The sequence below is a fragment of the Camelus bactrianus genome, chromosome 1 (assembly GCF_048773025.1).
Source record: "Camelus bactrianus isolate YW-2024 breed Bactrian camel chromosome 1, ASM4877302v1, whole genome shotgun sequence".
Taxonomy (NCBI): domain Eukaryota; kingdom Metazoa; phylum Chordata; class Mammalia; order Artiodactyla; family Camelidae; genus Camelus; species Camelus bactrianus.
In genome coordinates, this window is record NC_133539.1 from 65,855,059 (window position 1) to 65,927,147 (window position 72,089).

Below are 72,089 nucleotides of genomic sequence, written 5' to 3' on the forward strand. Positions count from 1 at the left end.
TTATACTATTTTTAATCATATTTGTATATTCTTTGTCCATCAAATGATCTTGATACCAATTTTCCATATTGATATAGTTGTTAAAAAATAGAGTTTAAAAAGCTAATCTAAATAATTCATTGAATAAATTATGATAGGTAGCAACAAGGTGTATTTGAATGACAGAAGCATGATAAACTTTCAAAATCAAGTTTCAAAGACAGTGTTTATTCTTGAATTTTTAGGCTCATGATAAAACAGACACTTAAAGGGTTGCAATTATTCTTTTCACTTATTTTGCCTTGTAACTAGATATAATGCTGGAGAGCATTACCCCATTTGCTTTTAAATTACCAAACAGTTCACTCACACAACATTGTAAATCAATTATTCTTCAATAAAAAAATGTTACCAGACATTTCAGTTATTCTTTATTCACACATCAACTACGTTTTCACTTATTTTTCCTTTAAATCATTCTGATACTTGCAGATAGGATAGAAATGACTTTAGCAATAACTGCTTTCAAAGTATCTACTATTTAATAGTGGAGGCAGACACACTATAATGAAAAGAAGAGTGGGTTTTGAGCTATGATAGATTTATAAACAAAGTGTTGTGGCAGTGCAAAGGAGGCAAAAAATCAAAGTTATAATTATAAGGAAAAAAGAGAGAGAGATTCAAAAGAGTAAACAGAGGCTGCGGACTGAGTAGGTGAAATGGTGGTGGAACTGATAGCAGGAAGAGTGGATGTGGGGCCTGAGGAGGGCCCGTGTCCCAGGCTTCCGCTGAGTCCCTGGGACGTGCCCCACAAATGTGGGTCCTTGGCTTCGTGCAGGGAAGAATTCAAGAGCGAGCCACAGTTGAGTAAAGGTAGATTTATTTAGAGATACATCAAAAGGCAAGAGAAGGGCCATGAGCTGTGGGGGTTGGGTGCTCAGATTAGAGTAAAAGTAGGTACACACTCCATAGACAGAGTGTGGGCTGTCTCAGAAGACAGAGAGAGAGGGGTTGGCCACAAGGCTCTGTGTTGCCAGTTTTTATGGGCTCAGTGGCTTCATATGCTAATAAGTGGAAGGACAAGTCTAACTAGCCTGGGGAAGGGGCTGGGATTCCCAGGAAGATGGCCATTTCCCACTCTTTGACCTTTTGTGGCTAGCCTTGGGATTGTCATGGTGCCTGTGGGCATGTTATTCACAATGTTAATATATTACTTTATAAGGAAGCTCTAGGAAGTTAAATCTCCCACCATCTTAAGCCTCAAGGCAAACTGGGGGTTGAATCTTTCGCCATTCTGGTGTTAATTGCTGTGTTGTTCCTTGAATGGCTGTGCCCTGCCCTCTTCCTGTCTCAGAATGAAGAGTCCAGGCAGATAGAAGTGTGTCAGCAAAGCTCTGGAGTGAAGGAAGTGCAGGGTATGTTCAGGAATTGGAAGTCTGCGGTGGCTTTTACATGTAGTGGAAAATGACTCTGTGACGAAAAAACAAGCCTGAATATCAAACTAAGCAGTTTAGACTTTATTCAGAAAATTTATTAAAGCAGTAGGTTAGTGAAAAGTTTGATCATTCCCCGTCCTTAACATTGTCATGTGCTGCAGTTTATGCCTGTGGAACTGAGTCAGTTTTAGAGCTAATGCCTCTTAAGTCTCTTGGGAGAAGGAGTAGTGGCCAAGGCCAAAGGTCATTCTTGTATCATCAGAGCCATAAAATTGGAATTGTAGATATACTGAAAGACTTTGACTTAAAAATAAAACCACCACAATTAAAGCAAGTGTTAAAGAGAGTAATTGGTGGGACATTTGCCAACTTTGAATTAATTAGATTCAGTCTTAATTTTTAAGAGTGCTGAGTGCAGCAAAATGAAACCATCCTTCTCCAATAGAGTGAGAATTTAATGTTCCCGTTATGATTCATTTTCATTTGAGTTCTTCCCAGCTCAAATCTATTTGGTAGGTTAAAAATGAAGTGATGGTTGCAAATAACATAACTATCAAGAAGACCACATCTGGCTGTAAATTAGCCAAATGAAAAGTATTGTTCCCCTTTCATTGTTATGAAAATCTAACCCACAGGGTTCTACAGTCCCAGCTTTTGCTTTATGCTGTGCATGTGTCTCAGTGCACAGGCATGTCTGCTTTTAGTGAAATGGGCAGGTATGAGATGTATTGATTGGGTTCTTCTGTCATTAACTGAGTAGCAAATCTGTCACTTCTCCAAGTAGTGAATCATGTTGACAGGGTGCATTACATTTTATAAGTTGCATTTTTTTCCCCTTCGTCCAGATCATTTGTAGTTGAAGCACACTTACCACCTTTTAAAAGTGATTTCTGCAGCATTCCAGAGCCATTGAAATATTCGTCTCGACCTGGATAGTCAGCTTCTCCGCTAGTGCGGAAGAAGATTTTTAACATGAACAAGATCCTCTCAACCATTATTTGTTTTGGACTCCTGACTTTGTTATCTGTAACGATCTTTTTAGAATCCGTGCATGGACTGCCATATTTTATCCAAGGTATGTATATACGACTCTAAAATCCTACATGTGGGGTAAATAACCTTTATCTTCCTGTCTGCATTGCTTTGACTTTTCTACCATTGTGGCAGTAATGTTTTAAACATCAATGTAATTAATCAGCAAAGAACCCTACAGTAGTTACTGTTTTAAATTAAACATAATCGGTGATGTTGTTCTCAAGTAAACTAATTTTAACCAAAATTATACTAAATTTGTTTCAACAACACTTTTTTTTTTTTTCTAATCATGGGGCACAGCTTTCTTATTTCTAGTCCATGACCAAAGATGGGAATGTATAAACAGTAATACAGTGCTGTGCATATTTCAAAAGTATATCTTAGGGAAAGAAAAATGAGATTTTCAGTAAGTTAGTTTTTAAAGGAGAAGGGCTCAGAGAAGAACACAGCAAGATAGAAACTTGTGCTTGCAGAGATTTGGGGGGAATAATGCATGGGGAAATTTATATAGTATTTTTAGGAGGATGATGCTAATGCCAACATTATGCATTGACTGTATTTATCAAATTCCTAACATATTATGTTAAGTGAAATAATTTAGCTCATGACATCTACAAATATGATAAAGGTAGAGAAAATAATTTTTTGCTCTTACAATATTGTAACTTGTATTGATCTTTAACATGTTCAATACATTCTGTCCTGGAAACAGCTGTTAATCTGGGAATCAGTAGAGCTAGATTTATTAGGCAAACAACCTCACCTCATTGAAACTTTTATATATTTCTTTACATTTTAAAAACAGTAACTTAAAAATAACACTCTTTAATATCCCTTCCAGTTTGAAATTCTGAGGTTATCTACCATTTAACTGACCTCTTTGTCAGGAAGAGGGAGATAGCCTTTTATTTTTGTCTTAGGGGAACCAAGACAGAATGTAATAGATTTTGTTTATATGATACTGGGTTGAGAAAAGGGATCAAGTTTCTCCTTTCAGATCTAATTCAACTTTACTAGACCATGTTGCCTCAAATGTGGTTTTAAAAGTCAGTGAAAACTAGAGCAGTTCTTTTGGCAGTGGAAATAAAATTCCATAAACACTTATTATTTATTTATGGGGATTTTCCCTATGAAAAACAAATTGTCTCAGAGACCTAAATACAAGCCTGGGAATGAGATTCTGGATTTTACCCACGGCACTCACATTTTGTCCTTGGCCAGCCAAAATCATTGTATTTGGGAGGCCTTCATTGTTTTTCCTGTAAAATAATGGGATTTTCAGTGTTCTTAACACTGTAAATGTGTGAAGAAACCTCTGGGCATTCATTGAGGACTTTGCAAAAATAGGATATTAGTGATGACTGTAACTTCTGATGTGATGTGTGTTGACTGAAATAAATGCATAACCTAAAAGCTGAAAGTTATGTTTTATTCGGTGGACAATTCTGAGGACTCTGCCCAAGATGACAGCCTCTCAGATGGCTCTGAGGGACTGCTACGAAGAGATAGGGGAGGAACTAGGATATATAGGAGCTTTACAACAAAGACCAGGTAGTTGGAACATTAAAAGATTGCTTGTTGACTAAAGAAAACCAGACATCTCAAGTTAAACAATTTAGTGTTTTTCTATGTATGGGAGGAAGCAAACATGTGGGCTCATTGAATTCATTCCTTTGGCAAGCACCTAGCTCTCTAGGGCCAGTATCCCATCCTTTCTTATTCCGAGTCCCCTCAGGGTGCACCATTGTGAGTGGCTGCAGAGGCTGGTCTGCAGGCTTGTCTTCACTGGGGGGTGGCAGCAGCCGCTGATGACTTGATGGCTTTAGCATTCTTTGCTTACTGATAAGGCTTGCAGTATTTTTCGTTCACATGTGTATATGAAAAACAGAAAAATCCAGCTGAAACATTTTGCTAGATTACAGCTGAGTAACACTTCTGACCCCAGAACATCACCCAGTGAAATGCATGTGTCACTGGCAACATACGGGAATGTTTTCTCTCTGGGCCCCTCTTTGATCTCAGTTCATTAGCTGTAAATGGAGAAGAGGAGTTACTGGTAAGATTATTTTCTAATCTAAATTGTCCGTGATTAGACTCAGCCTCTCTCCATGCACATTTTTCAAAGCAACTAAGTGTTTGATTTATTTCAGTCTTTTAACACATTGTTTACAAATAAAGCATTTGTCTATTGACAGACTGATAAGATGAGGTCACCAATCTTCTTTCTGTGTGAGACACTATCCAACTCTAGAGGCACAATCTGCCAGATTTCATTCGGTTTGGGTCGCAGAAAATCATGCCTCAGTGGATGCACCATGAAACTGGGCAAACTGCCTACTGCAAAAGATGGAGAAGTAAATAGCGTGACCAGAAAGACCATAGAAATTTAATTTTTTGGATATACTATCATTTTGGGGGAGTGGTTTCCAGATTTTTTTTCTGGCAAAATTTTCTCTATCTCCAATAAAAAAACTTCACATTTGAATGACAAGCAAGGAGACGACTTACGTCTTTTAATGGTCACCATCCCAAGTATTAATGAATTAGTTTTTTTCAGTCTGCAAAAGCAGTCACTCCCTTATGTCTGAGTAACTTTGCCATCCCTATGATAAAGGTTTGATCTTTTTTAGGCCATCCCACAAAGTTCATTTTGTTTGTAACACACGAGTTATTATTTTAATTGCTTTATTTGTTAATAGATATCTTGTTGCATCTTCGTGTTTTATAGCTTGAATAAAGTCTTTTTTCCTGATTCTACTCTGGAATGAAAATATCTAAGAAAATTTGGGTGATTTTTCTGTTTTTAGAGTGCTAAGAGAGTTGCGCACCTGAACAATGAATGGTCTGGTAGGTAAATGAACAAAGATGGAAAGATATCAATATGGAAAAAGAAGGCACCAACCTGCCTCTTCCACAAGATTTTCTTGAATGTTTCAAAGGCAATTCCCAGAACACAAAATGGCTCATATTTAAATGGGTCTATCAAAAAAATCTTAACATCAAGTGTTATTTTTCTTTTAAAAGCTGATTTTAATTGATATTTCTTATGTTAAACACAGTAGAAGAAAAAAAAAATACACAGATTGGAAAAAAAAAAACCAAAAAAACCCCCCAAAAGTAAAATTTACCTGCAATTCTACTGCCCAGAAATGATTATAGGTGAAATTTAAGCTATAACCTTCCAGGCATATTCTCTGTCTCTGCCTCCCTCTCTCTCTCACAATTTCTTTTGGAGTGTTCAGAGACACATTCAGTGATTTTTTAAAACAGCCCATCTTCTTGGATTACACGTCTCTCCACACCCCTTTTAATGATGAGTATACATATTGACAGTTACCTACAGAACCTATTTAATTAGAAACACTTTCAGTGACACAGATTGAAAATTGAGGTTTCATTACATGAGGGTGATTATTTACAGGAAATAAATTGTTTCCAGATAAAGAAGATACAAATCATGAAGATCTCTTGCTGGCTCTACTAACTAACAATTTTGATTTCCAAAGAGCTTCCAACATTGGTGAGTTAAGAATAAAGTCAAACTTTATTTATTCTATCTTCTGACCTGTTCTTTCTACACTTTACCTTAGCCAAAAGGCCGAGAAGCAATGCCCTGTCCTTTGTTAAATTATATTAAATAAAATAATGACTACTAATTTTAATGCTGCATTGAAGGCATCACTGTTTTTCTTATTTTATATTCACGCTAAAATCAATGGCGTTATTAAAAAATATTAAAAGGCTATTTTGTTCAATTAGAGGGCCCTAAAGAGATAGCTAACCATCTAGTTATAAAATTGTTATCTTTACTTATATTTTCCTCTCATCTATCCAACTCCCCACTGGGACAGTTTATGTTTTCTTTTACTAAATGCTTCAAGAGTATTACTAAAAGCTTCAAATCTGTTCACAGGTTTCCACTAAAAACTTCTCAAATTTACTGTGGTTTTGTGGCAGTTAAGTTAGCACTTTTTGCAATCAAGTCCTCTAAATTTGAGAAACGGTTGGAGTAGAAACCATTGGGAAATGTAGGCTACACTGACTGAGCTTTTTTTTTTACTTCTTTGAAGAACAGGAAAAACTGATTTACAGTTATGCATCAGACTGGTCTCTAAGAAGTGACAAATATTGTCAGAAAGTTAGCAACTCTAACTTAACAGAAAATATGACAATGTGGTACCCTCTCAGAAGACATCTGTTCTTCTAAAAAAATTGTCTATTCACAGGACAGTGTACCAGTTAAAACAATGCTTTACTAAATACTGTAAAATACAGGATTTTAAAGTTAGAAATAAGATATTTTCATTGAAAAAATAAATAAAAGTATAAAAAGAAAAATTTATACTCAAATTGTAAAACCTAGAGGGAGTTATTATTAATATTTTGGGGAATTTCCTTCTTGACTGAATTATTTAGGTAAAATTTATGTCCTGCTTTTTTTCACTTAATATTGTTTCATGAGAATTTCCACATGTCAGTAAAATAGTTTATTTCTGAATAGTAGTCTTTGTCAGAACTATGGTCTCTTTTAGAAAACTTTGTGCTTATGGACAGAAATGAATTATTTTGTCATTATATTACTGATTACATTTCAATATTAGAGGCATTGAACAAATGTTTGGGGCTTTATGTTAGAGACAGGTGGGTGATCTCAAATTATATTAAAAAGACCTTTATCTTTCTGAATGTGTGACTTGAAGTGAATTAAATATTACTTGCAATATACCTTTTTTATATGACAAATGTATCTTGCAGATGCAGAACTGGCTAACAAATTGGAAGAACTTAACCAGGTGAGAATGTGAAATACTTAAAATTTCAATTTTAATAATAACTATGTGGCAATTTCTTTTAATGCAATAGTTTAAAAAATTACTAGTACTGTATTGTACAGCTTTATTCCTGCTAGAGAAAAAGTGAAATAATTCACTAGGAAAAAAGTAATCAAATTCCATTAAAAAAAGAAAAGAAAAAGAAAAAGAAAAAGAAAAAAAACTATAGCTGACGTGATCATAGGATAAAATGTCTAGAAATTTGGATTCCAGGCTCAGCTCTCCAAGTGCTTAACTATGAGACCATGGTTAGAATTAAAATTAGAATGAAAATTCTCTAGACCTAAACCTCTTTTGTCTGTAAAATGGAAGACTGTAGCTAGATTGGTGATTTTCAAAAGTTATTATTATTTTTTAAAAGTGGAAGTACTTTTTTCCAAACAAAATTCTATGGGGTCCCAGTAAATAAAACCCAAAAGTGGAGCTGTTCTACTTGAAGCAGCTAGTTTGGGGAGGCCAGGAGTGTCGCCTTCTTGACCTGCAGTTGGCTTCTGTGCAGGGAGTCCCCTCGCAACCTTATCCCCCAACACCCTGCTATGAAGAAAATTGGAAAATCATTGGATTAGATTTCTTAACTCTTTCAAACACAATTGCATGCACATCCATTATTACACAAACTTTGTGGCTGTTTGTCAAAGGGAATTATGCCCCGTCACTCCCAGCAACTAGGACACAGACACCTGCCGTAGCTCAGGATGGATTCTATTTTGGTAGAGTTCAACTTTCAGGGTTTTGGCACTCAGAGAGCTGGTTAAAAATTAACATGGCTTAAACTCTGAGTAGAAACCCTAAGGCTTCAAAATACTTCTCCTTTCCTGCTAGTAAGGACAAATATTTCAGGAAATCCAAACATTCACGTAACTCCTTGGAGCTCCTTGGAAAATACTGCTCACCATAGCTTGGCTACACAGGCTGTGTTTAGGCTTCCCATTCAGGAACACCCAGACCTGACCAGACTTGACATACACCTGTTTGTTTCTGATCTCCTGTTGAGTCATTGACCTTTTCCAGCCAGTCCCTAAATGCAAATTTCCCTTTATTTTTAAAATTTAATTCTTTTTGTTTATTTTTTTATTACTCTTTGTTTTCTGTTCATTTTCTCTCTTTCCTCTTTTCTTCTCTTTTCCTTTATTTGATCCATCTTTCTTCTCCTTCGATAGAAAACAACATTGCTACCATTAAAGACTAATTTTAATATTTGATTTTTAACAGCTGGAAAAGCTAAAACAGCAGCTCATGGAAGTAAAAGATAACGAGCTATCCTATGCTATAGATGATCTGTCTTCTTCCCATCCTAATAAACGAGGTAAACTTTCACTTCAAAGATTTAAAATTGACTTCTAAAATATTACTTTTGCAATTATTTCTGAAAAGGAAGAGATTAAGTTGACATTTCTTAATCCTATGGTGATGATCAAGATCAAGGCTCATATTTTTTAAGAAGATTCCAATGAAAATGTTCTCACTTGAATGTATCTGAGTTCCGTGAATTTGACAACACTGGGTAGCAAGGTCATACCTTCCAGAGTTAAGTAAGGTAGGCCCTTATTATTTTAAAACTATGTCTTACTCTTGCTATTTTGTTTAAACGCTGGGGCTGAGAGGATCACAAATAGAAATAACCAAGGTTTAAGTCAATTCAGAATTTCAGAGCATCTTCATTGAAGTAAGGAGTACCCTCATTGCAATAATACTTAATCCAAATTTTGATTTATAATATTTAATTTTAGAAAGATTCGTCTTTTGGATTCCTCTAACTTTTTATAACATTTCCTGGAAAATTCTTGTTTCTTGCTGAATTAGTTCTTACAGTTGAAAAAAAAAGGTATGTATGTTTCTCCATTCCTGTGGTGATATGAGATTCCCTAAGGTACTTCTAATTCACTCTTACTTGCTTGTCCCCTTCCTCCCAGATTTGTCTTTCACTTCTGTAAAAACCAATCTTTATAATGGAAGAGAATGAACTGGCATTATTTAGACACTTAGCATATACCTGACTTTTTATATTTTAGTATCTTGAAATGTCACGGTCACACACGTAGACGCTATGGCTGGACTGCCTGGGTTTAAATCCTAACACTGACCCGTCCTACCTGTGGGAACTCGGACAATTATCTGACTTCCTGTGCCTCATTTTCTTTGCCCCCCAATGCAAATAATAATAATTATCTTTGTGAGATTGCTGGGGGGTATTTTATGTTAAAGGCATTCAGAATCATGTCTGGCATATAGCAAGTATTATGTAAACCTAACTTTTTTTTTGTAATTGTTTTGGTTATTATTCCAATAATTATTATTTTACTCTCATCAGAAACACCATAAGATAGCTATTACTATGCCTGTTTTATAGATGAGAAAATTACTTCTCAGAGGGGTTAAATTGTATGCTGAAAATAACCCAGCTGCTAAGGGACTTCAGTAGTGAGCCCAAAGGAGAGATTGGTAGACAATGAATTGGAAGGTGGAAGGGAGAGAACCTGCAGCCTTTTTAAGGACTTTCACTCTTACTAGCTATCTTATGGGAAATCATCAGAAAGCTTTGAGCAAATAAGAAATATAAAATGAATTTTAACAGAACCACGCTTTGTGGCAAATATACTTTAAGAGAGGGGCAACGATGAAAGCAGAGAGACTGTTAATGAGGCTAATTTAATGGTCCAGATAATAAATGATGGTAGCTGGAATTAGAGCGGCAGTAGTGAATTGTTAAAAAAGGGATCTGATTCTGGATATATTTTGAACAAAAGACAACAAAATTTGTTGTAGGGTTATACGTGGGCTGTTAAAAAAAATAAAAGGGAAAAAGAGAAAGGTGTCAAAAATAACCCCAAGTTTTTTTCCACAGCAGCCAGGCAAAAAAGGGCAGTATCTGTTTATTGAGCCACAGAAAGATGGAGAAGAAAGGTCATGGTGGAAGAGTTTGGTGGTGGGAAAGAGCTGAAGCAGAGACTTGTTCAACCTTTCCATAGTTAGTATTGTGTAGGCTGTGATGTGTTACCAATTTTAATTCAAATCTCAGAGGCCTAGTATAATAAAACCCAAACATAAAGTGCAGTGCATCTAGTACAACCCTCTTCTATTTTGTGGCTCTATTATCTAGATCGTTGCTATAGCTTGACTGCCTCCAAGGTGACCAAGACCCAGGAGAGGGGTAGAGATGCATCCTAGCTTGCAATTGCCTCAGTTCAGGACTCCATATGGTGACACGCATCACTTATACTGAAGTCTGTTGCCTGCAATTAATATCTTGGGCTGCCACCAATATATTAGCCAGACAGGCTAATAAACGTTGGAAAGTACTTACAGTACTTGAGGAGTACTGCTTCAACCACAGCCAATCCTTTGATCGTTTCTTAACCGCATAGGCTGTACTCAACCGATGATTCCCATTAGAGACAACCCCAGACTCTCTTCATTGCTGCACCCAGAACAAAGAACAGGCTCTCCATGAGACACTTACTAATCTTTACCAAGCACAATGTGGCTCCTCTTCATTCACAGACTTGTTAACTAGAAGGACAAATTCAATAACTGGCCAAGGAATAAGGGCAGGCTAACCACAATCATTAATTTGTTTCTCCAAAATCTCATTCATAAAGGACAATAACAAGAGCCATGAATGCTGACCTCCAGCCATTCTGAAATCCCACTGGGGAAATACCATAAATGTCTCCTACCCAGGAGATGGAGAAAGGTTTCTTGATTAGAACCTACTAGTGTGTAGGAGGAGTCCTCTGCCCATTGTACTGTTTCCCCTGGCTCCACCCTGTCTGAGGTTTTTGCTTTTTTGGCCTTTTTGTTTTCATCCCTGGATACATCTTATGTGATTCTTGAGGAATATTCCCTTCTGGAGGATTGTGCAGTTTTCTCAGATCTCCTCTTCACTCCCTCAAAGTTGGAGGCCCAACGTTTATTTTGTCTTAAATTGTCAGACATCTTTTATTCCAGGGTTTATGGTTTCTTTGGCAATGATGCTCTTGTAAAAATTAAGTAAGCTTCTCAAGTATTTGCTAAACATGCTTTTTTAAAAAAAAAAAAAAAAACCAAGTTTAACTATTTTGCATTCTCACTCCCATCTTAGTTGCCTTGAAGATGTCTGGAATGCATCTTGAAAACTACGCACAATCTGATTTTGCCCTGAGTTCCTTATTCTTGGTATTTACCTGGCCTCTGTCACTGAGAGTCATTTTAAATCCCATTTTATAGTTTTGGGATCTAGAAACAGCTCTCTCAATATTTCAAGATCTTGTATTTCTGAAGTATATTCCCTTTTTATTTGTTTGCAAAGACACCACTTTCTTCCTAAGTTCATTGATTTATTGCAATGCATTGTTGAAAGTATTTAAGAGCAACCTAAAAATATGTCCAATATTCTATTCTCTCACTTCTCCTTCTAGAAGTTCAAGAGGAACACAGTCTGAATCTGAACTGTTGCAGATGTCAGTTTACCACCTACTTTGCTGCTTCATAAAATGGCTCTTGTTTTTCCAGCCTGTGATACCAATTTCCTTGTCTGCCATTAACCAGTTGCTGAGACTGGGTCATAACTTAGGTTCTTCTTAGAGTAACACCCTGCTTCAAGTTACCAATGTGAATTTTGGGATTAATTAGGTAAACTACATTAACAAAACAACCTTCCAATCTCAGTGATGTAGGTTGCTTTGCGATTTATTTTGTGTTTACATGAAGCCTATGTACTTGATTATTTTCCTTCACTGTGTGTCTGCACCCTGTGTCCTTGTAGCAGGATAGGAGAGGCATGGAGGTAAATATACACAACTGCCAAAATTAGGCACATAATCTCAATGTGACTTTTGGGGAAGCACCTGGGAAACGTTGAGGAACACAAGGAACCACTGGAGAGTCCTACCTCAACCACAGATATTTTGAACTTGTTATGTCAGGTACAGCAAAACCTTCTCAGTGTGATTTGAGTAAACCATTGAATATATAGATTTGGAGTTTAGGGAAGTAGTCCAGACTGGAGGCCTAAATTTGACAGTTATCTCCATATCAGTGTTCCTTGGTATCGTGATGACAGTATCTAGGGAATCACTCTAGATATAAAACAGAAGACATCCAAGGCCAAGTTCCAGGTCACTCCAAGGGTAGAGATTGGGCAGATGAGACAGAATCAGCAAAGGAGTTTGAGTGGACCAGCTACCAAGGAAAAAGATGACAAAGAAAAAAGTGCTTCAGAAATCATATTAAAAATCGGTTTCCAGGAAGACAGTTCAGCTGTTCCTGAAGCTGTGATAGGTCCAATAAGATCAGAACAGAGACTTTTCATCTGAACAGCAATAGAAAGGGTTTTGATGGCCTTGATACAAATTATTTGATAGACTTTTGGTTAAAGGGAACATGATAAAACAACAGGAATGACTAACAACAGACAACTCTTTTGAGGAATTTTGTGTTAAAGGGTAGTAACAATTGGGATATTAGCTAGAGTAGCTTGAGGGAGTCAAGGAAGATTTGTGTTTGTTTTTAAGCAAGGATATATTAAAACATATATGTATGTAGTAGGAACAAAGTATTTATGGTGATAAACATGAATTAGATGCCTAGATTAGGCCATGAAAACTAGCCACATCATATCTGAAGTGGGGTTTTTATTGATATAACTAGAAGCAATCTACCATGAATAACAATGTATGAAGGTGCAAAGGACCCAGAGACTCAGCATAAGGCAATAGTGTCTTACACGTGCTGTGAAATATTATAACTTGCTTAATCATTTAATGTATAGTTGATAGGCACCTGATAAATTCTTCCATCCTTTAAAAATTTAGCTGTCTGATACCTAGCATCATGCTAAAAACAGGGATTACAAGAGTGAATCAGATAGACATCCTGGGACAACAGAATGCTGGTTAGGGTTTTCCCTCACATAAATGAAAAACGGTAGATAAGCCTTGAGGAGTTGGCCCTATTGGTGATACCGTTCATGACAGTTCCACTCAGCCGGTCCAGAAAATTTTCTGAACTATATTTTCGTGCATACTTAATCGAGCTGCTTTTGTGGTGTAAACCTTGGATTTGTGTAGATTTATATTTTCCTTCAGATTGAGATACTCAAAGATATCCAAATGGATAGAAAGGGACTTTCCAAAATATACTAAAAAAAAAGAAGACTGGATTAGAGGGCCAAGCTCTTAATGTTTGAAAATAAACTTCTGCTTTCATAGGATTTGAATGTGGTTTTGTTTAAAGAAACCTCTGTCTCTTTTAGAAATGAAAAGTAGACTCTGAGTGCTGTCCTAACACTGTGTGTATATGTGGTGATAAGCACTAGGGTCACAGTTTGCAGACTGAGTAGAGTTAGAAGCTTGGGCAGGAAGCCATATATCTATCTATCTATCTATAAAGTCTATCATTTATCATTTATCATTTATATCAAAGAAGGTCTTAACTGTACTATGAGTTTTTCACTTCATTTTTATTGTGCATCTCATTGATCAGCAGTGAATTGAAGACCCGTATCCCCAAGGTCTTAATTTTATAAACCATTTAGATTGGAGAAAATTAGAGAATTTTGTAATTAATTGGATGAAGCTACTGAAATTCAGACAATTGATTGGGAACAAGCTACAGAAGATTTAAAATGACTCATTCATGCATTTGAAGATTAAAATCTATTAGAATTGGTTTGATTTTTCTGAAGCATCACTTTATGATCAGAATTTGAAGACTCAATGTGACAATCAGATTACATTACTATCACTTGGTGGTTTGCAAGTGAACTTTAAATTCCTTCCTTCTTTTTTTCTCCAATACATAAAAACGTATTTATCACTGATTTTGCTTATGTGACACCCTCTTTGGGACTTTGGTTACCCCAACTATAAAGTAGAGCGGCGCACCTAATAAGGTGCTGTATTCTCTGAGCTGTAATGCAGAATAGTGCTGTCCAACAGAACTTTCTCTAATGATGTGACCATTCTCTAAACTGCACTGTCCGTTATGGTAGTCATTGGCTACTAGTCAGTACTGAGCCCTCGAAAGCTGGCTAGTATGATGGAAAGGCTGGATTTTCAATTTTTATTTAATTTTAATGAATTTAAAAATCCACATGAAGTGGATAACTCTCATATTGAACGTGTTTTAGAAAACTCTCTCTCTTGTACTTAGGCATACATAAACTATTTTATTCAAATGTAATGTTTTTATCAAATATATTTCTAATAAAGAATTTGTTTTATTTCTTTTTTAGCTTGCTTTTGGAAATACTGTGTCTAAAATTTTTTCTCTGGATGCAAAAAAGACAGGAACATTAGAGAAAGATGTATATCTATTCACTCTACTACTTAAAGATTATAGCTATTTCAAGCATGAAGAAACTGGCAGAATTTCTCCTGCATAGTATATGCTTAAAGTTTATGCTGTGAATAATGACGACAAATCAGTTGCACTTTTGAATGGCGTGGGACTATCAGAATGGCTTTGTAGAGTTAATGTTGAGAGCTCTGTATCTATTGTATGCTTTTCATTAATTTATTGTCTACATATAGTTTTGTCTGGTGATGACAAGGCTGTTGGGTTACCAATTAAAATATTTTAAAAAGCATTTTGGAAAATTAAATTCTGTCTTCTCAATTTATGTGGCAAATATGCATCATTATCCTTTCTTTTTTATGATTATGCTGGCTACTATCTCTTTTCTGTTAATTAGGACAACTGTCACTGAGATGACAACAACCAAATGAATACATTACTAGGGAGCAGAAAATATATTGTTTATTGGACTCTAGGAGAAAGTAGTATTAGATGTCTCAGAATAGAAAAACTTTCTTACAGAACAATTTGCCTTTGGGTTCCTTAATTCTCATCTCTGCCTCTTCCACGACATCAAAAATTGTTTGAGACTCTCAGCAGGTCTTTGATAGACTAGATTCAGTGTGCTAAAACACATCAAACAAAACAAAACAAAAACTTACTGGATTTTCCTTGATTCTTTATTTTTTTTCCACATCTATGCATCAAACCACCCTTGCTTACATCTGAACAAGCTTTATTCAGTCAATTCAAGGCTGGGAATCCAAATTCACTTTTGTTTGCTACCTGTGCTGCCACAGAAACATTGTTGAAGTAACTTTATAATGAAAGAATGTCCATGATTAGAAAAGCTGGCCAGATGAGTCTGCAGGTATTCCCTTCCGTTGCAGTATGGGGAAAACAGTTTATCTCCTTGATGTTAGTTGTGTAGTGCTTAAAGATAAAACTATCTCATGAGACAGAATGGACAATATTGCTTAAACTAAAAAAAAAATATTAAAAATATATAAAACAGACCAAGTTGAGTAGTATGCCTGTAGTGATTTAAATATACTTATTAGGAGCTGCTTAAGTGTACGTAAATATTAGTCTCTCAGTAACGCCTGAATATTCCCGTGTACTTACATCTGTTGTGAACACAAACATATTATGATAAAGAAAGACAAAACCCCTGCTTTCATCATCTCATGTTTATTAACTTTGGAGCAGTTGAACAACATTCAAGCATTTTTAAACTTTAGGGGTAATGCCATTCAAAGAAGCGTTTGATACTTCTACTTTTAGAAGAACCCATTCAGTTATCTTTTAACAATTTGCTTTAAAAAGTTTAATTCCCTAAGGATATCTGTCAATGAAATGTAGAAATTGCTAGATATTTTTTGTGTGTATAGCCAGGAATTAACATCCCCTGTTAAAAAACTGGTTATATAATTAATGCCAGAACTCAGATATCTATATTCACAGTTTGCCCACAGAAGCTTCACACAGGAACAAAGAGAAATAAAAGGTGATATATTTCTTTGAAACTAAATGAAAAGTCCCTTCAAGCTGCTGACTTCTCAATAAAGTATAGCTGGATTTAGCAATGTACATCGGACAAATAGATGACATGACTCATCATGTTCTTAACAGAAATTATGCCTTAATTTACTGCTACATTAAAAGAATGCCCTATTTTAAACTAGCATACCACTGACTTATTTTCTGCTCTGTATAAAGTAGTGGTAAAAGTTACAATGTGAAATAAAATAGTTGTAGGTGGAGAAACCACTTTTCTTCTTTTCTTCATGGAAGTCTTGTTTCGATGTGATGAGACAAATGCATTACACATTAGAATAGAGTATACATGAATATATTGTGACTTCTTTAATTACACTGGATGCCATAGGTGTAGTTTTGAATTTAAGAACGTAAAGAAGATGGGAAATCAATTTGTTTCATTTAACTTTAAATCTCTACCATGAGAACTTGTGAAGCTAAAGTCGGTTTTAATACCTCTTGTCAAAGCACGAAGCAGCAGCACCCAGTTGGATTAGCAGCTGAGAAATATCCAAAGGGGAGAGAAAGGAAAGGAAGAGCTTCCAAAGAAGAGGACATATTTCTATAATTCATCAGAAATTTTGGAAAGCTGGACGAGAAAATGATAACTTAAATAATTCTTCCAAATAGTGGGCCCTGCAGAATATTTGTCTATGTGCCACTGCTAACTTTCGAATGCAAGTTTATGAAAAACAGAATCGGCTAGCTTTCTCAAAATTCATTTCTCTTTGCTGTGGCCTCTTAATTATTCACTTTGTTTCTTCCTAAACTTAAATTTAAAGATTTTCAGCAGCAACTTCCCCCAAGTGAAGAAGTTATGTCACAAAACCTCTCTGTATTCTAAGTATACATCTTCATTTCTATGTGTGAGTTAATTTATTCTTTGGATCTTATATGAATTCATTTTTAATTAAGGTCAACAGCTACCCACTTCTCTCCTCTTCTTCTAGTATGAATATAACCTCTCATTAACACTCTTACCTTTTAGGCTAAAGTAAACCTACTGGCCAAACTTCTTCCTTCCAAAATATCAGGTCCATTTGACAGTGATTACTGGGGTTTAAAGAAGTATTTCCAAAGGATTTTTAAACTTCTGCTAACTTCTGCTAAATCTCTGGTCCAAGGAATAAGTTGTCTTTATGTTTTGAAAGCACATCCAACACACACCTAAATTACAACAGCACAGCTTTTACCAAGAACGGAGCTTTCCAGAATATCAAACCTTATGCTTTGATAGGCCAATTGAAAATAATTTGAATCATTTTAAAGAAATCATTCTTAAATATATTATATTCTTCACTGCTTTATTAAACACAGTATATGAAACAGATTAAATGGATTCTTGGCTGAGTGGTTAACATCAAAAAGACTGCTTATTGCAATGCGCTAAAACATACGGTGCTACAGTTGGGTGAACCTAACTGGCCCCAGCTGCTCTGGTGGTTTCCCATTTGGTGATTCTTTGACTTCCTCTACACTTTCATCTGTTACTTCTGTGTGTAGTTGTTCTCCTCACAATCAGCCATTGCTGCTCATAATTAACTATAAGTTATAATTTAGAGAAATGGAAAGCTGTTATAAGACACGAGATAGCCAAGCTTGGCAAGTGAGTAATATCCTTCACTTCCTAATTCTAAGTCTGTGTGTTCTGACCTGCAATGTTTCTCAGTTCATTTGCAGAATAAAGTTTATGGGCTTCATTACTGCTATTTTTGTCTTGCTCAGAGACCTGTTTTCTCTTATTTCTGGAACTGGGACTGTGTTTCATTTGGTTCAACCTGATTGAAATTTGAATATAAGAGAAGCCTAATTTCATAATCATTACCCAAGAGGCTCACAGACAAAGGATAAGAGAGAAGTGAAGGTATTCAAGAGAGAATATCCAACATTGTCTTTCCTCGTTTCCCAATAATAAACAAATGGATTATGCCTAAATTTTACAGAAGGAAATCAGTCTTCAGCCACTATTCTTCAACTGCATATATGTAAATGGTAAATGAATATAGAAAGCATTTCACTATATTGTGTTTTTTGATTGTTTCTTAGAAAAGTTAAGTTTTGGGGCCAAGCAACCATTTAAGAATGATTAAAATATATATTTTTAAAATATCTATGCACTGAAATTATCTGCATAATTTAATTGAAACTATAACAATACTGTGATATGATGAACTGAAGTTCAAGCTCTGGAAAGGATTACAGAAGTTTTCTTAAAAGTTTAATCAATAAGGAGTACGAAGACCTTCACTGAAGCATCTTCCTTGTTTCTGTGACATTTCACCCAAGGAAGTTGAGTCTGCAAAAATGAAAGTTGAAATTGTTAAAGCTACTGAGAACTCTGTAAATAAGGGGAAATCCATCAACTTCAGGAGAGAAGAGCTAAAACTCTAATTACATGAGGTTTCATTGTAGCTTTTATGTAGGTGGTTTTTTTTATTGTAGAGACAATAATGCAATATGATAATTTTGGATCAAAATTCATTAAAAAAGGGTATTTTTAATGTAACAGCTAGGTGCTGATGCTGAACCCACACTTCCTTTCTTCAGGTACCTCTATTTATTTTGAGTTTTCAATCTTAGAACTGAAGCCTATTAAAAATTCAAAACTTTGGCTCAATGTATGAATGGTTGGAGGAGGACACTGTATTAAAATCAGATTATCTTTCTTCTCAAAATACCTATGGGGAAAAGAAATCAGTATTTGTTCCGGAAACTAAGTAAGACACAGCAGCTGCATCTAGACTTGACCTCAAACCAAGAAAAACTTCCATGATTAGTGCCAGTTTCACTTTCAGTGTGAAGACTTATAGTGAAACCCAGAAGGTGAAAACCCACAAATAAAACTGCTCCAAAAGGGTATTTATTACCTCCTACAGAAGTGAAATAAAGATTTTCATAAAATCTGAGATACTGTTTCTGTTTGTTTTAGAAATCGATTAGCAGTGAAGTCAGCATCAAGCAATGACAATTTAGCACCTAGACCTTACGAATGGTCAGGAAGAAAATGCTGACCTAGAAGTCCAGAGAGCGTGGGTCCTAGATCTTGCTCTGTCTGAGAGTTCACAAAATTGGGGACAAATCAGTGTTCTTTCATTGCCCCAGTGTCCTCACTTTGTTTTTAAAGAAAGATTTAGATTAAATGAGACTTTACATTCTTGAATCTCTAATGATTTAGCTGCATGATTATGTGAAAGTTATTTAATGACTCAAGTTATCTATTAAATGATGGACATACTATGCCTCTGTTTAATTCAAAGGAATATTGTGATAACAAGAAATAATATACCAAAAAAGAATTTTGAAAAGTTGAAAGGAAGTTAAGAATATGTTTTTATGGCCTTTATAATTTATTTAATATAAAACATGAAATTTCACATGAGGAAGTCAGAAAGTGTCTGAGAAATCTTGGTGATGGTGGCAGGAAATAGTGAAAAGAAACAATAGTTGAGCAAGTGAGCCCACAATGACTGACAAAAGGGAATTAGAAAGCACATGACGTGAAGTTCTTTTCTAAGCCTATTCTTTTGTGATATTACTAGCTTGAGATTTTAATAGTAAGGACAGCGACTGTCATGATACTTTTAAAAGTCTGTTAGGGAACTGCATTCACTATCTTGTAATAACTTTTCATGAAAAAGAATATGAATATGAGTATGCGTGTATATATATATGCCTGACAGGGACATTGTGCTATACACCAGAAATTTACACATTGTAACTGACTATACTTCAAAAGAAAAAAAAAAATCTGTTAAGTGAAGGAGATAATATCCTAACTTGGATTTCACTCAACAGTGATTCAGGAAACATTAATTGAGCTCCTTTTTCATAATTTAGTACTTTCTGGAGTTTTTACTCTCTAAAACTTCATATAAAAGTTTATAGGAAAAATGAGTTTCTTGTATGATTTTTTAAAAATCATAACCTGTTTTGGTTGAATTCAGAAATACTAAAATGGTAATAAATACTAGGGTTGCAAAGGTGGAAGGATACATGTGGAAACCAATTGAAATTAATTATTTTAACTTAGTGACATGATGTTATTAATACAGAAAGAAACTACAGGACGGTGGCCCTGATGTCAAGGAGATATTTGATTTTTAACAGCGCTTAGTTCCTACTCAGATGCAATGCGGTGATCTTTAACAACCCTGAAGAGGGACCATACTTGGTATAGCTCTAGATATAAGGAGTTCAAGGAGTGTTTTGAAGATGGTGCTATTCAAAAGGCAGTGTTATTGGCTAAGTTCAGTAAGTCCTCCTGTATTTATGGACATTCAGTAACTTCATCACTTCATTGATCAAAGACTCTACAGAGGAAAAAAAAGACAATTATTTTAACTAAGTCACTCTGAGAATGAGAAAGCTGACACAAAATGCTGACTTTTCACTGTGGTTTAGAGTATTTGATAAGGAGAAAAAAATGGCATGATTTAAATTCAAAGAGGGTCAAGGCTCATGTAACGCTTCTGGGGCCTCTGTATCGTCAGTGTCTGAGGATTATCTTGAGAAAACCAGAAAGCAGAGTTTTCTCTCTGTAGCCTGAAGTTGTTAAAGCAGTTACGGGTTGTCTTATCTGTCTGGGAGGAAGGTTACATCCTCTGTAAGCCCTACTGGGAGAAAATACATTGCCTAGATTTTACACCCAACAAATATTTAGTGTTTAAAACATATAATATTTGTGATTACATATATTGTTTAAAATACAGGCTAAGGATTTAAGCCTTCTGGAGTTGAATGCTACCTGTATCACTTACTAGCTATGTGGCATTGTGAGATAATTATCTAAGCTTTCCACTTACTTGTATAATAAGAATAATAATAATTGAGTACTTAATACATGTCAGGCACTATTCTAAGTGTTTAATGTATATGAACTCATTTGTCCTCAGGACAATGCAATGTGGTAAAAATTATTATTATCCTCATTTCATGAAAGGGAGTTTCAAAATTTAAGCAAGTTGCCACAGCTGACAGATAGATGACCTGGAATTTGACCCACAAAGCCTGATCTACTTTTACCCTTATAATGTACTACTTCTTAAGATACTGAAATAGTAATAGTTTTTACTTTATGGAACACGAGGACTAAATGAAACAATGTATGTATAGCACTAAGTTTTGGGGTCAGCACAGAGTGAATTTTCAGGACTGTAATATAAGGTATTATCACTTGTGTGTCCAATACATCCTAGGACTAGTACAAGCATCTAGTTTAATCCTCACAAAACCTTTATGTTATCATTTAAATGTACAAGCTACAAAGAAATAAGGTGCCTTGATGGGAACAAGATAATGAATGTCAGAACCAGGATTTGAATTACGTGTCCTGATTCCATGGCGAATACTCTTTCTTCTACATCATTCTCTTTCCTATGTTCCATGGTACGATATTCTAGTAATGTAGTTATTGGCAACAAAATGATATGTGTCACTAGGATGTGTCTTCTTCATGATAGAAGTATGGTTATGCGTGAATGTATATTTATGAAGGTGATTTATTATTAATTAGAATTGCAATCTTTTTTGGGTATTAATATTCAATAATTATATAGGAATCTGTGAGAATTCTTAAGTCTTTTTATTAGGGTGAAGTAGATCTAAGATATTGTTTTTTTAAATATCATTTAAATTATTTAGCATCAATATACTGATTGACTACAGAAATGTTTGAAATAGAGAATTCATAAGCTAAGAAATCAAAAGGGGGACTTATGAACCAAGATGGGTCAATTGGCCCATTGTGAGATGTTAATCAAAGCCTGCATGGATTGTCACTTCTTCAAATTGTACTCACGATTGCAATCCTTTAGCCTCTGGAATTTGAAAGTCGGTTTCTGCCAATCCGATCCACGGGGATACCAAATCGCCTTTTTGGATTATCTACTACTTTCCTAAAAACGAACCAAAAATAACATTTTTAAGCTAAATTCCAAGTCATCAATCGTCACTTTCACACTTTTAATTCATATAGATCTAGCGGCTTTCTACCGGGGTTGAAATAACCGTGAGAGCTTTCATTCATTGGCACCCGCTCTGTGTTAGACACTAGCTCATATCTTTTCAGCGTCTGTTGAAGTAGGTCTGACTACCTCTGTTTTCTTCTAAGGATACCAAAGCTTAGAGAAATTAAATAACTTATCCAATATCAAGTCGCCTAGGTGAAAAGCCAGGTCTTACCGGCATACCAACTTGCTGAGTGTTTCGTTTGGGTAAGTCCTTTTCCCTTTTTAAGATTTTGGTGTATTCCTCTGTTAACTGAGGAAGGTTACACTAGGTCAGTGGTTTTCCCAACCCCTTTCTCAGAATGGTTCTTCTTTGGAAGGGCGGTGGTGGGGGAGGGAAGCACTGATGCCAAGACTGAGTGTGGACTAAGTGGGCCTCTCGCGTCTTCGCTCAGATTTTACCCAGAGGAGCTTCGTCTGTCTGTGATGGTCTACGTTTGTTATACAAGCTCTGCGTCAAATATTGCTTGGGAAAAAATATTTCATTATTAAAATAAAGTTTAAAAAATTCCTTCAGGAGGCCTTACGCTTTGTATATTCCATAAATTATTTCTTTCAAAAGAAACATTTTAGCTTGATTTGTGGTTGTCATCACTTGGTGCTAAGAAATTTAGCAGGAAAGGTCCCAGAACTTTGAGTGCATAATGTTCACTGACCTTGGAATTAAAAGAAGTTATCAGTCGTCTTAGTAAAGATAGAAACTGAAAGAAGCTAAAAAGCCTGTGTTAGTGACTTGTCTCACAGCTGATGGCAGTTGACTTACAGATTTGTTAGGCTATTTATTGGTATAATATACATGCAAAAAGAGGATAAATATTTTATAACTGAATATTATTATATATGTACAGATTACAAGCACAATAAGGACCCAAAATCAAGCACAGAACACTACCAGCAGTTAAATACTTCTGGAATAGGAAAGAGTCTTAAAGGTTATTCTCCCACCAAATATTAGAATTTCTGCTTCAATTTTTGACCAGCTCATCACTTGAAAATCTCAGTGACGAAGGGCTAATCACCTTATAAGACAACCTTAGTCAATATTCAACAGCTTAAATAGTTAAACAAGGTTTGTTTCAGAACATTTTCAGCAGCTTCTTTAGTTTTTTCTACTTACTTCTTTTATATTGTCAATATATACTACATGATTTAAACACTAAAAATGAATGAAAACTACAATATCTATGATTTTTTTATAGTATCATTTACTATGTAACTACTATGTATAAATTTCCTTTTGTGGTCATCTTGGGATCAATACGTCAGAAATAGTCTTTGCTTTCAAAAACCTGTAAGTAAGTACTGTAATATTGGCAATGATTTTATAAAAATAGTAGAAGGAAAAATCCTCTCATTTTTCTTGATGCCAGGTTTTTAACTTAAGGCAAAATTTTTCAATTTTTCTCATATCACTATTAGGTAAATAATTTATTTTAAAAACTCTGAAAAGAATAAAGAACAATGAAAATGAGAGGTTTTTATTACTGTATCTTGCATATAGAAAGTTTTGTAAATGTTGTTTAATTCTAATTAAAACAATTAATTTGAAGCCAATTAATATTTATCTAATGCTTTCAATATGCTAAGTACTGTACTTAGTGCTGTGTATAGAAGGATGATAAAAAATAGGCATTGAACCTGATGGGGAGCTTACCCTCAAGTGATATTATAGAAATAGAGTCATATTATTTTTTTTTAATATAATGTAGCCTTCTTTTCTGCTGATTCACATCGGTCTTCCTTTCTAGGTTGGCCCTTAGTTTTGCTAGTCAGTGCAGATAGCATTGTATACATGATCTTATAAGACTGTCTCTTAGACAGCAGTTTGATTAACAGGGGAAAATTTGGGGAAAAAATACTTAGTACTTATCCTTAACCTATCCATATTCTACTCTTCAAATTTCTGAAAAACACACCCTCTTAAGTGGTGCCTATTGTTTGCACTTCTGGATTTCATGATAAATTAACTACATATTTTTCAATTTGATAATCAACTGGGAAATATCTGTAAAATTAGCCCAAAATTAATTGTCAAGAGAAATAGGAAACCATGCACATGAATTGTGCTTTAGGTCTTCTGATGTAATTATAAATAACGACTGTTGAAAAAATGTCTTCTTTATATTTTTAAATTATTTTTATTCACATAAGTAAATTTATAGACTCTTTACTTAAGCAGTTGTTTTCCTGTGGTCACAGTAATGGTCCCCCCCCACCTCTGCTGCTGTAAAGGATGTCTGTGTCACAATCCACAGAATCTGTAAATATGTCACCTTGCTTAGCAAAAGGGACTTTGCAGATGGGATTAATACAAACCTTGAGATGAGAAGATTATCCAAGATTATCTGGAAGGCCCTGCCTAGTCCTTAGAAGTGGAGGACGACTGAAGAAGAGTGGGTCAGAGAGCTGCAGTCTGAGAACTTAACCCACCAGGTTGCTGGTCTGGAAGGTGCAGGAAAGAGCCACAAACCAAGGAACGCTGTGGCCTCTGGTTGTTCTCAAAAGAAAATGAGGACCTCTGTCCTATAACCAAAAGGAACGGAATTCTGCCAACAACTTAAATGAGCAGGAAATAAATTCTCTCCTAGAGCCTCCAAGACGGGGCACAGCCCACCAACCCCCTGACTTCCTCTGTGCCTTGCTGGTAGACCAGCTGAAAGAGAGAGCCCAGAGCAGCACACAGAGGAGCCTTAGGGGCCACCCACTGGTTGGCAATCAGTCATGTCAGTGTTGGCCAGAACGATATGTGGTGACCGGTGAGGATATACTGGACTTCTGACCTACACAACTGTAAGATAATCAGTTTGTGTTGTTGTCAGTCCAGAAGTTTGTGATAATTTATTACCATAGCAATAAAAAAATACATATATATATTTGTATGATTTAGGGCTGATGTTTAAGTGTAATGTAGCTAATACCCCCCCCCCCCCAAATTAAACTGATGGGATTTTTATTCCTTGAAACCTTAAATTCCTTCACGGACTACTCCCATTATAAGTCTAGGGAAGGGGTAAGGTGGAAGCTGCCTGAGGATGGAGAATAGTGCTCAAGGAAAGTCCCAGACAAACAGGAAGAGGAAGTGAGAAACCAGCCCTTCCAGATGTTTAAAGGACTGGTGAGAAGAGGAAGGACTTGGTAGCTGGGAAAAAAGTCGTGCCCCATATGTGAGCTGACCTCCCAAAGCATCTGCAGAATGGAGGGCGCCACAAAAAATAATCCTTTCACTTTTTTAAAGAGGAGGGTGATAGTCCCATACATCATTATAAATTAGAACAGAATATTTATTGGTCCATACTACCAATGTATTTTTTTCAAAAGTGACTGTAAAATAAATGAAAATAACATTTTTTTCATTACTACAATTAATCTACTTTTCCTGCTCAAGTAAATGAGAGGGAGCTGTGGTATGGTGAAAAACAAAACTAACCCCTTCTTTTTTCTTCCTTCTTCCCTGATTCCCTGTTCTTTCCTTTCCTTTTTTTCCCCCAGATTTGATAAAAAAAAGTATTAGAAACCAGGAGATGGTTGACTTTGATTCTATTTATTTCTCCTACTTATCAAAAAACAACAATAGCTCAGTAAGTTAAATACTTTTTATATAGTTTCCATCTATTCAGAAGCCAAATGGCAAAACAGTATTTAACATTTCTTGCTGATACGAAACGTATGTAACAGTAATATATTCTACAACACATACCCTGACACAGTATGTAAAACATAAATGTTAACATAGAAAAATACTCTTAAGACCAAGAGGGAAAACTGTACTTTCTGACTATCTAGTCCCTCTTGTGACAAAATAACGGTATAACACGGCTTACATAATGTATCCATTTAAAACAATCCACCTTTTCCTTTCTACAACATTCTGAAAGTAGTTTAAGGATACAGAATGTCTATCAAAGTAATATAAGGAAGATGGATGATTGTAAATATAACTTTGAACTTCACGCTAAAATATAGACTTCTTGAGCCAAATAAGATTTTCTTTCAAATTTATATTCTTTGATAATTCAGTTTCTAAAGGTGTTTGACAATCTAAAAAACTATCAGAAAACTTGGATTTAAACTTTTTGTATAGAATCACCTCACACAGACAAGAGTCTATAAATTTATCTGTGTGCAGTTGAAAAAATAAAATGAACATCCCTATTGGTAGCACCAAGTTAAGAAATAAAGTATCACCAGTGCTTTAGAAGTCCTCAGTGTTCCTCCTCCCAAATTGACTCCCTCTCATGGCTTAGTCCCAGATGTAATCTGTAAGATGAATTTTGATCCAATAGCTCCCTTGGTTTTTCTTTATAATCCTTATGTATTCTTGGTTAGTTTAGATGATCCTAGAATTTTATTTGGAAGAAGTTATGTGTGAATTCTTTGACTTTTTTTCAGCAAATATTATGTGTTTTGAGATTTGTCCATGTTGACATGTGTAGATGCAGTTCTTTTATTTTATTTATGTTGTAAAGTAATTCACTGTGTGAACATACAATGACTCATTACTGTGTTTTACTGTGAAAGGGAATTTGAGGCATTTCCTTTTTGTTATTATTCTTACGTACTGTTCAGCTAAAACATTTCTTACACATGTCTGTAATGCACGTTTAAGGATTCCTCTCTGGTATACTTTTAGAAGTAAGTTGCTCACTCTGCCTATAATTCATTTTATTACCTAGTGCCAGACTCTTTTCCAAAGTTGTTATATCCATTTACACATCCAGAGCAGTGTGTGACAGTTCTTATTGTTTCAAATCTATGCTAACTTGTGCATTGTGGGCCTTTAATTTTGCCAGACTAATGCATTTGTTATTGTATCTCATTGTGGTCTTAGTTTGCTCTCTACAAATACTAATGAAGTTGCACATCTTTTCCTTCGATTATTGGCCACTTAGGTTTCTGCTTTTGGAAGTACCTGTTTAAGTCTGTTGTCTGTTTTTCTATTGGTTTGTTTTTCTTTTAAATATTGATTTGTAGGAGTGTTTCTTATACTCTGAGTATTAGACTTTGTCAGTTATAAGCAAATATATTTTCCCATTTATGGTTAATCTTTTTTATTGTGTCTTTTATGAAAATCTTTAATGTTGTCTTAAAATTTATCAACATTTTTACTTTTTGTTTATTAAATCATCTCTATAATGTTATAAAAATATTCTTTCATGTTGTCCTAAAATCTTTTTGAAGTTTTGCCTCTCACATTTACATTTTTAATCCTTTTGAAGTTATTTTTTATTTATGGGGTGACATAGTGGTCATGTTCCTTTCTTCCATTTTTCTCTATATCTGTAGCTAATTATTCATAAATTTTAGATTCAGCTTGTCAAGTTTCATGGAAAATCCTTTCACAATTTTACCTGGAATTGTATTGAAGTTAAGGTATAAATAAATTTGGAGAAAATTGAAATCTTTATAATACTGAACCCTGCCATCCAAGATCAGTTATTAAGTTATCTTTAATGTTTTCTTATTTTTTTTTATAATTTTCTCCATAAAGATCTGTAATTTTTTGGATTTGTTGTTTTTTTAAGTGATATCACAGGCATTCAGAAATAAACCAGGAGCACTGGAATCAAATAATGAGATTGAAAGGATTTACTGTAAAGTACCCAGGCATGCTTGATTTGGAAACTACTGCAGGGTTTTTGGATTAGGCAGAAAGGATTTTCATTTGCTTGGCTCATGAACCTCTTTGAGAGTCTAATGACACTTGAAAGTTCTATCCAGCAAATGAATTTACACAAAAAATGTCTTCTAGAATTTTCTTTTTGGGGGAGTGTGTAATGTACATTTCAAAGTCCATATAGAGAATCAAGTATTACCCCTTTTGGGAGAAAGTTTTAAACCTTCATATACGAGTTAGGGTAGAGGGGAAAAAGTAAAGCAACTGTGTCTTTCTGTGAAGTTGAGATGGGGTGGAAAGAGGCAAGCAGTAGAGAGTAGTTATTGGGAGAAATGGCCCGAGATCAATGCTCAAGGCATTTCCTAGAGCACAGCCAGGCTTTTCAAATATGAGGAAGAAAACATGGAAATAGGGCACCACACTCTGAATCCTTGTTCTGTGGTTTCCACTCTGAAATGAAACCCATTTTTGAACTTCTTCCTTTGGGAGTTAACAATTAAAACTGGAAAAGAAATAGCAATGGTGAGATACCTAGGATGGCCTTGGTCTGGGGCATGGCTTCCTGATGAATTAGAGAGGTGAAGTGCTAGGATTTTTAACCTTTAATCTTTGGCCCTGTCATCGAGAAGGGCAATTGTATCTGACAAATTAAAGCTGGAATTGTTATTCTCAACTTTAGCCTGAACTTTTATGTCTGGCTTCGGATAGAAACACATATATCATTTGTATAGTTTTTCCAAAACGATTTCTTTAATGCATGCATTCTAAGAGAATCTCACTGTTACTGACCTTGGACAAGTGCCTTATTCACACATAACTTTAATTTCTTTACATAAGCAGCTTATTTAAGTGGAAAGTCGTTGGTGTTCAAGCTAGGTTATCTCAGGGTTATTATTTTATATCTGTGAAAGTATACCGATAAAATGAGGATAATATTTTCTTAGGGCATTATAGGGATTAAAAAAATTGTACCAGAATGTTAAAATGGGGTTCTTTCTATCTCAGCTTTTGGCTGTGGCCCAGAAAAGCTGAGGGGCAAAAAGAAAAAAAAAAGAGAGAGAGTAGTCTTTCCTCTTGGATTCCAAAGTGAGGTGCTAGACTTTTGCAGTATTTGTAAAGGAGTTTGCTACAAATCGTTTTTCCCAACTTTAATCCACTAAAAAATGATATTGAATAGATACAGAAGGAGGATTTCTCTGGAGCAAGTTATTGAAGAACAGTGACAGTTTCCCTCTTCTTTTGATAGAGAAAGAGTTTCAAGAAAAGCTTGACATATACCCACTGAAGCCGGGTAGACCCCATAGAACAGACTGTGAAATCTAAAGCACAGAGTGAGGAGATGGGTTACACAAGAACAACTTTCCTTTCAGTGACCAGAGTCAAGGATGTGGGTTTTCTGGGGAGCAGATAAAGAGCAAGCATGTGGGTAGAGCTGGTCTAGGTTAACCATAAAAGGCAGCTTCCCCGAAGGGCTGCCTGCCTGGGGTTATGGGTGAGGTGACCTCAGCAGGATGCTGGTGGTGGTGTCAGATGAAGAAGCTGAGAGGGTAGGGTGACAATGAGGAGGAACACTGACCTGCACGAAGAGAAGCATTGCTGGAGGCAAGGGTATTTATGTCAGTGTTCTCAGCCGGGGTTATACAATGACCCCACAAAAACAGCCCATGGTAAGTTGTCAGCTTTGAGCATTTCCTGAGGCCAGAGAGCATACAAATCAGGTCATGGTGGTATCAGTCATGCACGACTTTTCTTTACCTCTCTGCACCTCCATCCCCAGTGCCTGGGGAGACAGAAGGCAGCTTACTGCGGCTGGGAAGGGGTGAGGAGAACCTGACCGCAAACCGCTTTCCACTGCAGCTTTCCAGCTTGAAAAGGAGAAACTTTTATAATATTCAGAGTTTAGTCTAGGACTATGAATGGTTATTTTAATTACTTAAATATAGTTATTTTTCTAATAAAAATGAGGGGCCAGATATTTGTTATTTCAATGTGACCTGCAGAGCCATAGTACCTGCCTTTGTTTTTACCCAAGAGATAGGAAACAGCTAGCACTGAATGTGTTTGAATGCATGTGGGTGGGAGATAAAACTGCTTTTCTGATTATGTCCTATGGAGTCCTCCTCTTTCAATTAAGTAGTTATAACAACAATGATATGGATACAAGTGTTTATTGACCTGATTCTGTAGAATGTGTGTAACTGTGCTGAGTATCTTCTGTCTGCTCACCAGATATATTCTTTGCCCTTTCTCATTCTACTTTCAGTCCAGAAAACTAACCTGTCTGAATCCCAGAGAAGTTCCTGTGCTCCCTGTCTTTGGTTTGGGGCAGGCAGTGAGCAGCTTTGGCAGGAGAGACCGGAAGGAGAGAGGAAGTGAAAATCAGAATAATTTTCCCCTCACTCCTTCCTTGCAAGATCACTTCCTCTTAACCAAAGGTCAGGGCTTCTCCAAGGCATCTGACTCTTCAGGCCAGAGTCCTGGGTTGCTGCTCCATCCATTGTGATTTGTCTCTACTCAGCCTTTTGAAAATAGCCTTGCTGTGTCTAACCATCCTTGTATTCTCCTGTTTCAAATATGCTACCTGTTTCCTGCAGGAACCCAGACTGACACAATAGTATTACTGTTTTGCTGACCTCAAGATATTAATGGGAGAATTAAAACAATAGGAGTTGTGAAAATGTTTCTAGCAATTAAATTCAAATATAAAGTATTATACTATTGTTAATGTTTTACAAGGCATTTTCAGTATTGTGTGAAGTGAGGGAAACCATCCTTTAGAAGAATTCCACGCAAATCATCAACATTTTCTAATTAAAAGGTTTTTTCAAAGAGTAGATAATATTTTGCCAGGAATATTGTCACAGCTGCTTCTTTTTATTTGCATAAACTGAATGTTCACTAACTTCAGGCTTTCAGCAAGTGAACTGAATGAAGAAAATATTTTGGATTTCAAAGAATGATTGAGCTAACTTTGTGTTGAGAGTTAAAGTAATTCTCACATCCAATTGAAAATGAAGCTAGGGTCATGTTTAGATGAAAAAAATGTTGAATATAATTTAAAATGGGAAACAATAGATGGCTGTCTGCTTCATTTCAATATGATCTGATATTGACTTTTCCCTGTTTAACTTTTTAAATATTTCTTTTCTTTTTTTATTTTTCCCCTAGCTGTTCTTTCATTCTTATATTTCCATGTCTTATAGACCTTTTTAAAAGCAGAGTTTAAAATTTTTCTTTTCTGAAAACTTTATAGTATGTTAAACTAAAACAATTCATTTCTTATGGTTGAGACAGAGTTTTAAAACCCAGGACCATGTCCCAATGTAATTCAGAGATCCATAAACATGGATGGGAAATGTTACATCTTCAGTTTCATTATCCTCTATTGAAATATAGCATTTTCTTCAGTTATGAATGCAGAAAACAAGTCACAATAGTATTGGCAGTAAGTAGACCCATGCCACAATTAGAAATCACAGATACATTCAGATCACATTTTTGTCATTATGGATACTTTGAAATTGTTTTTATGTTCTGCATTATTTGAAATTATCATTCTTTTTTAGAAACATCTCAGATCTTATTTTATGCCTAAATAAAGAAGCATATATGTTGTCGTATTACAAAGTGATTTTTTTAAGTCTTTTGATAATTCTGTTTCTATATATTGGTAACCTTTAAATTTACGACTTTTGTTCATTTAAAAACAACATTCTGAGAAGGGGTTCATGGGTTTCACCAAAGTGCCAAAGTGGCCCATGACACAAATAAAGCTTATGAATTCCTGGATTAAGAGATGGGTGAGATCTTTGAGCTACAGTGTAGAAAATGAATCTCAGATCTATAATCTTGTCTTGGTGAGTATAAGAAAATAGAAAATGCATGTCTGAGAAGCAGAAAAATTGATGACATATACTTGAACAGCACAGTTGTTTATACGCAACAAAGAAAGTGTTTTGTATACATTCATGCTAGTAAGGTAACAAGATAATTCCCAGCCTTGTGAAGAATTCAAAAACAAGTAAGGAAGAAATAAAGCTATCTGGACTAAAGGACCAAAGCTATTATCTCATGTAATGTAATCAAAGAACAGCAAATAACTTTATGTACAGCTCTCCTAAGCAAAATTATTATAATTTTTATGAACCTTTTTTTTATAAAATAGTTGCAAAACTCTAAACTGTATATTCTTGCTACAAAATATGCAAAAACATTCATTTTAATCCTGTGACTTTATTACATATATTTAAATGATGCTCAAATAATCTTTGTAACAGACAATAGAAAAATTTAACATTTAATTTTGTTTGAGTTAGCATTATACTTTGAAAGAAATCTAAAATTATTTTTCAGTTAAAACTCAAGAACGTGTATAGAAATCCATTATGCAGTAGCTATTACTTACCTCCCATTGTTTTCCAACTCTTTAATATACAAATTTAATATTTACTTTAAGACCAAGAACAAGAATTGTAATAAAAAGTGAATCCTGAAGAAAAATTTCATAGGAAGTATCCTTGGAATCTAGTTTGAAGGAGTAAAACATCAACTATGGAAAATAAAAATATAAAAAACTTGTACATAAATTGTAAGTAAAAAGAAAATTATTAATTTGTATATGTCACTCTAAATAAATTCTAAATAAAACAATCCTGACATTGAAGGTCACCTCTCTCATTAAGCCATAGAGTACAAAGGAGCAGTCTCTGTGTTCTGATCTAATGGCACTCATGAAGCAAAATATAGAGTATAGATTAGGGGAAATCCTCAATTTTTCAAGCCCCTGGGCAAACATCTATGCAAAGGAAAAATAAAAAAATAAGCTCTCTTTAATACTTCCAACCTTCTGAAAATAGTTGAAGGTAAAGGAAAAGAGAGAAAAAGGGAAAAGAAAACTGATACTTTTTGACCTCTGAAGATCATCAATTACTCTACTTAAATTCTTTCTTTCTTTATACGACACTGGATGGGACCATCACAGTTTGGTTCCAGAGACACTGACTAGGGTTATAGAGGTTTTGTACTGCATAGTCCAGAGGTGACAACCTGAATGATCGCTGAATACAGCATCCCTGTGTGGTCCCAACTGTCCTTCCCAATTTCACTTCTTGTCCTGCTTCACCTGATACTGAGCCCACATCATGCTATTTAGTCCTCCCAAGAACATGCCCTGAATATTTGAGCCTCTAAGCCATCACTTACATGACTGCCTTTTAACAGAATAATTGTTCTTACCCAATTAACTTTTCAAACATGGTACTAGTTATTCGGGCCAAAAATGTTGTTATTGCTGAATTTGACAAATCAACTTTTTTCATCAATTCTGGAACATTATTGAAAAAATGCCTGGGGGTGGGTATAGCTCAGTGGAACAGTGGGTCCTTAGTATGCACAAGGTCCTGGGTTCAACCCCCAGTACCTTCACTAAAAAATCTGCATAATTAAAAAAATAGTGATTCTGTTCTTTTTCTCCCCACTAAACTCTAATTAGATTAAATTGTATGTTATAATTTCCCATTCTATTATCCATATTTTTGTGATATATTCTGAGTCATTTTCTCAGTGTTATCATATGATAAATGTATTTACTCTTCTGCCAGATCTGCTTTGTGGTTTATCTCACTGTTTAATTTTATTTCTTTAATTTGTTATGAAGCATTTCAGACACGGACCAAAATAGGATAGAATAACTGACTCTTACGTGTGCATCATTCTAAATTAACAATTACTGATTATGGCAGGTCTTGCTTAATTTATTCCACTCCCACTCCTGCGTTATTTTGAAGCAAATCCTAGAAAAATACCTTCAACTAAATATTTAAATGACAATAAATCTAACTTTAATGTAACTCATCTACAGAATGAGTGGATGAGGTAGAAATTCCCCTTTATAGAATTATTCTAAGCTAATAAATGAAGAAAGAATGATAGAATATCTCTATTTTGTAAACCCTAATGAAATGATGGCTCTAGACAATGATCATTAATTTCTGGTGATCATATTTAACAGTAAACAGTATTTTAAAATTAAATAATAATTTAAAATTAAACATATTTATTTACTAAGTATAGTTGATTTTTAATATTGTGTTAGTTTTAGGTGTACAGCTTCACATTCTTTTCCATTATTACAAGATATTGAATATAGTTCCATGTGCTGTACAGTAAATCCTTGTTGTTTATCTATTTTATACATAGAAGTGAGTATCTATTAATTCCATACTCCTAATTTATCCCTCCACCCACCTTGGTAACTATAACTTTGTTTTCTATGTCTGTGAGTCTGTTTCTGTTTTGTAAATAAGCTCAGTTGTATTTTAAAAAAAAATTTTTGTTTTTAAAGTTGTTTGTATTTTTTTTGGAGTGGGGAGGTAATTTATGTGTTTATTTTTAGAGGAGGTACAGGGGCTCAAACCCAGGACCTTGTGAATGCTAAGTTTGCGCTCTACCACTTGAGCTATACCCATTTATATTTTTTTTGATTCCACATATAATGATATGTAGTATTTGTCTTTCTCTGCCTGACCTACTTCAAAAAGTAAACATATTTAAAAGTAAACAATCGTTACTTAAAATCATCAAGTAGCCACAGTTCACCATTGCCTCATATATGTTAATTTTAAAACATATCATTGTTTGAACTAGGACCTCCCCCCCAAAGTATGATTGGTTAATAAATCCCTTAAACCTATTTAATCTCTTGGATCCCCTTCCCCCTACATCTCTTCTTGGACTTTTTTTTTTTTTTTTTTTCAGTTCTGTTTTATAGGTAGTATTGAGTTCTTCCATCAGGGGGCATGTAATGACTTGCTATTTTTCCTCTTGTGATGCTAGCAGAAATTGATGATCACTGTCTAGAACCATCATTTCATTAGAGATTGCCAAATAGACATTCTAATACTATCATTCCTTCTTCATTTACTAGCTGAAATAATTCTTTAAAGAGGAATTTCTACCTCATCTACTAATTCTATCATTTCTCTCTTTTTTATTGAAGTATAGTCAGTTTACAATGTTGTGTCAATTCCTGGTGTACAGCATAATATTTCAGTCATACCTATATACACATACTCATTTTCATATTCTTTTTCATTATAGGTTACTACAAGATATTGAATGTAGTTCTCTGCATTTTCCTTTGATATATATTGTTGCTCTCTTTCATTTTTAATTTATATGTTTTTCTTATATAATTAGTCCATTCTTTTATTGTCAATCTTTCTAAAGCTCTTTGTTTTTACTTGTGTCACTTAAATGCATAAAAGTTGAATTTTTCTTTATCAGCCAATTTGAAAATAAGTGTTAATTCCATTTACATTTATTGATATGATCAATATTTTTTGAATTCATCATATTTTAAAGGTTATATTTATACATGATTCTTTCACATATAGTTTTTCACTGTCTTATTTTATGTTGCTCTCTTTTTTATAGGAAAATTTTTATTTTTATTCTTACGGTTATTTTTTGTATTCATATTTTATATAAAAAACTTGGTCACCTTTCTTTTCAGTTTTTGTCTTTTATTTTTTTAGTAAAAGATTCACTAAACTTAGTTTGTAATCTTTTCTTTTCCTTCTTCTCCATGTCCCCAAGCAACTATCTGTGGTAATAATATCCCTTTATTCCCAGTTAATAGCCACGAAACAATCAAAAACTCATTCAAATTTTTATAAGCTCTCACTATTGTCCCTGAATTGTTTGATAATTTGCTGTATCTATATTGTCAGACTGTATACCTATAACACTGGGAGCTCTTTTTTTTTTTTTTTTTTTGCAACTATCATTTGAATTTAATTCTAAAGTTATGCTCAAACCAATTCTTATGATAATATTTCTCCAGTCATTTTGATTGTCTGAAGAAATTCGTCTAAGTAGCTTACTCAGGAAGTGCTCATGAGAACAATATTCTCTAATTTTTGCTTGTTTATAATAGTTTATTTTTAGCCTTTATATGTGAAAATCTATTCAAGTGCATATTAAATGCTTGCCAATTTCCCTTTATTTCTTGAAAGCTGAACTATTTTCGAACTATATCTTCTAGTGTAGTCTCTCTTTATAACACTTCCTAATGAAACTATGATGAAACTTCAATGTAGTTTATATATATTTATGATATTTATGCAATACAATTTGGTGTATATGCTTATATGCTATTATGAATTCATGTATACATATTTACATTAACATTTATATGTTGATTTTCAAATTATTTAGTAGACTATGTTGCAAGGCTCAAGTTTAGTAGACTACGTTGCAAGTAATATTTATTAGAAGGCATAATATTTTCTTCACTTATATTTGGGATTTCCATGGACTTCTTTATAAATTGCCTTTAAACATATCTCTTCTTGCATTATGTTATAATTTATTATAAGTATTTCCATGTTTTTTATTGGTATATGATTTCTTTGAGGGGCAAAGACTATTTTTCGACTCTGTACAACATAACCCACCACAGTGCCTAAAACACAGTGGAACACGTTTGAATTTGTTCAAATAAACGAGGGTCTGAATTTCAAGATACAGGTGTGGGATTTGTTTCAAGTACAGGTAGGATAAATTACAGTCCCAAAGTGATGATTTTATTTCCTGTTGTAGCTTTAAGACCCTTTCAGAACAGAAGTCTAGCAAATTGCATCCTGTATGCTAAGAAACATGGAACAGAGTAAAGTCATGGACCAGGGATAAGCACGGCAAGTTCTGGAGCTACCCGTAACAAGGCGCAACTCAAGCAGTGATGTGGAGACGAGTGCATGAAGAAATTAAGTGCTGGATTATGAAATTCTTCACAGAATTTCCTTAAGGAGTTTGCTTTTGTCTTGTAAGTAATGGGAACATTTCCTGAACAGATTTTTGTGTGAGTTGATCCCCTGGCAGCAAAGTAAAGGATACACTGGTGATAAAGGGGCGGGCAGGGGGGTGGAAGCAGAGATGAGGAAAGACTGGAGAAAGAAGACATGTGGAAAGGATGATTTAGACCAGAATTCGGACAGCCTTAAAGTGAAAGATATTTCACATATAAAACAAATAAGAGTAAGAGAATTTTGTGAACACTGGAATGTTTAAGGTGAGCTAAAGGAATCCCAGTAAATTCCCCAAATTCCAGACTATGGTCAGTGGGTGGTCTTTTGTGCTCGTGCTGATATGAAATGTACAGCACGAGGAACAGATATTGAGGGGATAGGAAATGAATTCAGTTTGAATGACTGCTTTAAACAACTGACAGTCAATGATTAAAGTAATGAAAGTTAATGACTCTAACTCAGTTATAATGGTTAACAGTTTACAACACACTCATTTGATTTTTTTATGGAGGCAAGTAATTATCCCCATTTTACACACAAATAAGCTGAGGATCACAGAGGATAGGATTCTTATACAAATCACATGGCTAGAAATGATCAGAAATTTGACTTAAACACATGTGTTCTGACTCCAGGTTCTGAGAGCTCTTCACTACTTCTTAGTATAGGGGAGTGGCCTTACTCACATCATTTGGAAAGCTTTGTATCATGGGTAAAAATAAAAATGGTATTCTGGTTATTTCTATTAACTAAAAAACTCAGTTGACCAGAACATTTATGTCAGAGCACACATGTTCCCCCCTGCCAAATGCTGTTATGTCTTATAGCAACTATTTCATATCTGCACGCAGCAGAATCTCCCTCAGAAAACATTAGGACAAACATATTAACACATACCGTGGCAGTCATTTTGACCCCTAAACAGCTACTTCCAAGATATGATGCCATGAAACTCAGAATTAGCTAACACACTTTTAAATCTGTTTACCTACCAGGGTTTCATTGAATTTTCTTTTTTTTTTAGCTTTATTTTTTATTGAAGTATAGTCAGTTTACAACGTTGTGTCAATTTCTTGTGTATAGCATAATGTTTCAGTCATATGTATGCATACATGTATTCCTTTTCATATGCTTTTTCATTACAGATTACTACAAGATATTGAATTTAGTTCCCTGTGCTATACAGAAGAAACTTGTTGTTTATCTATTTTATATATAGTAGTTAGTAACATTTCTGAACCCAGAGTGGAAGAGATAGAAAATGTTCCTTCTCCAAGAGGTCTCTTACCTCTGTTTACCTTTGTGATCCACAGAGCCAGCTGAGAGTCTGTCCAGGGGAGAACCGAAACCAGAGAAGCTTCTTTTCTTCTTTGTTTCAATCACATCATTCTCCAGAGACACAAGTTCATCAAGAAGTAAGAGTTTTGCTGCCAGATCAGTGGCTGATTTCTCTTCCCTGACTGTGGGTGGTGACTGAACACCCGTGACTCCAGAATCAAAGGCCTAGCGGGCGGGAAGGGTGATCCCGTTCATTAAGAGAAAGAAAATCTGTACGATCAACTACATTTGGCTTTTGCTATTTTTGGCTGACATGCCTATCATGACACTTGACTTCTCATGGAGTTATGCTCCAGAGGGAAAGACTTTGGGAGACAAAAACACATAGAGATGAAGTATATCCAGAGGAAATTAAAAGAAAACAAAACACACACACACACACACACACACACACACACACACACAAAGAAAAAAAAAAAGCATGTACTCCAGGCCTGCCTCTCCAATTTAGTACATTAACTAATCTGTCTTGCAGATTCTTTCCCAGTAACAGCTGCCTCCTTCGTTATCACTCCCGTAGCACTGTACCTACACTTCTTGCATCACTGACTGCATTCATTACATTTTCCCTTGTATTAGATCGGCTGCAATGTAATTGTATTGCGTATCAGATTGTGACTAACTTGAGGGCAAAGACTATGTCTAATTAGTCTCTATCCAATGCCTCTCCCAATATTTTGCTCATAGTTAGCACTTGTAAATTCCTGATGAATATTTGTTGAATAAATTCTGAAAAATATCTAACCTCATGCTATTTTCTTTTTGCCACTCATTCATTCCTTATTGATTAAAGCCACTAAATCCAGCGAGGAGGCTCTACATTACACCCAAGAGATATAATAATGAGCAAAATCCAGTCTCTGCCCTAAGGGAGCTTAGCATCTCTACCCAAGTGATTTATTCTTATTTTTTTATTGAAGTGTAGTCGATTTACAGTGCTAGTTTCAACAATTCAGTTATACATTTACATACATACATATATTTTCAGTATCTTTTCTTTTATGGCTCATTACAAAAAATTAAATACAGTTCCCTGTGCTATACAGTAGATTGTTGTGGTTTATCTATTTTGTATATAGTAATGTGTATCTGTTAATCCCAAACTCCTAATCTATCACTACGCCCCCTGTCTCCCTTGGTAGCCACACTTTGTTTTCTATGTCTGTGAGTCTAATTTTGGTTTGTAAATCAAATTTGGGTTTTTGGGTCTTTTTTTTTTTTTTTGGATTCCTACATATAAGTGACATCATATGATATTGGTCTTTCTCTGTCTGACTTAGTTCATTTACTATTATACTCTCTAGGTCCATCCATGTTGCTGCAAATGACATTATTTTATTCTTTTTTTACGACTGAGTAGTGTTCCATTGTATAAATATACCACATCTTCTTTAGCCATCATCTTGTCAATGGACATTTAAGTTGTATCCACATCTTGCCTATTGTAAATCATGCTGTTGTGAACATTAGGGTGCATGTGTCTTTTTGAATCATATTTTTCTCAGGATATATGCCCCGCAGTGGGATTGCAGGAGCATATGGAAAGTCTACTTTAAGATTTTTAAGGAATCTCCATATTGTCCTTCCTAGTGGCCGCACCAGTTTACATTCCCACCAACAGTGTAGGAGGGTTCCTTTTTCTCCACACCATCTGCAATACTTATTATTTGTAAACTTTTTAATGATGGCCATTCTGTCCACCCACATGATTTATTAACAACTATTTGTGAGTGTCTGTGATAAGGCAAAGCTAGCCCAATGATTTTATTGTTCCATGTCAAATTTCTTGTTTATTTATTTATTTACACATATTGCCACTTGACATGTCATTCAAGTCATAAAAATGTAGGTGTACAGTTTGTGAGCCTGTCTTTTCCTTTCTTAGGACCAATCAGAGCATTTTAAAAAATGCTCCTATTAACGATCTGGAGTTATTCTATAGTCCAGGAGATGTGACTTCTTTCCCAGGAGCCTGTGAATGTTCCTCTGTGGGTAGAAACGTTAACCACAGGGTTCTTTTCTTCCCTTTTCCTCTTTGGTCACATTCTTGTCAGACTCGGTTTTGGTAAGAGTCTTCACTTCCTTTTTTCTGTTTAAATTATTTATTTCATTCTCTTTCTATTCTGTTCCTTTTTTCCCCCCCAATAAAATGAAAGACTAGCACTTTCGTAGCCTTTTCATCATCTGCTCAAACAGTTCTTGTTCGGAACACTTAGAGTTGGCCTCAAAGTTCTTGAGACTTAAAGTTAGTGAGCTTCCTCTTTCCTAAACCAACCAAATCTGTACCAAGTCTGGCCAGTTCTTCCTGGAAAACCCCTCTTGCCCTGCTCTTTCTGATTCACATCGATAATGATTTATATCAGACCCTCTTAACTGATTAGTGTACACTCGCCATCACCTTATAACTTATTTATCTCCTCTCTCACTGTCTTTTCTAATCTATCCTGAATGCTGCCATGAAGTTATCCCCAACCATTACTTTCATCAGATAAAGAGAAAATAAAAATCTCTATAGCAATTTGTTATTTACAGTGCAAAGTCCACAATATGGTTCCAAACTCCTCTGAAAATCCCAGCTTCTGTCACTTCCCCATATAAGGTTGGCAACAAGAAACTGAAGAGGGGAAGGACGCTATGATCACGAAAAAGAAACTCTGAAGAGCAACAGACAAAACTTCAAAGGGCAAAGGTACAAGATCTTTTCTTATCTCTCAGAGTTTCCTCCAAAAAAATGTGTTCATTCTTCCAACTGACATACATACAAAGTAGATATTTTTTTCTTTTTAAAGATATTCTTAATCCTCAGCAAAAAATGCCACAAAACTTGTATAAAATTCATCCTTCAGTAAAATGCATTTCAGACTCCCACTTTATGTTACTTAAGAAGTACAAAGAATGTATGTTTCTACTGAGATCCAATGAGCCAAGTTAACTTTTCTCTGGGTGGAGATGTCCTAACAATTCATTTCCTTTGTAGTTTAGTCTTGGCAGCAAGAAAACATTTGTACAGTGATAAAATTTTGGCCAAACTACTCAAATGTTGACATATAAACAAATTCAAACTTTACAGAAAAGCACTTCATCTTTATGCAACTGACTTAATTATAAATATGGCTGAAATGATAATGAATTTTCTCTTATCGTTTTTGGTTTATGGAATACAAATCTTTGTTATTACTTCTAGTTTTTTTTCATTTTAACATTCAGATACCTGGCTTTTTCTGAATCCACAGTGAGAACAAGACATAGAAAGAAATGTCTATTTTCTTTATTTTGTATTATCAAGGCATCTCCCTAGTTGTCAATGGCACCTGTTTCTAACAGTGATAAACATGGCTAATGTTTATAAGAAATATATGGTCCTTTAAGCTAGTTTCCATTACCTTTGTCGTGACATCCACTGAGAGCACTTTTCCTGAGCTCCAGAGAATCACCGTCAAAGCCAGGATAGAATGTGCACTTGCCAATCTCCAGTCCAGCATCTAAGGGGCACATGCATCAGGGTTCACATTTACTAGTTTGGCATACATACAAAGGTAGAAAACAAAAACTATAAAGCTTGCTATAGGCAGGTGATAAACTAAATTATTCAGCTTCTATGTGCTGGAGTGCACCTTGGGAAAACTTAAATTACGTTTAATAGAAGATGTCAATCTTCCAGAATGAATTCTATCAAGGTTTCATTTTCATGGAAACCTAGACTCAGGTTGTAAAGCCAAAATCATAATTTAATTCAAAGTAACCCACAGCCGAGAAATCTAGTTTGTGTAACTTTATTCTTTGACTGTCTAATCCACAGATCACAAAGTCATGTACCTAAGGGAAATGTGTTAGATTGGCTAGGTATGAGAGTCTGAGGCCTGGTAGGGTCTATGGCGAACAAGAGAAAATGTGCCATGTTTAAAAGTAATTAAATTCAAAATTTCAAAAAACACCACAGATCCAGTAGGATAATATCTTTATGTCCTTGCAGTATGTTAGGATTTCTTGAGCAAGACTCAAAAGGTGGATCTCATAGAAAACATTTAAAAATTTCATTATATCAAAATCAAAAAATTCTGCATGATAAGATATAATAAATTACAACAAAAACAAATTACAGGTGGAATATATTTTCAACAGATATAGAAAAGAAAGATTAGCATTTGGAACATCTAAGTAACTCTGATAAGTAAAATTTTAAAAAGAGACACACAAGTAAGCAAAAATGGGCCAAAATTTATAAGAAGACATATATCTGAAAGTTCAGTCTCATTGCTTATAGTAGTAAAAACTGAATTAGTACAACCAACCCAATCAATCCATTACCTTGCTCAAGAGGAAATGGATTTATCAACTGACGTATATTCATACTGTGGACTTAAAGCAAGCAATTTAAATATATGTGTATCTACTCCAAACAAATGACCTAAATATTATGTGTACTTATATGAATGGATTTTTAAGGAAACAGATTTGAGGGGAAATAAGAAGTTCCAGAAAAATCCATATGGCATGCTACCATTTACCTAAATTGGAAATAACACAAAGCAATTTCATTTATTTTGAAATCTATACATATAATTAAAATATAAACCAACGGAACTTGATTAATCACTATGATTGCTTCTGGGGAGAGTGGGAAGTAAATAAGATTATGGAAGAAACATAAGGGACTCAGGTTTTATCTATGTACATATTTTAAAGCCAACATGTCAAAAGATTACGTTTGTCAATTCTGTGTAGTAAGTGCAAAGGTGTCTCATTTCTGCACTTAGGAATTTTTGTACTAATAAAACACTATAAATCCAACTAAAGCTTATCTACGATCTGGATCAGGCCTGCTGGTGGCCAGTCTGACCACTGGTTACAGTGGGAAGCCTTGCTCTGCTGGGAGGAGATCACGGGGTGTCCACTACAACAGAGTGGGCTTGACTTCCCCACTTAGTACGTGGCACTTAGAACTCCCTCAAGCCATCCTTTTTGAATGAGAAGTCTCAGTAAACTTTTATTTCCTTAAAAATAGAAGCATTTGGAAATCTGCAGAGCGCGAAGAGAAAGGAATGCCAAGAGCAAACTGAAAAACTGGATCTGAGACTCATTTTTGCCTTAGTAATTGTCTGACCTTGGGTGTGGGTCATTTAACATAAACTTCATTTTCCGTGTTAGTAAAGTGAGGAGTAATTCTCACCTCAGAGGAGCTTTAAGAGGATTGACTTGATTCATGCATAACCTTTTCATCCTGTTTAGTATTTGTAATAATGTGTAGGTGAAAGAACATTTATGAGATGTTACTGAATATTTCTTTGGTAACTACATTTTCTTTGGTGTGACCCAAGGTTTTCTTTTATGACATTTCCTTAAAATATTGTTACTATGAAATCTCAGTGTAGATTTTAGTAATAAATGTATCCTCTGTAATACAGACAAATAAGTGTTCTATGTTGATAGAGTAGAATCTTATTAACCACGCATACTAAGACTTAACATGGCAATAAAGTATTTTAGCATTATCTATATTATTTACTTATCAAATAAAATCTTAATTTTCATGTAATGTAGTCTAAACTAGTTCTTCATTATGTCACCAATTACTCTATTTTGGAATCTAGTCACATAATGTTGGTCACTAGCTGCTTCTCTGTATTCAACACTTTCTGGAAGGGAGCAGGAAATTCTTTGTGTTCTCTTTCTGACAAATTGATATTTGATATTTGAGTTTTTTGGTGAGTATCAAAAAACAATTAATCATGATTATTTCTCTAAATTGAGACAGTAGAAAAATAACAAGAACAAATGTATCAGTTATCTGGTAAAAATACCAACCCCAAACTGCATTATTTATTCCTTTAAAAAGACCAGCCTTGGAACATATTTTTTCCTTCTGATTTTGCTGATGTCTCTGACTTTTCTCCACAAAAGGGAAGATATATTAAAAACATAACTGTGTTTTTAAAATGATCTCATATTTCTGGCATATCTTTTTTTAAAAAATAGCTCTCTCATTCAATCAAAGATAAACTGCAATTTGCCATGTTTTCCTTCCTTATTTTTTATCATGTTAAAAACAGTTTACAAAGTGTGAAATTGCTCAATTTTATAAGCCTTTCCATGTGGATTTCCTTCAACTATTTTTATGCACATTTTACTAACCAGGTTTCCCTTCATCTCTGCAGTCTTATGAATGGTACAGGATGATGGGTGTTTATAATATTGATGATTATGTCTGAGGCATATATTTTTGTGCTTGGGTGTATATAGGAAAAAAGTCATAATGCATCGTCTTACAGATAACCACATCCTGATTATTTGGATAGGGAGATGTAAAAATAAATGCTGAGTTTAAATACACACATTTAATGGTTTAAAGCCATGCTTGCAGCCAGTTAACCAAAAGGCCAAGTTCCTAAATATGGCAGTTGGTACATTAATGAAAACAAACACCCTGGCACCTGCCACACAAAAGACATTTGATTAACTAGTTGAAACTTGATTGCTACAAAATTAGAAACAGAGGAAATTATAGGGAGGGAAGGAAAAGACTGCGTTCAGCTCTGTTTCCCTATTTTGTTGATAGTGGGTAAATATAGCCAGTGACTTAAAAATCTACTCGGCCCCATGCACACTCCAGATCGCAGAAATGACACTCAAAGGATATTCACTGTGTGACTACACCATAGTGAAGGTGTTTGCAATTTTTTCAGTACAATGATAATTTTTATTGAGTAATTTCTGAATAATATTCCTCTGATGTGAGGAAGTTTAAGAGGGACAGTGGGCATGGCATCCACCTCAAAAGAAGATTAGATGTGTAGCTCATTCATTTTCAGCCAGTTGGTCTACCAAGTGAAACTGTTTCAAAGACTTTTCACATGTAAGAATTCATTATATCCCGAAGGGGTCCTCCAATCTCTGGCAGGAGAGGCGGTGGAGGGAGCAAGGTGGGGAGGTATGAAGTTTGTCACTGAAGTATGGGATGCAGCTCTACATATTGTATGTTCCTTTAGAACAATGACAGTACATACCGACATTTTAAATGCTCTGAAAGTCTAGTAGTAAAATAACTGGTTTAATTATATTTAAACTAGGATTAAATGAGAAGCCTGTTAAAATGAAGAAAGGCATTTGCATTATTGAGAATCAGTGCTGCAATGAGTCATTTGTTACTGTGGGAAAAAAAAAATCTCCCAAGTGGGCTGAGGCAGAAAAAGGAGAGATTGGCAATCACTGATCCAAGCTCTCTGCCTTTGAGGGCTGGTGTTGAAGAGAAACAAATCACTCAGGTGACTAAGGAAACTGCTCTTCAACAACGTCTGACTTAGGGATAGTAGATCGAACCATTAGAAACTCACAAGAGGACTGAGTTTTGGAAGTGAATCTTGATGATTTTTGGGAATTTCTTATTTATCCTAAGTTCTTGATTGGAATTATTCAAAATAGACTCTTTTCACCTTATTTTCAAAAGAAATTAAAAATAAAGACTTAATTAAAGGTAAGCGACTTAAAAAGTAATTAACTTAAAAAAAAAAAACTTTCTCCTTCTACTTTGACATTGCAGACATTTAAGTGAGATTTAACAGGACGTGTTATGAAGTGTCCCTAGTTCTGACATGGGGAAATGACTGCATGTGCCTGCACACAACAGTCCCACAATCTCCTTTCTCTGAAGGTGGAGGTGGTCTTCTAGGCAAGTGGTGAGTCAGCTGGGCCCCCCAGTAAATCTGTTAAGAAAGAGTGAGTTCTTCAATGTACCTTTACCTGCCCTGTAAAGTCGTGATCACTCAGGTCATTTTGTTAACAGACAAAAGCTTCCAGGATAGTAGATAACAGAGTATCTGTCATTTTTTATTTTAAAATTAGACTTGAAGGATAGGGCTAATGGCCTTGCTGTGCTAGGTGACCTTAAGCAAGAGGCTTAAATGGTCAAAATTGTCTAAGAAAACTCATTTTATGAATTAACAACATTCTAACTAATTAATTTGAATTGAAAACTATTTAATTAATTCACAAAAAAGGGATGATGGTTAACACACCATCTGTGTGGCTTGTTGTGATAGAGAGGGACCTGATCCAGGGGTTCTGAGACTCAGGCCTGCCTTGGCTCCACTGCTCTTTTACTGAATGACTCTGGGCAAACTTTAAATCTTTGATTTTCAGATGTCATTTATGGTAAGAGATCCCATTTTTAAAATGTATTTTAAGAAAGAAAAAATGCTACCAGTTAAATTATGATGTGCTATCAAGTATAAGACTCATGCTAATTTCAGAGATGTTAAATGTGCATCAGAATGGATGAAATATGGTCTATCTATTGACTTTCAAACGTTTACTTGAGGTTTTTTTTTCCATCATGCTTAAGTCACTATACTCAATTCCTCCACACTTTCAAAACAAGAATTGTTAGAAGAGGGGAGGGTATAGCTCAACAGTAGAGTGCATGCCTAGCATGCATGAGGTCCTGGGTTCAATCCCCAGTTCTTCCATTAAAAATAAATAAACAAACCTAATTACCTCCCCCCCAAAATCCAAAAAATAATAACAACAAAAATTGTTAGAGCTGAGGGAGGATCCAGATGCTATAGCAGGCAGTAGTTATAGCCCCTCTTTTGGGCTCAGAGAAAGAGAGGCTAGTACAATATTTAACTCATTATCAGATATGAATTTTTAAAATCACATAATCAATGCTAAAAAGTGTAAAGATTTTACTGAATCCCTATTCCTCTGCATTTGTACTAAATAGTTTATCAAGATAAAAGAATCATTAGACAATTTTCACAGCAATCACAAATTTTTGTATTAGTGAACACAAAATTCCTACTATCAAAAATTCCAATTCCAATTCCAATTGGAATTTTTGATACTAAGAATTTTCAGAGATCTGAAACACCACCAGTTTCACTTATACACCCACATATGCACATACATTTTTCACATGCTGTTTCTTCAAAAATCTTTAGATACACTAATTAAAAAAAATTAAACTCTTTCAGTCAATAAATAGATATTCAGCATCAGAAAAATATTTCTGTGATGGTGAGGAAAACTCAGAATTAGATTTCAAGGTTAAGAATGTGTCTTTGCTGTGCCAGGTGACCTTCAGCAAGATACTTTAACTGTCAAAATTGTCCAATAAAACTCATTTTATGAATTCACAACATTTTAATTAATTAATTTTAGTTAATTTAAAACTAATTAATTTACAATGAGAACAAATCATTATGGATTTGCCTTATTGCCAAGTAAGAGCAATAGAAACATTTAATTTTATATTTAATATTATTAGCAAATAAAATGTATAAAGATGTACATTTATCTGTGAAAAAATACTGCATCTTTTTTGTTTTTATTTGATCATAGGTGAAACTTTTCAATGGGAACTTGCATGAAAACAGTTTGTAAACTATAAGGTAATGTGGAAAGATTAACTACATGGTATAAAAGTGATTACTACTGAGCTGAAGGCAGGTGTTACAAGTCAAGTCCAGGGAAAGTAAAGCTTATACTCAGCAACTACCTAAGGAACTGGAAGCCATTCACAGAGACAATCAGCAATGCTCATGTTACAAATCAAGAGGATACATCACAGTTTGACATTATACAGATAATCTTGATACTTCAATGAGTGACATTTGAACATGGTGTTGATGAAAGAAGCAACCAGGGGCTTGAGACACTTTCTTGCTGAAGTCCCTTCTTTACTGGCACTGCAGCTCCACAGTCTTTAGTGCCATCGGCTCCACAAACGAGAGGACCAAGTGTGGCTGTGGCACTTAGAACTTCGGAAGTGGGGGGTTAGTTTCTGATCCTCATAAACTCAGATGTAAAATTTAAAATCGTTGAGAGATTTTCACCCAAGAGCAACTGAATTACAATTTGCGGCTTCTGTCATCGACATTTGTATCATCTATGCCATTCTCACAAAGACACATCTGAGAAAACTCCTGCTGTTGAGCCGTTTACTTAAAAGTCTCTTTGTGAAATTTGCTATTTTCAGTAGATTGTGTGATAGGCATTTGCTTTGTATTTTGAGTATGATTTTGCAGGGAAGGTGCAAACTGAGACCGAGAAATTTAACATTTCCGTTTTTTTAAACACTTAAAATGTCAGGAATGTGTTCTTTCTCCTTTCTCATTGCTCTTCAGTCACAGTAGTAAATTTTCCAAAGTCACAAAGCCAGTTAGAGGAAGAGCTGGAGCAACAGTGTACACTGTAAGACTCTCAGTTTCATGCTCCTTCAAGTATAACCTATTTGTAGAAGTAGAAAACATTTTCCCATCTCCAAAACAAATTTGCTTATAAAGTAAAATGTTTATGGATGAGATGTTCTTAATGTGGCAGACACTTGCATTTTAAAATGAGCTTCCCTGAATGCTACAAATCAGGAAGAATGATAATTTACTAGTATACATGCGTTAACTGATTTTTATTCTATCTGGTATCATTTTCATTTTTTTTCAGACACAATTGCCTTCCAAAATCATAAAATTTTGTGGTTAAATATCTTAATTTTTTTTCTATTTGGAATTTTCAATCATACTACTAATATCTTTCTTGTAAACATTTAAGAAGGCAGAAACCTACCATGATACTTTAAAGGAAGATCTCATTATTAAAAAGTCCATGTATGTGTGTTTAACAAAGTGTTTAGTTGTTACTGTAAACTCCTTGAGGGTCAGAACCATGTCATCACCATTGTATCTCAGCACCCAACAGAATGCTTGGCATAGAGTCAACATCATTTGTTGAATAAATGAATGAATGAATGAATGAATGAATGAATGAAACAGCTTTATGTGGTAGGTAAACAGAAATGTGGGACAGTTATACATGTCTCAGTTTTATTGATATAGAAACTGAGGCTTAGAGATGTGAAGAGATTTGTCCAGGTTTTAAAACCACAGTAATATGTATTGAAGTTCATGCCAGAATCCTGGTATGTCCATTAATGTTTCACATCACAGATTCTCATTCTAATGAAAGGAACATGTATCAATATTCCCTAACAATTATCCCAGTATAGTTTAAGATTTCTCCTTGTCAAATTTTAATTTGCACTTAGATCCCTGAATTATTATGCTTTGTCATATAAAACTATGTCTTCTAAGAATAGAAGAGAACTTTGTGTATGATTCTGTACAGTTCTGATAAGCAAATTTATTGTTTAATTCTAATAATTATTCTAATAATTATTAATTCTAATAATTCTAATAATAATGGTGGAAACAAGAATCTTTAAGACCATAGATAAGGAAAAGCTTGTAGAGTTGCACATAAACAAGCTACTTGGCCGTTTGACACCTAAGTCATTTTTATGTGGTATAAAAAGGCTTTCAAAGGGCAAAGTTGATACCTAAATGATAGACGCAGTTACCTATGGCATATATAGGAATCAGGATAATGTGGAATATTAACACCTCCTTCACCATTTACCCCACTTTGTACTTACATATAATATTAATAATTATTAGATTACATTTTAATTACATTAAACTAGCCAATATAATCAACAAAAAGTAATCTAAAATATAAATGAAGAGCCTAAAATATAAATTTTATAATCCTCAACAACAAGATGTTGAATACGAGGTATACACTGTATATCAGGCACTAGGAATATAAACATGAAAATACACGCTCCTGGTCATCTAGTTGCTCACAGCCTGATGGAGGTGAAAGCTTTCCAACCGCTTGCCCTGCCCAGCCAAGGACCTCCTCCTGCAAGAGCAGACTCTTTCTTCAAGTACAATTGTTCAAGTGTATTTCCTTCAAGTACAATTGTTATAAATACCTTTTTTTTTAAAAAACATTTGCATAGTACTTTATTATTTTGAAATCCATCTATCTCCTTTCATCTTCACAACAGTCATGTTCAATCTGTATGGAAAATCTTATAACCTTTTTTTTTTAATAGATGAACTGACACAACCAGGGCTACTTTAGAACGCTCGTCTCCTGACTCCTGGTCTTGCATGCATACTTCCTAAGACAACAAAAGCAGTCAGTGGAAAGAGACTGGTTTGTCTTCAGTTACACAGACCTGGATATGTCTCCTGACTGGAAATGTTACTTAGCCCCTTTGTCTTTGTGTCTTCGTCAGGAAAATGGGGCAAAGACTTACTTTGTAGATTTATTGTAAGGATTAGAAATAATACGGATAAAGGGACTAGCACAAAGTGGTTACTCAAAAAGCAATAGTTATTATCCTGATATTGTCTTCTAAAAATGGCAAATTTTCAAAATATGTCTTTCTGCTTTTTAATTTTTATGAAAAAAATTTTATCCTTGTTCTTTTAAGGAATAAAATTAGTCCTTGGAATCTAGAATTATAGCAGAGTGATAGGAATATAATAAAGAAGGTAATACTGATTGGGTGAAAGGAAATATTGTTAAAAAGAGTTATAAGTGGCAATCATTCTGACATTTAACGTTACAGTATACTATACATTATCATTAATACATACAACTCTAAAGGATACCATAATGAGAAGAGAACAAAGGGAAGATACCTCAGTTATACTTAAAATGTAATTATTTTCAAGGTCTAATTAAATCAACAAAAGTAAATTTTTAGTTGAATTTTAATATAATTTTATATGATATATATTTTGTTTTATAGTTCACAAGATATCTCTATTGATTTCATTTAATAAATCACTGTGTTGTTAGAGTCATGGCCTTCACAGTGTTTCAGTATTGGCAGTATAGCATCGTCAGGCTGTGTCATGGAAGAAGAGGCACCGCAGGCGTTATGGGAATTAAGGACCTTGTTATAGGAACTAGGCTTTACACAAGCATGGGAGCAGCTGGAGATGATTGGGCAGCAGAGGAGGTAGAGGAAGAGAGAATGTCACTTTCCAATCCTCTTGGAGCCCTGGTGTGAATGGACAAGTCAGAGTTTGCAAGGAAATGCAACCACCAAAGTGGGACCACCGGGAAGCCAGGGGGAGGTCCGTGGAAAACCATCACTTGGTGGGTCAGTAGCCAAGTTATCAGGAGGAGCCCAGGTGATATTTTAAAAGTGCATTTTTCACGTGTTTAAACTCTTCTGTGTCATAGAATTTTAGAAAGGAAGGGGGCCCTTGTTAGAAATTGTGGGATTTACCCATTGTCAGTAGATGGAGAAAGTCAGACTCAGAGGTAATTAACTTGTCCAGGGGAGAGGAGATGAAGGGGAGATATAAAATGGATGGAGAGGAGTAGGGGGCAGGAGGAGGCATGGCAGAGGAGTTGTTCCTGGATGGAGAGGGTGCTTTGTGCTGAGGCTTGAGTACTGAGGCATCGATAAGGGAGAGCGGCAACAGCCAGTACAAGCCAACCAAGGCACCAGCAGTTACTGGCAGGTGATGCTAACCATTGCTCCAGAGAGGTGCTGAGAATTATTTGGAGAAAGGAGAAGGAGGGCTCAGCTAAAAATAGCTCTAATCTTCAGACACATGGGAGTTGGCCTGTGTAGAGACGTGCCCAGGGCTAGGAGGGAACTTGTGGCTCACCTTTTGTAGCCACATGGACTCCAGATTTACTGAGGGGAGAGGAAGTCCCTAGGAGGCTGAGCAAAAGCTACTGAAGTCAAGACTGGGATTAGAAGTTTGACTCCAAAGCTGTGTTCCTCCAATGACAGCATTGAACCTAAGCAAAACTTGTCTGGTGGGTAGAGGTCACAGTGGATGAAATATTGGCAAGGAGATTAAACTAGATGATGTTTGAAGATTAGCCTCAAGATTCCATGATACTCAGTCTTCATTGTCTAATTCAGGGAACACTGACGTGGGAGCTGCCCCAGGTCAGTGGTGCATTTGGCATCCCTGGCACTTTTAAGTTCTTTCATCTCTTTCAATAACAGCAAAATATTGTTGAGTCCTACTCTGTGCTTAAGCCTGCCTGAAGCTGCACGACTGCTTAGTGATGGAGTTGGGGTAATATTTTGGGACTGCTTACTTTAAGTTCTGTTCCTTGGAGACAAGCTCAATTAATCTAATTTTATTAAACAGATGTTCAAATCATTTACAGTATTTGAATAAGAAGTTAAAATTATAGCCCTGAGATCCCCAAACCTAGTTCACTGAACATATCTGCTTCTTTATTGCCCATGATTCATTGTGTAAAAATCAGTTTAAAACCCTGAAAAATAACAGGGAGAAGGCAAATGTCCACCTTAAATATCTTACTGAATGAAGCCACAGTGCAATTCACTTAGAAAGAGAAGATGAATTCATATCTACAGGAGGCTCTCCCTAGAAAAGTTCTATAAGGGTTCTGAAGCGTAGTACCAAAGTAAAGAGAAGACACAAGACGTGCCTGAGGTTTGTGGGGAGACCATTAAACACAGTCCTGTCAATTCTATAGCTTATGTGGGCATTAACATCATCATAAGTCACTGTTAAAATTATCTAATTTCTAGGAAGGTAACTTATAAACAAACAGTATTCACATTCCTATCCTAGAGATTCTGATTCAAAGGAGCAATATTTGGTATTGCTAGACTGAATTTATTGAGTATACACAGCTTCCACCGATCAAAACCTAAAACAAAATTTTAAATTTCTCCTTAAACAGAACTCAGATGTGTGTTTGAGATTAACTCTTAATTCACTAACTCCATAGCAAGAACACTTTAAATACTGAAGAAGAGACATGATCTGAGTCTAACCTATGTTAGCAATATCACACTTGCCTATTTGAGTTTTATAAGAAGAAAAACAGAGGATAGTGTGGGTTTGAAGAAGGTAGAAGATGGAATTTAGAATTTGATTAATTTAAGGATGTTTCTTAAGTTCCAGTATTGACAGAAATAAAGATAAGAGAAAACCTTTCTTTTCTACCTGCATTTAAAAAATTAGACCACTTTGTACATTTAAGAATTTCCTAACACTGGACATATTTGATGAAAGCAAAATTAATACATCTAACATACATATAGAATCATTATCCTGCGTTCCCTTTCTCTTTGTTTTGAAACGGAAAATAAAACAAAAATAATGTAATAAATATAAAATGCCTGAGCAAGCAATTATCTCCACTCTGCATTACAAATATATCTTAAGAGTTTTTACTCATTTTCAGAGAGGAAAATAGTATCAAAAAAGACTCTAATTTTAACAAAATCAAGGTATAATCAAGACATCTAACAAGTATGTGAAAAAAACTTTTTTCAAAAAGTTAAAAGGAAAATAAAAAAACCTAAATCTTTATCAGCTTTTAAATAACTTACCTTGTGAAAAGTCAGGAGATTCTAACTTTAGATTCCTCTCTGTGCAGTTTCTCCCAAACTCAGCTCTGATGGTGAGTTTTCTCTCTGAGTTTTTATAGTCTCAGTTATACACCCCTTACTCCAATCCCTGCCTCTGCTTTCTCTTACATCATTTCTACAGATTTTCCACTGAATATTTTCCCAAGCTTCTCATCAATCTCTCTCTCTCATTCTTTTTTTCTCTCTCTCCCAATCCCTGTCTCTCTCTTGTCCTCTCCTATTCTTCCTCTCCAAATCTGTTCTATCTATTGCTTTGATCATGGCATTTAAGTAGCAATAGGAGAATGAGCTGTGGAAAATTTAAGTACACATTTATTACAGTGTTCAGCCTTAGACCCATCACCCCTTCCTGAGGTTTTAGTACAACTTTGATAATTACAAATCACATTTGGGAAATAGGATGCACTAAGATTTGTTTTAAAAATAAGTCACTAGGGTATTTCAAAGTAAATTTTGGAAGACAAAATCAGAAACCCAACCTGATTTATTGGTGGATACTTTCGACCCTTAAATTAAATGATCATGTATGGAAACGGTGAATAGTTTCACCCTAAGTCAGGTGCACAAGCTTGTCAGTGAAACTGACAGCTACTTTGCAATTAACGTTGCTATACTGGGAAGGCTGTCACTAAGAAACCTAAAAATACTGAACTGCGGCATGTGGACTACAAATGCAGACGTTGTAATCATTTTTATCTTGCTCTTGTTCTCTGGTACTTTAATTTCCTTTTAACCAAAATATTCCTGCCTCTGTCTGAAAGTTTCTTTCATTCCCATTTCCTACTAATCACATTTACAACATTACAGACATGAATTTAAAAAAATAAGTTATTAAGTCCAAAAGGTTGTTATATTGTCAGGTCATTATTAGCTCATTTAATTCACCGTTGGATCCCCATTTGATAGATAAGGAAACTGAGGCTAGATAAGTTAGGTAACTTTGTAAGATCACACAGCTAGGAAGTAGCAGCAGAGCCAGATTTCGAATACAGACTTTCCTAATCCCATATCCAGTCTTTTTCCCATGACTTCATTCTGCCTCACTATTTAAAAAGCTGGAAAAGAGAACCCAAGTCAGATTATGTTTTTGCACGAATAGAAATACATTTTCTCTTTTTGGTTTTTGCTTTAAAAGCCATTTAAAATACTGTTCACTAGTGTAGGAACTGTTACATGGTTAATTTAGATCTAGATGAAGAACTGACCAGAGCACACTGAATTGGTGGGACAGTAAAATGCTTCATTTTTATGAAGAGTTTCTAGGGATAACATATGTCTCAACAAGCTTGAAATTTGAGTAGTTGGCAGTGATAGTTCACAAGTCAAGATAAAAATACAGCCTAATTGTGGATCCTTGTTTAGACATTACTGCCATAAAATGATTATGTTAACTTGAATCCACATGATGGAAAACTCTCAATATAGACTTAGCGGACACATTATAATGCTACTAGAAGCCAATCTTCTTGACGTACCTTCTACTCTTATTTGAAACGCAACCCTTAGCATGCTGGCAAGTGATATCTGTGGCTGATTTATTCCAGATCTGTCCCTGCTTAGACAGTCCAAAGATTCCACCCTATTTGTGGATTTTGTTGACCTAATTCAAAGGTTTGACTTAACTGTTCTGTAGCAGTAGACATAGCCACAGTTTATTCCAGGAATAAAACCATGGTACATTTAAGCCATTTTACAGACTTCTGCACATTATATACCCCTACGTAAATTACTTATGCAATGACACACGATAGAGAAATTCTGTTACTTTAAAGTAGAGGTAAAAGCATATGAAGAAATAGGAAGAGAAGAGGAACACCCAGTGATAGATGGAGAATCTAAGAAGAGAAAGGGAGAAAATATGACTGAAAATTTGTATTATTATTTAATTCTCGTAACAACCTTGCTAAGGGGTATTATTATTTACATATAACAGGGTAGAAAACTGAAGCTCAAATACGTGAAGCGGATAGCCCAAGTGCTCAAGCTTAAGAGTAATGAGACCAGGAGTTGAGCCTCACTCTCAGTATCAGGATTCTGGCAGGACAAAGATGGCACATTCAAATTGAGTACTTTGAGAAGAATTTAATGCGGGCAGGGTGTAGAGGAATCAGAATGGATAGTGCAGAACACTGAACCCCCAAGAATAGCCAGGCATTCTTAAGCCTGAAGGGTTAAAGGTGATTACGGGGACCTGGATCTGGGTGGAGAAAGTTCCCTGACAGAGGTGTGACCTTTCATCAAGGGACACAGCTAGGCAAGAGTGACCTAATTTATGAAATAAACATTTATGAAATAAACAGAGATCTCACTCTGCTTCCCGGATACAATCTCCTGTTGTGTTTATCTTTGGTCAAACCCAAGTGATAAAGGACCCAGCTCGTTGTTTAACCTCAAAACTGTGCTAAGAGACATATAAATGAGATTCTTTGTTATCAAGTCAGGTTTATTGAGGTGTAATTTATATACAAAACCCCACCCTTTTAAAGTGCACAGTTTGATGAGTTTTGACAAATGTGGACAGTATGTAGCCTCCACTGCCATCAGGATAAAGACCATGCCTACAATCCTCACTCCCAAATTTCCCTCCTGCCCTTTACAGTCAATCCTCTACCCTACCCTCAGGTCCTGGTAACCACCAATCTGATTTCTGTCCCTATAATTTTGCCTTTTCCAGAAGGCTGTAGGAAATTATACAGTATGTACTCTTTGGTGTCTGGCTTCTTTCACTCAGAATAATGCTTCTGAGATTTACCCATGTTGCTAAATGTATCAGCACTTGGTTTCTTGTTGATAATAAGAGTGTTCTATTGGATAGATGTGCCACAAATTGCTTATTCACTCACTAGTTGGTGACAATTTGAATTGTTCCCAGTTTTTAGTGATTGTGAATAAAGCGTCCATAAACATTAATATAGGGGTCTTTGAGTGGATATGTGTTTTCCTTTCACCTGGGCAAATACATAGAAGTGGGATTCCTAGATCACATGGTAAATGCTTGTTTAACTTAGTAGGAAATAGCCAAACTGATTTTTAAAGTGGCTCTCCCGTTTTGCAGTCCCACCAGAAATGAATGAGCTTTCTAGATGTTCAGAATCTTTGTTAGCATTTGACATTCATTGCCGTTTCCAAAAATTCAGCAATTCTAATAAATGCGTACTGGTATCTCACTGTGTTTAACTTGTATCTCCCTAATGACTAATGATGCTGAGAATCTTTTCATTACCGCTCCTTTGTATATCTTCTTTGGTGATGGGTCTGTTCAAATCTTTTGCTCAATATTCAGTCATGAGAATTCTTTATATACTCTAGATACAAGACTTTTTATTAGATTTGTGTTTTGCCTTTTTTTCCCATTCTGTAGTTTGTCTTTTTGTTCTCATAGCAGTTTGTTTCACAGAGCAGGCATTTATAATTTTGATGAAGTACAATTAGCCAAAAAACAGAGCATGCTTTATGTGCCCTAGGAAATCATTCCCTCACTCAGGTTTGCAAAAATTTTTCTTCTGTTTCCTTCTGTAGAGGTTTTCAAAATTCTTTCGGCTATTCTTGGTCCTTTACGTTTCCCTACAAATTATAAGATCAGCTTATCAATGTATACAAAAGAGCTAGCTGGGATGTTATTAGGAAAACTGACATTTTAAAGTATTCTGATATGTGAACACAGTATGTTTCTCTTTTATTTAGATCTTCCACTTCTCTTTACAATGTTTTTAAATTTCAAAAGCATACCAATTTTGTACATATTTTGTTAAATGTATCACAAATTATTTAATTTTTTGATGCTATTATAAATGTAGTTTTTAAAATTTCATTTTTCAGGTGAACATTCTTCATTTACAAAAATACAATTCATTATTGTGTCTTGATCTTTCATTCTGTGATCTTGGTAAACTTATTTATTGGTTCTAGTGGTTTTTGGTAGATTAAACAGGATTTTCTATGTGTATAAAATACTTTTGTTTGGTTGGGAAGAAAAACTATTTTGCATCTTCTGTTTCATTCTGTATGTCTCTTATATCTTTGTAATTGTCTAGTCTCAGCCAGCTCATTCAGTGCTATATTGAATAGAAGTGGAGAGTGAATATTCCTGACTTGTTCCTGATTTTGGGGTGAAAAAGTCATTCATTTTTTCACCATTATGCATGTTGATGTAAGGTTTTTTATAGTTGCCCTTTATCAGGTTGAAGAAGTTCCCTCTGTTATTAGTTTTCTGAAAATCAATTATAACTGTGTTTTCTGAGATAAACTCCACTTGATCATGATGTATTGTCCTTTTTCTACATCGCTGGATTTGGAGTACTAATATTTTTTATGGATCTTTATTCATGAAGGATATAGGCCTTTCACTTCCTTAAAATATATTTGTCAGCTTTTGGATCAGGGTTGTGGTGGCTCATAGACTGATTGAGAAGAGTCACACTCCTGTCTTAGTCCTTTCAGGCTGCTAAAACAAAAATACCATCGACTGGGAGGCTTAACCAGCATTGTTTTCTCATGCTCTGGAAGCTGGGAAGTGGAAAGTCAAAGCATCTGCAGATTTGGTGTCTGACGGGGGCTTCCTGGTTCATAGACGATGAACTTCTCAATGTGTCCTGACATAACAGGGAGTGTGGCAGAGTTCTTTTAAAAGGGCAGTAATTCCATTCCTGAGGGTTCCACTTTCATTATCTAATCACTTCTCAAAGCCCCCACCTGATGCTATCACATTGGGAGTTAGGATATCAACATGTGAATTTGGGGGGACAAACATTCAGCCCACAACAATCCTTATCTATGTTCTGGAGGAGTTTGTATGGAATTTGAGTTATTTTCTCCTGAAATGTTTGGTGGAATTTGCCAGTGAAGTCATCTGTGGCATTAGTTGCCTTTTGTGGGCAGGTTTTTAACTAAAATGTCAAATTCTTTAATAGACTTAGGGCTAATCATTTTATGTAGTTTTCCTGAGTGTAGTCTCACAGTTTACATCTTTCACATCAAAAGTCCATTGCATTAAATTATTAAATTGAAGTTATTCATATTATTGTATTTTTGTTATTTGTACGGTCTGTGGTGATGTCCTCTATTTTATTCTCAATTCTGGTATTCTTTTTCTTCAGTCTTTTTTCTTGATCAGTCATTCTAGAATTTTATCCATTTTATTTATCTTCTTTAAGAGGCATTTTTATCCTTTTTTATCCTTTTATTTCACTGATTTTGGCTATTTTTTTCTTTCTTTTTTTCTGATTTGGGTTTAATTTGCTCATCTTTTAAAATTTTCTTAATGTGGATGCTTAGATTATTGGTTATATTCACTTCTTTTCTCCTAATACAGACATTTAGTACTATAAATTTTCCTCTGAGCACTTCTCTAGCTGTATTTTATACATTTTAATATGCTCTGTTTTCATGTTTTGTTTAATTTGGGTTGCTTTCTAATTTTCTTTAAAATTGTGACTATTGGTTATTTAGATATTTGTCATTTAACTTCCAAATACTTGGTGATTTTCCATATATTTTTCTGTTATTGATTCCTAATTTAATTGTTTCATTTTCAGGACACATACTTTGTGTTATTTCAATTCTTTGAAATTTGTCAAGATTTATTTTATGGCCAAGAATGTAGTTGTCTACTTTGGTGAAGTTTCATGAGGACTTTAAAAAGAATGTGCATTCTATTATTATTGAGTGGAGTGTTCTTTAAATCTCAGCTAAGTTAAGTTGACTGATAATGTTCGAGTCTATATTTTTAATGATTTTTGTCTGCTTGTTATTTCAATTACTGCGAAAGGCATTCTGATGCCTTTAAGTACATTTTAAAATTTCTTTACTTCTGTTTTCAGTCCTTTTGGCTTTTGCTTTATGAATGCTTGAGCACTTTATTAGGTGCATATCTTCTTTATCATTATGTAATTTACCTTTTTACCCCTAAAATTCTTTGTTTTGAAGTTTACCTTGTCTGATATTAATATGTTCATATAGCTTTCTTTTGATTATTGTTGGCATGGTGTATCTTTCCCCACATCCTTTTTCTTTTAGTCAATCTATACCGTTATATTTAAAATGTGTTCTTATAGAGAAGGTAGAATGGGTTTCTGTTTTCTTTTCCCCAATCTGACAATCTCTAAATTGTAATTGGTGTGTTTTGACCATTTGCATGTAGTATAATTATTGATAAATTTATTTTTTAAGTGATCATCTTAAAAATTGTTTTTCTTTTAGGCTGGAGGGTATAGCTCAGTGGTAGAGTGCATGCTTAGCATGCACAAGATCCTGGTTTCAATCCCCAGTACTTCCATTAAAATAAATTAATAAACCTAATTACTACCCTCCCAAAAATATCTTAAGCAAAAAGAAATAAATAAAAAATTCTTAAAAAAATTTTTAAAACTTCATCTATTCTTTGTTCCCTATTTCCTCTCATTCTGCTTTATTTTAGATTATTATTTATACCTCTGTTTTATTTTTAAGTTTTTGCTATAGGCTCACAGAATGCATCATTATATTGTCACAGCCTTCCTTCAAATCATATTTTTCCACTTCACTTAGAATGTAACAATCTTTCAATAGTATAGTTCCATTTTATACCTCTTATCCTTTGGAGTATTATTTGTCACATGTTTTAATTTTCCCTGTTATAAATCCAATTCATTTTTCTAGTTTTGCTTTACACTGTTAATAATTTTTAGTGATTAAATCTCTAAAACACTTATATTTACCTACATGTACTGTGGCTGATACTGCTCTTTGTGTGTGTGTGTGTGTGTGCGTGTGTGTGTATTTGTGTGTGTGCGTTCATATTTCCAAGTAGCACTATTTTCCTTTTGTTTGGAGAACTTTCTTTAACATTTCTTACAATGTTTTTGTAAAAGAAACTGCTTAATTCGTCTTCATTTAAAAATTTTATTATTGCTCATGATAGAATACTGCGGTGATAGCTTTTCTTCTTTTGGTGTTTTAAAGTTAACATTCTATTTTCTTTTGCATTGCGTAGTGTCTGATGGGACATCTGCTATCATCTGTTTGTCTAAGATGTGCTTAGCTGTATTTTTTCTTTATATTTATCTCGAGGGTTTCTGAGTTTCTTGGTTGTTTTCTTTCATTAATTTTGGGAAAAAGTGGCCATTATCTCTTCAAATTTTTTTGTCTTATTCTCTTTTTTTCTTCTGTTATTTTAACTACATAATCATTTGATATTGTCCCACACCTGTTGGAAGGTCTGATTTTTTTAAATATCTTTTTTTCCTGTAATTCAGTTGAAATAGTTTCTATTGATTTAGCTGAAAATTCGTTTACTGTTTCCATTCTTATTCCAGTCTCTCATAGTGTGTGTGTGTGTGTGTGTGTGTGTGTGTGTTTGTGTGTAATTTTAGCGTACTGGGAGGGGTATATGTGTAGCTTAGTGGTAGAGCACATGCTTAGCATGCATGAGGTCCTGTGTTCAATCCCCAGTACCTCCATTAAAAAAAAGGAGCTTAATTTTAGCATACTAAAGGCCTAGCATATGAATGACGATTTCACTTACATCTTGGGCTTCTGGGAACTCTAAACTCTCATGCAGCCTACACACCTATTTTAAAAATTTGTTAAAATGTCAACTGTTTTTTTGTTCTTAACCACTTTTATGTTGGCTTCCTCTTCTTAAAATGCCCTACCGAAGGTGAAACAATTTGTGTGCCCTCTCTCCCCTCAAAGAAACTGCGACCATTTGAAATTTATTATCCTTGGTTGTCTATTGACCTTAACTCCCAGAAGGGATCAAAAAAAGTTCAAAGTTTTGCATAATTTTGTCAAAGTGACATTGTCTTTAACCTTCCTATATACTAAACAGAAGCACAAGTCTTCTTCCTTATATATTTTTATGCTTGTTTTGCAGTTATGACAACATTTCAATAACTCCTTTCCATTTATTTTTTCTGGCAACATTGTTTTTATTATCATCCCAATTTTGTAGATGTGAGAACGGATTTTAAAGCACTCACCCTATAGAAATAAGATGCAAGGCATGTCTCTTGGCTAAGCCCTACCTTTCCCACTGCATTTTTCATCTGTATAAATCATCCCTGCAATGATGGAATTCAGAGGTGTGAGAACTGTACCCACAAGCCTCCTCCTATTTTCCCTGGTATTTATCCTGAAGTGAACCCCTGAAGGTTATATTTCCATATTCTAATCTCCCAATCAGAAGACTGATTTCTGCTTCTGGATTCCATAGGACTCCTCATGTTACTCTGATCTGCATTGATTTCTGATATATTCCACATACAGGGCACATTGCATTTATGTAGTTGCTGTGGTAGGGGATTTTACAACAGACTGGAGGTTTACAGCGGACCTTTGGCCAAAGAGCTTAGTTTTCACCTTTATTTTATAGGGCTAGAGCCTCAACTAGGCTTGTTGGCCTTATTTCAAGAACTTTTACAGCCACAGCATTTGCTGACCCTGATGGAATGCCCTGGCCATTTGATACCTCCACCCTTTACAATCTTCCCTTATTAAGATCATACCCTGCTGGTTCCATTAACTACAGGATTCTATCTGCTGAATTCTTACAGTTCAAATCATGGACTTGATCAGTTTAAGAACGTGAAAAAGCAAGGAATGCTGGAAGCCACAGTAGAAGACCAATTGCCATGTATTTCCTCAGTTTCATCACACACACACACACAGATTCAGGGACCTCCTGGAGAAAATCACTTGCCTACAATGGTGTACTAATATGGTAATCACAGCCTATCAACAAATAGCACTTCAAAACTTACAAATCTGTTTATAATTTATATTACTGCTATAATAATTGTTTTCTTGTTGATACAGGAGTATTCTTAGGTAATGGGGCAACTATTATTAACACCATTATACACCACCAACTACTATTAGCACCAAATGCAGAATTGTATTTCCTTGTCCCCTTTGATGTGCAAGGAATTCTGCTGTGTCTGTGGAACTTGTGGTCCTGCTCTCTAAGAACCTTTATTCAAATAAGGAAGGCAAAATTGAAATGTAAATAACTCCATACTATTCTCTGAGGAACTCCACCCTTATTTAGCTCTTGTTTGCATCATTTTCATAGTGTTTCTTTTCCTAATGGAGCTCATGATACTCTGGAAAGTTTTCTACCAATTATCATATCAAGTATGTTTGTCTCTCATGTTGAGTCAGAAACTGTTTTATGGTACAGTTATAGGAAAATAGGGGTGGACACTGTGTATTAAGAATAACCATTTTTGATTACCTTCTATGAGACAAGTACTTACTATAGGTTTTTTTTTAACAGTCATTGTAATAATCAACATAATTAATTGAGAACTTACCATGTGACAGCATTATTGTTAAATCTTCAGTTCTATACAGTGAAGGAGAAATGATTATTACCCTCCTTTACCAAAGGAGAAACAAAAACTTAGCTAAAATCAGTAAACTAGTTAGTGGTAACGCCAAGATTTAAACCAAATTTTTCTGATCTTAAAGCTCATATTTTTAACAATTACACTGTATGGTCACTCCATCTAATCCTAGAAACATTTTACAAAGTTAAGAATTATCCAAAATTAAATCATGGGGAAACTAGGTTCAGAATATGTTCAAAGCCATGGAGGTATAAATGCGAGAGCTGGGATTTGTGTTCATGAAGGGCCACTCCAAAACCTTGTATTTACAACTTTCTCAACACCACTTTCCACTCTACTACACCAGTGACATTGAAAGGTCAATGTGACAGCGCCAGCATCCCTGACATTCCTGGAATGCATCTATTTAGGCCATCAACTTCCATCATTGTGGAGAAGTAGTGTCTCTGTGAATTATATATCCCTGAAATTCATCCCTATGAACTTGCACTGTGACGGAGCCTCCGGCATCACAAAATAAATAAATTTTGTTCAATATGCCATAACTAAGGTAAGAAAGCTGGAACTTCTTAAGTAAGTAGGAAATGCCACTGACAAGGTTATTAAATTCTCTTAAGCATCTAATAAAGCAAAGCATGACTCTAAGTAAAACACCGAGTACAAATCAACAATGGTATGGATGCCTAAGAACTTTTGACAAAGACATGATATCCAAAGGATGAAGATAATAGTCTATGCTTGTCAGATTGTATCATATTTTGAGAAAGATACAGACAAATCAGAGTGTCCTGAAATGGGGACTCAGCACAGGGCGGGATCTGGAAGGCAGTTACTCTAAAAATCACTTTGAAGTATGGATATGTTTAATTTGAAGGGGAGAAAGAAAACGTAGAGTCCTAATACTTATCTGGAGTTGTAAAATACAGGAAGGGAGATCTGAAATCAATAGAAATCAAAAGATTCATAAATAACATTTTTATTTAGATGTTTTGACAATAAAATTATTTCTCTCAAAGAGCAATTAGCTCCCCCACAACAAAAGGGACTTAGGAAAAGGGATTTCTTGGAGTGTTGAGGAAAAGACTGCCACTTCAAAAGGGAGGTTAGATTAGAGAATTGGTAAGGTTCTTCTAAGCTCTGTGATTGTATTAACAACCATGAAAAGTAGATGCAAACATATTCAAATAGACAAAGAGTGGCTTGTTTAGATAATCTGTCATATATATCAAAGTTATTACCATGTAAAAGTATGAAAATATAAAACACACACCCTGGTGTGGCTGCCAGACATGTTGGGCAAATCAAAATAAATTTTCATTTGATAATGCTCTTCTTTACCATAAAGTCAATTTACATCTTGCCACCTAAACAAGTACACTGGCTGAATAAAACATACGTGTAATATGTGACACAATCATTAATCTCTTTTGCTTCAGAATTAATTATCTTATTACATTATATTTGCTCACAAAATTATACAATTTTCCAATTCCAATCGGGGTAGACAGGTAGCAGGTATGAACGTAAGTCCTAGTCAGGAGTATTCGTTGTCAGATTTCGCTCTTCCCTCTGAGTATTACTTCCAGATATTAAATAATACTGATTTACTCAGACCACAGGCAACCGGTTCTGGAGGGGTAAACTTTTGTTTTCTCAAGCAAAAAAGACGTAGTTTTCTCTGTCTGTCTTTTTAACAATGAACTCAAACTGAGGAAGGAAAGAGAGAATGAGTTATAAGTGATTTGGAAGTTCTTTAAATTCCAAATTTCTTTTCAAGTTTCAGGTTAGGAGGCATATTGTAGGATTTATAATTCAATGTTTAGGAATTGGAAATACATTTTAAAATAAATATTTAATATTTATTGATTACTCATCCTGAACCAAATACTGCTCTAAGGTGTTTTACATGCACCAGTTTATTTAAAATCATCACAATAATCCTATGAAGTTAATTTTAAAATTATATTTATTTTGAAAATAGGGAAACTGAGGTATACTCAGGTTAATCGGCAGATTCAGTTTGGTCCAGAGGCCAGGTTTCTGGCCATTATTCCCCATGTCCTCAAGTAAATTAAGGTCTTGCAAAGAAGAGGGCTAATTTGATATCTTAAAATTAAAGCTTCATTTATTAATCGATTTAATTCAGTAAGCAAAATTGATTTATTTAATTTAATTTAACTTTTTTAGTTGATTTAAAAATATTGATTCTGGGTTCAAAATATAACATTTTACGCTTAAATTCAAAAGCACTAAAAGTGAGTTTAAAGATGAATAGCAGTGCAATCTTTTTGTTATCACCTCATCCGATTTAGACCATCTTAAATAGCTTTTACTATCTCAAAAGTCTTGTTTTCTTTCCTATATTTCCTATATTTCTTTCCTATATATACTCTTATTGAGGCAGAGGAAAACTTTGGTTCTCCAAAAGTTTCTTTTCAGATAAGTTTACATCTGCTGTAAGAAGAGATTTGGTTCCAAGGACACTGTAAGACAGACCAAGGAGACTGAATAATACATGGAAACAGAAATTTAAAAGGTGGCTTTATTTCTGGTATCCACTGTTCACATCTTCTGATATGAAGGACGAGCACCCTTCCTGCTCCTCTCAGGCTCTATCAGATGCTCCTGACCCACAAAAGCCTTACCTGTCTTGGGTTTGGCTACTGAAGCCATCCTTGATCCACTTCGGGGAACGCTTCCAGATCACTTCCTTTTGGTCCACTCTACAACTTTTTATCCTTAGTTTTTCTGGTTTCTCATCTCACCAGTTGGTTTTGTTATTGGCTCCCACTGGTCACCTTAATATTTGGTTTGACTATTTGATTTTTTAATTGCCATTGGATTTTAATCTTTGGTGCATGACTTCTGGGATCTTTCCTCTCTCTATTTTCAAGTTATCAAAGTAAAAGTTTCCCATTCTAAGGTATATTTCAGTTGTAAGAAACATGTCCTACTTGGAATCACCTTTCACTCATATTCCATCTGACAAGGGAATAGAAATTATTTTTCCTTTACCACCATGGAGTGAGAAATGTGAAGAAAGTAAGGGGATAGTGCTTGGAAAGAGAAATATCCATAGAACTGGTGTGAAAAACTAAATTTATTCACTAAATATTAAATTAGAATGATGGAACTTAGTTAGAATTATGGAATTTCATTTAATTCCATAATTAATGTATCTTCAAAGACAGTATTCTTATTTCCCATTTTATAGATCTTATTAAAAAAGAAACTAAATCTGATTGTTTTGCACTCCAAATTTGGCTGAATTTCTGGAAGAAATGCAAAACATGAGCTAAATTTGTTTCTTTACAGGTTTTGGTGCTGTCTGGGAATATACTTTTTAGATAAATTGTGAAACTGTGTTTTATTTTATGGTTTAAATTCTGATGATTAATATATTTTGGTCATATGATAACAATTCCTTACATCTGACCAGAATTTAGATTTCATTCTGGGGACACATGTCTTTTGGATACACATTAACTAGAATATAGCACCTCAATAATTTCCAAATAGACTAGATCCTCAAGAAGATATATCTAAATAGTACATGATAATCTTATGTTTAATATCCCTTATTCCCCATTTATCAAGTACTACTCAGTTCCCAAAGATCACATGAATGTTATCTCTTCTGTAAGACCTTCCTAATCTTTCCTTCCAGTTGGATTAGTTCTTTCTTTCTCTGACATTCCATAACACAAATATTTTTACTTCTCTTTGCTATTAGCTTAAATCTTTTACTACATCTCGGATTCCTCTGCTAGATTATGTAAGATCCTTTACCGTATCAGCAGCATCAAGCCTTCTTCATTTCCATCTTAGCAGTCCAGCTTGATACCTGACATGTGTTAGGGAAAGATAAGCTTTCCCTTAACCAAGTGACAATCAGTTTTAGTTTTGCCAGGATCATACAGCTTCTTCTGAGTTTCCATCTCATGATCACTTTTTTGATTATTTGCTAAAATATTCTTAGATTTTAAGTTATTTTGTTAAAAATAAAACAGCTCTTGTTTGAAAGCTGATTGCTGGTTTATTGTCTTGGCAACTTTATTTTTATACTTGATAAAAATCCATATTAACTGAGTGGTCTTCTCTCCCTGTTCATTTGTCGTATTTCAACTAACTATGGCCGGATTCCTATACTAGATATATTCTCCTATACACACATGTGCACACGCACACACACACACATATATTTCTGTAGAGGGTGGATGCCGACACTTATTCCTTAATGCTATAGGGATGATTAAATTTAATAATATATGTAAAGCAGGTGTAAATGCTTAATATGTATTCAATAAATGGTGACAATCATCACAGTTTCATATTGAATCAAATTTTATAAAATAATGACTATCATTATCATATTTTTCGGTTGAGGACTTGCGACAAATTGAAGTGGCCAGCTCCAAATCACATATCCAATAAAGTGCAGAGATTGTCTTGAACCTTGGGCAAATTTTTCTCTCATTCTCAGGTAATGTGCGCACTGGAAAGTATCAGCACACTAACATGCAGGGAAATTAATGGTTGATCTTTCCCAGCAGTATTTGCAAGTTCACATAGAGCTGGGCAGTGATGTAGATGAAGACACTCTGATGGCAGAAGGTCTGGCAACTGAGGCAGCTTTCTATAGTTTCTAAAAAGACAACAGAGAACAGGTCTCCTATACTGTCTATCAATGAATGTCTTCTGCCTCAGCCATACAGACGGGAACCACTCTTTGAACCAAATGATTGTAACAAAAAGTGTGAAATGGCAAATATCCTTCCATGTCTGAAGTCTAATAAAATGCATATGTGATACTGGGGTGAGATGCTATGGGAAAGAAGATCCAAAAGGTAGTTTGGCTCTTTTAACAAATCATTATTTTTCTCAACTATGTTCCAGAACTAGGCTCAAGAGGCCACTTCTGTCCCCGAGAAACTCATTCTGAGTGAAGAGGTAGACAAATAAGCATGCTATTGTAATAAGTGCAATGGCTGCTGTAAATTCAGTGGGAACGTGAAGGAAGTAGCCTAACTGCCTCTGCCTGGGGGAGTGGAGGACCGTTTCATAAAGTAGGAGATATTTGCATTAAGATTTGAAGGATGTTTAAAAACACTAAGTGATGAGGAACACTTATGTATTTGTGGATTAAAGTGCACATTCTAGGAAAAGAAGGTATTCAATTTGGGCTAGAATATACAATAATTGGGGGCAAAATCTCTTAATATTAGACATAAAATATTTAAAAATTTTAAATAAGTAACAAGATGCTTGTCTCATGTTTAAGAGAAATTTAATGCAGCTCTCCTACCAAGTCCAGATTTTTATGCACACTCCCCTCATGCCTGTGATTAGGGCTATTCAATACACTCCATTTTGAAGTAAGGAGATTAGAGAAGTATGGGCTCTGTATAGTCAGAAAGACTTAAAACCTCAGTAACTAGACCAGACCTTTGCTTATTGGCATAGGTACACGGAAGGATGTCCTCTCCTCACATTACCAACATGTCAGGATTTTTAACAGATGTTATTAAGAGGCCACAGTAATGCAGAGACATATGTAAGCTGAGAGCATAATCACTATGAGGACTGAAGGCTGATGATTTGACTGTGTTGAAATTACTCCGGTGTCCCTCTAATTTGTCACATGACTTAATGTTTGACTCTGGTACATGGTTTTAAAGTCTGGATTCTTGATGATTTCTTTTGCTTCTTCTTTTCATGAAGTGGATGATGATTTGTAAACTGACTCTGCATGTTCCTAAACCACTGAGCACTCTAAAAATTAGTTTCCATGAAACAGAAGTGGTTTTAAAGGAAGTCTTGGCTCAAGTAGCTTCTGTTTGTGGACTTTGACTACCAGGGTATGTATTCAAAGAAAGATGGTGATTTCTAAATTATTCTATTTTTACTTTGATACCTTCCCTGTAACTCTACAGTTCTCTCCATGCTACTTCCCAGGATCTCCCTCCTGTTTGTCCTCAGGGTATGCTACCACTAGCAACTATTGTTACCAACCCCCCTTCTTCCATCAACTACCAAGTCTTAGGGTGAAAGTGGAAAAACCTTGCAAATATAATTGCTGAAGGAAATACTTCCACACGTATTACTTGTGGTGATCTTAGCATTCCTTTTTACCATGTTGTTACGTGAAAAGCAGGTGAGAATCAAGAAAATAATCTTGATTATTTAGCATAAACTAAGCCAAAAAATTAACCTTAACATAAAGACACAACAGTTGATTTACCTCTTGTTCTTTTGAGTTGATTTAATTCTTTTTATTTCTGTGTAAACTTGAACAAAAAACATGAACAGAATGCTTAAGCCTGTATATAAACTATCCACATAAACCTATTCTATTCCCCAAATCAATATTATTTCCCATAAGTGCAGTTTTCATGTCTAAATTTCCTTTTATTTTTGACTCAAGTAAGTCACGTAGGTGTATTATGAGGTCTACTATTTTATCACTGGTTAAATATTATAGTCTTTATATATTTGTTCAATATTAATTTAGAGGAGATGCTGACTACTGTGTCAGGGAAGGGATCTGGGCCAAAGAAGAGAGGACAGCTGATGCTATATCCAGTCTAACACCCCAAAATAGACTATTTTAAAAAAGAAGAGACTGAGACACCTTTATTTGTCAAGGTCAAGTGCTGTCCATTATCAGTAGTCATAGGGGCTTGATAGTATGATGATTTCAATAAGAGAAAGTAATGTTGTCTCATACTCCATATTCTGATTATGTGTATATGTATATACATATGTATTTTTATTTATATATACATATATAGTTATATATTCCAATATATAATTCTAATGTATAACACATATATGAAAAAGATTGTAGAGAAAACATATTTGCACAGTTCAATTAACTATCACGGAGAGAACATCTATGTAATTGTCACCCAGTTGAAGAAATGGAATATTGCCAGCACCCATTCTCCCTCCATTCACTGTTTCTTCCCTCTGAATAAACATAATGATAATACTAACTGCTAATATTACTCTTAGGTTTTGCTTATTATCCTTTCATTCTTGAATTACATATAAATGGAAAATACAACATATATTATCCTTTACTGAGTTCTTTAGACAAACATTTGGTTAATAATGTTCAAATACGTTGTTGCCTTTTACTATAGTTTATTTTCATACTATTCCAGTGTATAAATGTGCTCTTAGTTAAATATCCATCCTTCTGCTATTGGTTTTTTTCCCAATTCTTGACCATTATGAATACGGCTCCTATGAAGAATTTTGTATGTGTCTTTTGATGCCTCTATGTATGATTTTTAAAAATATGATATTGAGCAGAATTCCTCCATCATACGGCAAGACGTATTATTTCAACTTTAGTAGAAAATGCCAAGATCCTATGCTCTAAATTACTTTGTTTAGTCATTTCCTATGGGTATTCCAAGTGTTTTTGAAAGAATGTGTATTCTGCAAGTGTTGGGTGAGGTGTTCTACATATTTCAACTGAGTCAAGCTTGCTAATCTTCTCAAATTTTCTCTACATTTACTGATTTCCTTTTTTCTGTTTGTTCTATCAGCTAGTGAATAATTTGCATTAAAATATCCCCCATCAAGTATTTGTCTATTTCTTTTCATAAATCTGTTATTTTTTTGTCTCACATATTTTGAGACAAAGATACTGTGTACAAATACACATTTTATGTCTTTATTTTATATAACCCTAGTGGGTACTCTTTTACCATTTGATGTGTCTGGCTTTATTTCTAATACCAATGTTTTGTACTAAAGTTTGCTTTGTCTGACACTGATAGAATTTAAAAGCTTTCTTTTGGTTAATGTTTATATTCTATGTATTTTTCCAAATTTTCAACTTCAACCCAGCAGTACTCATATATTTTAGAAAATGTTTCTTGTAGGGAGTATATTATTATTTTTGAGACCTATATCTTTCCTTTAATTAAGGAAATTAGAGCACTTAGTCCACTTATAAGTAATATAACTATTGATATGGTTGTATTAAAATCTGTCATCTTCCTATTTAATTTTCATTTCTCTCTCTTCTCTCTTGTCTTATTTTTACCTTCTGCTAATTTTGGGTAGATTATATATTTATATGGCTGCATTTTTTTCTCTGCTAGGTGAAAGTTATTTTTTATTATTCTTTTTCTGAATATTTTAGGAATGTAATATTCTTTACTTAGTCAAAATCGATTGGCACTTTTACCTTTAAAAAAATCCAAGAGACTTAAAACATTTTAACTCTTTTAAGCACTACATCTTATCTATGTGCAATTGTTATATATTTTAATTCCCTCTCCCCTCTTTCTACATTTATTTCAGGCATTATTAATATTTGATATAGTAATTATTATTTAATATAGTATATATTTATTTAGATTCACCCTGATATATACCACTTTTATTCTTCTTTATTCCTTTCTGTACCTCTCATCTTCCATCTGAGATTATTTCCCTTCTGCTTGAAAAATACTTCTTTATAATTCACTTTGTTTGTTGGGAAAGATTCTCAGAATCTTACTTATATGAAGGTAATTTTATTTCCCATTAATTTTCGAAGATGCTTGTTTTATTTTTTTTTTCTGGGTATAGCAACCTAGATTTGTATTTATTTTATTTTAGCACTGTAAAAATAGTGCTTCACTATATTTATCTTATTTTATTTTATTACTTCTGTTGATGATTCAGCTCTCAGTCCACATATTGCTCCTTTGAAAAAAAATTTTTTAGCTTCTTTTACATAGTAGTTTTGTTTCACGTTTTCAAGAGTATGAGTAAAATGTAGTTGGTTAAGAATTGCTTGGATCTCATATACCTTCATAACTTTTGTTTTATCATTGGATAATTCTCATCTATTATGTCTTCATATATGGCTGCTAATTTCTGCTTGAGAGTTTGCTTTCCAGGGAAACCAATCTATGGCAATTGGTTATGAGGCTGAGGTTCTGTTTTGAAAACTGGGTAATAGATAGGTTATTTAATGAGATAGGGAATCACAGAAAAAAAGGCTTATCTTAAGAAGTAAGAAGTTTTAGGTGCCAATGTGACAGTCTAGGTGGAGCTGTTCAGACATCTCTTAACTCTTCAGATCTGCATTCTGGAAGATAAGCCATGGAGGTTGAGAATAAAGGAGGCAGGTAAAGGAATTAGAGAATTGACTAGAATGTTTGAAATCATGATTGGGTGGATGGGAAAATAATTGAGTAGAATATGAAAACACAGCATAAACTCTGAACTCTACTGTGAAGAACTATACTTTGGCACATGTTTTACGTGAATTCTTATAAAAATGAGAGGAACTCAGAAAAAATATCATGGCAAGGCTACCTCTTTTTAACATGAGACCTAAAGTTCAGTTCTTAGGTGACCATATCTTCTATTGAGCCTGGTTGAAATGTTTCTGTAGTGCTCAAATTTAACCAGCTAAGAGGAACCAAGAAACTATTTCAATTCATTTGACAGAAATCTTCTGACACAAAGAATGCATCCCAAAATAAATGTCTCTGGATGAAAAAAAGCATTACAGTAGAGTGGAAGTTTGGTCCTGTCTTTTAAGGTCAACAGCATATTTTGGCTTTTGTGTGATTCTCAATTCAAAACATCTGTCCTTATTAATGATGTGGTAAAAAGGGTCATGTAAGATTTGGCACCAAAGGATTGGTTACCCTAAAAGCCAACAG

At 34.8% G+C, this 72,089-nt stretch overlaps 2 protein-coding genes and 1 long non-coding RNA gene across 3 annotated transcripts; 2 read left to right on the forward strand and 1 right to left on the reverse strand.

Moving 5' to 3' along the window:
* Positions 1–2,276: 2,276 nt before the first annotated feature.
* UTS2B (urotensin 2B) lies at positions 2,277–8,626 on the forward strand. Its single transcript, XM_010959259.2, has 4 exons — positions 2,277–2,490; positions 5,872–5,970; positions 7,206–7,243; positions 8,495–8,626. The coding sequence occupies exons 1-4, from the start codon at positions 2,388–2,390 to the stop codon at positions 8,624–8,626; spliced, it is 372 nt and encodes a 123-aa protein (XP_010957561.2). The 5' UTR covers positions 2,277–2,387.
* Positions 8,627–18,177: 9,551 nt separating this feature from the next.
* OSTN (osteocrin) lies at positions 18,178–43,569 on the reverse strand. Its single transcript, XM_010959257.3, has 4 exons — positions 41,244–43,569; positions 37,811–38,025; positions 21,894–21,990; positions 18,178–18,392 (listed from the first exon to the last, which is right to left on the reverse strand). The coding sequence occupies exons 1-3, from the start codon at positions 41,340–41,342 to the stop codon at positions 21,906–21,908; spliced, it is 399 nt and encodes a 132-aa protein (XP_010957559.1). The 5' UTR covers positions 41,343–43,569; the 3' UTR covers positions 18,178–18,392; positions 21,894–21,905.
* On the forward strand, positions 29,153–41,191 carry LOC123618112 (uncharacterized). Its single transcript, XR_006726484.2, has 3 exons — positions 29,153–29,382; positions 36,317–36,539; positions 37,836–41,191. It is a non-coding gene; the product is annotated as an uncharacterized LOC123618112 (long non-coding RNA).
* Positions 43,570–72,089: the final 28,520 nt, after the last annotated feature.

Bases quoted from the DNA above. Each gene is read 5' to 3' on its own strand.
- UTS2B (XM_010959259.2), top strand. From the start codon at position 2,388: ATGAACAAGATCCTCTCAACCATTATTTGTTTTGGACTCCTGACTTTG. The intron at 2,491-5,871 runs GTATGTATATAC...GATTATTTACAG, and splicing joins ACTGCCATATTTTATCCAAG to GAAATAAATTGTTTCCAGAT. The intron at 7,244-8,494 runs GTGAGAATGTGA...GATTTTTAACAG, and splicing joins AATTGGAAGAACTTAACCAG to CTGGAAAAGCTAAAACAGCA.
- OSTN (XM_010959257.3), bottom strand. From the start codon at position 41,342: ATGCTGGACTGGAGATTGGCAAGTGCACATTCTATCCTGGCTTTGACG. The intron at 38,026-41,243 runs GTAATGGAAACT...CCCGCCCGCTAG, and splicing joins CAGTGGATGTCACGACAAAG to GCCTTTGATTCTGGAGTCAC. The intron at 21,991-37,810 runs GTAAGAGACCTC...GTTCGTTTTTAG, and splicing joins GATCACAAAGGTAAACAGAG to GAAAGTAGTAGATAATCCAA.